Source organism: Dendrobates tinctorius, unplaced genomic scaffold (genome assembly GCF_039654945.1).
Source record: "Dendrobates tinctorius isolate UK_male_01 unplaced genomic scaffold, ASM3965494v1 ptg000038l, whole genome shotgun sequence".
Taxonomy (NCBI): Eukaryota; Metazoa; Chordata; class Amphibia; order Anura; family Dendrobatidae; genus Dendrobates; species Dendrobates tinctorius.
The window spans coordinates 3845006-3917094 of NW_027361706.1; the positions used below are offsets into that span (position 1 = coordinate 3845006).

Genomic DNA, 72089 nt, shown 5'->3' on the forward strand with positions numbered 1-72089 from the left:
TGCGGATTTTAAGTGCAACTCATCTAGCTGCTACTTGCAGAAGTATTCTGATGACTCTGCAATAGTAGGCCTCATCTCAGGAGGAGATGAAAGAGAGTACAGAGATACTAACCAAGCTTTTGTGGAGTGGTGTGAGAGGAACCACCTTAGGATTAATTCCGTGAAGACCAAGGAATTGGTGGTGGACTTTCGCAAGGGAAAATGACATTGAGATAGTCGACACCTATAAGTACCTTGGTGTGATCCTCAATAATAAGCTTGACTGGGCCCATCACTTGGATGCAGTGTACAGGAAGGGCCAAAGTAGGCTTTATCTGCTCTGAAGGCTGAGGGCCTTCGGAGTTAGAGGGGCACTCCTTGCATCCTTCTCCAACTCTGCTGTGGCATCAGTCATCTTCTTTGGTGTGGCGTGCTGGGGTAGTGGCATATCAACCAGGGACAGAAATAGGCTGGACAAACTGATTAGAAGGGTCAGCTCTGTCCTGGGATGCCCCCTTGATCCAGTTCAGGAAGTAGGCGACAGGAGGATACTGGCCAAGGTGAGCTACATGGTGCAGAATGATTCCCATCCCATGCATGAGACCGTGACAAAGATGTGCAGTACTGTCAGTGACCGGCTACTTCATCCTAAATGTGAGAGGGAGCACTATCGAAAGTCCTTCCTTCCTGCTGCAGTTAGGCTGTATAACCAGCACTGTCCAAAATGGAGAACGACCCAAACAGTGAACTGATAGATCCAAAGTTGTGATAGTCCGGTTACATCTTTTTTTTTTTTTTTTCTTCGTATATGTACCTACCTACTGTCAGTGTAATGCCTTTATGCATCTGTATCTGTACTTGTTCCTGCCTTGCTGCTGTAATGCTCTGAATTTCCCCTTGGTGGGACGATTAAAGGATTATCTTATCTTATCTTAGTCTCATACTTCAAAATTTTGGTGGTAAATCAATTCCCCATTGTTAGGTTGTGTATGTTTTGACTTATGACTTTGGACGGCTCAGTCCACATACGCTTTCCAGACGCCAGCCATTTAACATTTCCACTGGCCATCCAGACTCTATACTTTGTCCTTCTTTTGGCTACCATTGCAAGGATTTATTTATTTCAGTAAACAAGATTTTTCTGATGAAGGTCCTATGCTGGACCGAAAACGTTTAAACCTTTCTGTCTGGATGCACAAAATAAAAGTGTCTGAATATTTCACATATTGACTGCAAAGATTTTTGTCATTTTTTGATTGATGGGTTGGATACCCGACTTGAGCACCAACAACCAAGCTATTCCTGAGTGCCGTGCTCTCTTTATAGGATTGATTTGACTTATGTAACATCAATTGGGTGATAATTATTCACACCTAATTGCTTCACAATATATTCATCTTTTTCTTCAAGGCTTCGGAATATAATGTTGTAAAAGTGAAAGCAAATTGGTGAAGAGAGTTTTAACTCAAATGTGAAACTAATTGTCATCTTTACTATTTCTCCATTCCGTGTGCGGCTAACCACCTCATTGATCTTATTGAGTTTCTTTGGCAGGAAAACAACAGCTCCATCAATACCATGTGTTTTTCCTATTAATTCATCATGCTGGTAAAGCAGAGGTGAGATTAGGGATCTAAATTACATTTGTGGACTGTAGTAAAAATGACACTGTGCAAGACCCACTAGGGTCTAGCTACCAATTTGACATACCATATATACTCGAGTATAAGCCGACCTGAGCATCACCCGAGGCCCCTAATTTCGTCACAAAAAACTAGGAAAACTTATTGACTTGAGTATAAGCCGAGGGTGGAAAATGCAGCAGCTACTGGTAAATTTCAAAAATAAAAATAGATACTAATAAAAGTAAAATGGTGGCCCCATAAGATGCTCCATATTAATATATGCCCCATATAATGCTGCACAAAGGTTAATGGTGGCCCTATAAGATGCTCCATATTAACCCCTTTCTGTCATATGATGTACTATCCCGTCCATGTGACCTGGGATTTAATTCCCATGGACGGGATAGTACGTCATAGCGATCAGCAGCGCTCACGGGGGGAGCGCCGCTGATAGTGGCCGGGTCTCAGCTGATTATCACAGCTGACACCCGGCACTATGTGCCAGAGGCGGTCACGGACTGCCCCCGGCACATTAACCCCTGGCACACTGCGATCAAACATGGGCATAGGGAAGAATCACGCAGGGAACAGTGCAGGCCCCCGGATCCAAGATGGCCGCGGGGGCCTTTGGGGTCCTGCAGGGAGGTGGATTTCTCAGTACCTGCTGAGATTAGGCGTTGAGAAAGCCTCCTGCAGTACATGTCAGATCGCTGATCTTACACAGTGCACTGCAAAGTGTCAGATCAGTGATCTGACACTTTACAGCAGAGGTCTCAAACTCGGCAGAGTAAATGTGCCGCACATAAAAAAAATTTGAGCTGGCGGGCGCCATTCCTTTCAAACTTAATACACCTCGTACACACACGGCTCCGCTCCATCCACCTCATACATACGTGGCTCCGCTCCATACACCTCGTACACATGCGACTCCGCTCCGTACACCTCGTTACTGTAGCCATTATCAAAGTGATCAGACCCATAGAAAACCTTGAAATAATCTTAAGCCAACCTGTTAATAATCATATCAAATTATAGATGCCGATACAGTTGAAAGCAGTAATGAAGGAGAGAGCATCATGTGATGCTCCCTCTCCCATCACTCGCCTCTGACTCAGCATGTACCAACAGGGGAGCTGATTTGAAGCTGAGAAGCTCTGCAGTATGCAGAAGCGAGAGCAGCAGGTAAGTACTGTGTGTGTGTGTCTGCTGTACTATTCTGTGTATGGGGGGACTGCACTATACTGTGTTGTGTATGTCTGCTGAACTATAGTGTGTATGGGGGGACTACACTATACTGTGTTGTGTATGTCTGCTGAACTATAGTGTGTATGGGGGGACTGCACTATACTTTGGTGTGTGTGTGTGTGTCTGCTGTACTATACTGTGTGTGGGGGGACTGCACTATAGTGTGTTGTCTGCACTATACTGTGTGTGGTGGGGCCTCCACTATACTGTGTTGTGTATGTCTGCTGCACTATAGTGTGTATGGAGGGACTGCACTATACTTTGGAGTGTGTATATCTGCTGTACAATACTGTGTGTGGGGTTGACTGCACTATACTGTGTTGTCTGCACTATACTGTGTGTAGGGGGCTGCACTATACTGTGTTGTGTATGTCTGCTGCACTATAATGTGTATGGGGGGACTGCACTATACTTTGGTGTGTGTTTGTCTGCTGTACTATACTGTGTGTGGGGGACTGCACTATACTGTGTTGTCTGCATTATACTGTGTGTGGGGAGAATGCACTATACTGTTTTTTTGTGTGTCTGCACTATTCTGTGTGTGTGGGGGGACTGCACTATACTGTGTGTTTGGGAGACTGCACTATACTTTGTATGTGTGGGGGCTGCATTAAACTGTGTGTGGGGGCTGCATTATACTGTGTGGGGGGCTGCATTATACTGTGTGTGGGGGCTGCACTATACTTTGTGTGTGTTTGTGGGGGGATGAATTATACTGTGTGTGTGGGGCTGCATTATACTCTGAGGGGGCTGCTTTATACTCTGGGGGTCTACATTATACTGTGCGTGTGGGGGGGCTGTATTATAATCTGAAAGGGCTGCATTATACTCTGAGGGAGCTGCATTATTCTCTGAAGGGGCTGCATAATACTGTGGGTGTGGGTTCTGCATTATACTGTGTGTGAGGGCTGCACTATGTGTGTGTGTGTGTGTGTTTGTGGGGGGCCGCATTATACTCTGAGGGGCTGCTTTATACTCTGAGGGGGGTTGCAGTATACTCTATCAAGGACCATGGGAGCGCATTTTACTATATGTACTATATGGGACCTGCATTATACAGTATCAAGGACTATCTGCACCAATCATTCTCCCTCAGCCAGAGTAAGGGTAGGTGCATACGGTCAGTAAATGATGTGGGTTGGATGCTGCGTACCTGTGCAGCATCCAGATGTTACAGCATAGCGGATGGGATTTCAAGAAATCCCATGCCTACTGTGCGTGCACCGATGCCCGCGGATCACCCAGAGATGGACATGTGGTGTGTCTCTCCAGTTCGCAGCATGTCTATTTATCTTGCAGAGACACAAGCCTCCGTAAGATAAATCTCACCCGTACAATGTATTTGATGGTTTAATTCCGCACAGTTCAATGGACACATTCAGAATCACCTGCATTCAATAGCTGGCAACACTATGGACGTAGCAGACATGCGCTGCATACAAATCGCTGCCAATTACTGAACGTGTGCAGATACCCTAAAAATTCCAGGAAACAAGCGTTGAATGACTTCAATATTGTCGATCGGGCTCGTTTAGCGGCCTGAACTCAGCGCAAGTAAATACAACAGAAATGTTTCTGAGTGATGGAGCGATATGTGAGCATTTGCAGACCCACTTTAAGCTTTTGCCAAGGGCCCCACTTTGTCTAAAACCGACCCTGCATGTCGGACGCATCCCTCAAAGATCAACCCAACCCACCTCGTCAAGGAATCTCTGAAAAGGGACATCTCATTTGGTGTAAAGTTCATTAATAAAACCTAGTTGAAAAAATGATTTTTAGCCCCAAATACATGAATTTTAAGGAAAAAATACCCATATCCCAACAGTAGAAAAGTGAAGGGTATATGTCAAAGACTGAAATAAAAAAAAAAGTTGAGAGTTAAAAAAAATTGGGGGCAATAAATATTATAATATGATTACACAGACAATATTTGTCACAGTAAGTACAGGTATAAATGTGAAACTATCACATTTTCTGCTTTTATTTTTAAGAAAGTTTTTTGCATTCAGGAAACTTTCTGATGTTCTATTCTCTTTAGATTTATTTGTGAGAATACTGACGATCTGCTGACAAAACCGTTCACTGGTGGTATTGATGATGATGGTAGTGATGATCTCACTGGTGGTGATGATGATGATGGTAGTGATGAGCTCACTGGTGGTAATGATGATGATGGTAGTGATGATCTCACTGGTGGTAATGATGATGATGGTAGTGATGAGCTCACTGGTGGTAATGATGATGATGGTATTGATGATCTCACTGGTGGTAATGATGATATTGTTGATGTTGTCCATCTTGAACTGTCCTCCCACCTCTCCTCCTGCTCCCTCTTTGACCGCTTACAATCAGGCTTCCGACTGCACCACTCAACTGAAACTGCCATAACTAAAGTCACCAACGACCTACTAACCGCCAAGAGCAAGCGACAATACTCAGTCCTTCTTCTCCTGGACCTGTCTTCTGCCTTCGACACTGTGGACCATTCCCTCCTGCTCCAGATTCTCTCATCTCTGGGTATCACAGGCTTGGCCCTATCCTGGATCTCATCATATCTAACAGACTGATCATTCTGTGTCTCCCTCTCCCACACCACCTCCTCACCTTTCCCATTCTCTGTCAGTGTTCCTCAAGGCTCAGTTCTAGGACCCCTACTCTTCTCCATCTACAACTTTGGCCTGGGACAGCTCATAGAATTCCACAGCTTGCAGTATCATCTCTATGCCGATGACACGCAGATCTACCTATCTGGACCTGACCTCACCTCCTTACTGACCAAAATCCCACAATGTCTGTCCGCTATTTCAGCTTTCTTCTCTGCTCGCTTTCTAAAACTGAACATGGACAAAACAGAATTCATAATCTTTCCCCCATCTCACTCTACCCCTCCACCAGACTTATCCATCAATGTCAATGGTTGCTCACTTTCCCCAGTCCCGCATGCTCGGTGCCTCGGGGTGATCCTCGACTCTGCCCTCGCTTTCAAGCCACTTATCCAAACCCTAACCTCCTGCTGTCGCAATCTCAAAAATATTTCCCGGATCCGTGCATTCCTTGACCATGACACCGCAAAAACACTAGTGCATGCCCTTATCATCTCCGGCCTTGACTACTGCAACCTCCTACTCTCTGGCCTCCCCTCTAGCACTCTGGCACCACTCCAATCCATCCTACATTCTACTGCACGACTAATCCACCTGTCTCCCCGTTATTCCCCAGCCTCTCCCCTATGCCAAGCCCTTCATTGGCTTCCTATTGTGCAGAGGCTCCAGTTCAAAACCCTATGATATACAAAGCCACCTACAGCCTGTCTCCTCCTTACATCTGTGACATGGTCTCCCGGTACCTACCAGCATGCAACCTTCGATCCTCTCAAGATCTCCTTCTCTACTCTCCTCTTATCTCTTCTTCCCACAACCGCATACAAGACTTCTCCTGTGCTTCCCCGATTCTCTGGAATTCCCTCCCCCTACACATCAGACTCTCGCCTACCATGGAAACCTTCAAAAAGAACCTGAAGACCCAGCTCTTCCGACAAACCTATAACCTGCAGTGACCCACAGTCTACTGATCCGCCGCACAACCAGCTCTACCCTCTCCTAGTGTATCTTCACCCAACCCTGTAGATTGTGAGCCCTTGCGGGCAGGGTCCTCTCTCCTTTTGTACTTATGTGTGTCTTGTACTGCTCATGTTTATTGTACTTGTCTATATTTGCCCCTTTTCACATGTAAAGCGCCATGGATAAATGGCGCTATAAATTGTATAATAATAATAATAATAATAATAATAATGTTGTCTATAAATCTTGATTGTATTCTTTCTTCGTCTCTTTCAGCCTTCCACTGACCTTACCCAGTCCACTATTTCCTCTTTTCTGATATTGAAGGGATGCTCTGTTTGTGAAAAACAGGAGAAGATAATGTAATTATTTCTTTGGGTGTAATGGAGGAGGCCAACTCAAAATTAGTAAAGGTACTGTCACACTAAGCGATATCGCTAGCAATATCGCTATAACTTGTGACGTTATAGTGATATTGCTAGCGATATCGCTGTGTGTGATACTTACCTACAACCCGCTCCCCCCCGGTTATCGCTGATCGCGCGAGAACGTTCAGGACCGCTTCTCGTCGTCAGCTTCCTGTTGTGATGACGAGCGACGCGTGGAGCCGGGCGGGAGGATGCAGGATCGCCTGGTGTGACAGGTAAGTAGCGACCCCCGTCCCCAGCGATGTCGCTGGTGAGATCTGCCAGTGTGGCAGCTCACTAGCGACCACTTAGCGATGCACCAGCGATCCTGACCGCGTCATATCGCTGGTCGGGATCGCTGGTACATCGCTAAGTGTGACAGTACCTTTAGGCCTCATTCAGATGTTTTGGGGTTGTTTTTGCATGCAAAGAGAAAATTTTCATCCATTTTTGGTCAATGTGTCCGCTTTTTCCATCACGGTACAATCGTTTTTTCCTCTATCCAAAAAATAAGTTCTCCTACCCTTTAAGCAGCAAAAAAAAAATGCAGTTCATTTGCTTTTTTTTTATAGACCCACATTATTGTACTTACCTGGGTCATCACTTATTATTTCTATCAGCTCATCTTCTTCCTGAACCTTTGTTTTGTTACTGAAAATAGGAAATAGAGAAAATCTTTAATCTCCTTATCATGGGCAGGAATTCTAGAAGGAAGCAATGTGCAGAATAATGCATTGTCCAACTCCAGGAAATGCACCCTATTAAGAGCGGTTATAGGAAGCTTCGCCCCCAGCAATTTGCCTCCAGCAGTTCGCCCCAGGTACATTTTGCCCCCAGCATTTGGCCCCCAGGATGTTTCGCCACCGCACATTTCACCCCCAGCGTTTCGCCCCTGGATGTTTCGCCCCCGGATGTTTCACCTACAGCATTTTGTCCCTGGATGGGTCGCCATCTGATGTTTCGCCCCTAGCATGTTGACCCCTGATGTTTCACCCTCAGCTTTTGGGGTCAACATGCAGGGAACAAAACATCTAGGGCTGAACATACCTGAGGGTAAAATATACAGGACCCCAATTGCTGGGGATTCCTGTGGCTGCCTTTTCAGCAGCTCACCCAGTGTCTCATCTGGCTGGCCTTAAAGGAGTATTATCACCTTAGAACACAAAAAAACTGACATACTTACCTGTCACAGCTGCAGCTCCTTGGGTATGGGGCGATATGTGCGGGGGTGAAATGTGCGGGGTCGAAACACCCTGGGGGCAAAATGCTGGGGGCGAAATGTGCGGGGGCGAACTGCTGGGGGCGAACTGCGGGGGGCGAAACATCCAAATCCCATATAACACAGTCCACATAGTATATAACACAGCCAAATAGTATATAACACAGTCCACATAGTATATAACACAGCCCACATAGTAAATAACACAGCCCACATAGTAAATAACACAGCCCACATAGTATATAACACAGCCCACATAGTATATAACACAGCCCACATAGTATATAACACAGCCACATAGAATATAACACAGCCCACATAGTATATAACACAGCCACATAGAATATAACACAGCCCACATAATATATAACACAGTCCACATCCCCCCCCCCCCGAGAATGGCCCCACAGTCCAGAACTCACTGATATATTAAAAAACTCCACAATTTTCACCTCTCCTCGTGCCATGCGCTGCTCCCGTCTGGCTCCTACATAAACATAAAAAGTACCAGCACAAAGTCAAGAAAATTTCATGTATATAAACTCAGATACATATCAGAAAATACAGAGAAAAAAATGAGTTTACCATATACAACGAAAAATAAGTATTTATTAATACAGAAGTTCATCAATTACATAAATAGTAAAATGTACAATAAAATATATCATATGTCAATTAGTATGTATGAATACACATGATTCACAAGACTGATGGCCACAGACTATGAGCAGAACATAATAGCAGGACAGAGCAAAAAATAACCTATGTCAAACCAATAGTAATAGAAAGAGTTAATGTAAACATCAGGCAGCTGATTCACTCAGTATCAGGAGGCTCATATAGCCAACCATGCAGTGCAATGGTATGCTGAACAAGTGCCCCTAAATCATAAACATCACCATGGTAGTGTGGGAGGAATGGCCCCCGTCGAGTGTCCGGACCGGAACCAAGGGAGCCGTCATCTGGGTTCCGGGGGAAACTGTCCCCGGGGCACAGAGTTCGAGGACAAGCTGTTGTGACAGACAGATGGGCTGGAGGAGGGAACAATATAAAGGAGGCGGGGAATCCCCGGGACGATGAGTGAGCAGACTGTGACAGAGGCAGCAGGAGACTGTGGGAGCGACTGCAAGATAGAGCGACCTACCAGTGCCAGGGAAGATGCCGACTGAGGACTCCAGAGGGACGGTGGCAGGGCGATCATCCGAGATTTGCTGCCCCGCTCCAGCCCGCGGATGCAGCCTACCCGCGGTCGCCCGCGGCCGCTGCCATCTCGCTCCACCCCGCGGCAGCGACCTGTTACCCGCCACCCGCAGTCGCCCTGCTCTCACCAGTGTTCGCGGCAAGTACAGTGCCGCTGCCGGCCACCACTGTCCCGCAGCGGTTCGCAGCAGGGGCCGAGCCTCTGCTGGCCGTGGACTCCCCGTCGCAGCTGTTAGCTGCGTGGGTGGTCTGTGATTCGCCACCCTACATCGCTGCCACTTGCCCCAGTCTGGGAACTGCGGCCCATCCGTCCAAGGACTCAGCCGGGGCCTGTGGGGCTCCAGTGTCATCAGAGCGCTGGAGCGTGCGAAGACTACGCCAACGCCTCAGCAACTGGGCCCAGCGACTACTACGCCGAAAGACCACCATCCCGAATGGCGAGGGACGCCTGGACGGCTAAGTTGACTATATATTTACGGACCCGTAGTCAGCCATACCGCGGCCCTATAGTGACCGGCTATTGCCGGAAGTAGTCGTGTTCTACCCGTTTGTGTTTGCTTGTTTTAGAGCCCCTGCGAGGGCAACCCGTGTTACTGTGGCACCCCGGAGGCTTCAGTCGCCACAGAGGTACTGCACCTCCTCCTGAGGTGTGGTGCCCCACCATCCAGGTAAGGTGAGAACTCCTGACCACGCTGCAACACTCGCATCCCACACAACATGGTAGTTCAGCAAAGCCACATTGCGGCTCCTTGCTTAGAGGGTAGCAGAGCACCTTTGGTGGTTCCCTGCTTGGAACACGAAACGTGCTGGGAGGCGGGTGGAGTTTAGACTACATAAAGAGCAGGAAGAGTTAGTTAGTCAGTCAGTCAGTGAGAGAGAGAGTCACTCGGAGAGGAGTGAGGATTCCTGGAAGAGGGATGGAGGAAGGAGTGCTGCAGCTGCCTCAGTGATCTGAGCCAGCTGGCACAGGAAAGGAAAGAAGGAGAAAGACATTGGACTGAAACCTGACCTTCTATGAGAGAGAGGGATTAGTACAGAATGAAGGAGAAAAATGGAACAGAGAGGACGTTGGTTAGAGAAGAACCCTGCCTAGAAGTTCTAAACGCAAGGCCGGGGCCCGGTCCCCGAGGTTGTATGGATACTGAAGGCTCTGCAGCAGACACCGGTGGAGTAGTGAGCTACTCCCATCTAAGACTTGGGGGCACAACAGCAACTTGGATAGTGAGCTGGGACTCAGGAGTAAGGCGTCCCCGAAGCAGGCTACAGCTGTCTGCTGTACAAGTAGAGTTCTTGGGAACATCTGTCAGGAGGCACTCCAGTGTAACTCAGTACTAGGAGTACTTCAGTAAAAGGCGCTATAGAGGAGACATTCAGAAAGGTACATGTTGGCGGAGTGTTCGAAGGGAGCATCCTATCTTGCCTGGAGGTTGACTGAGCCCAGGACCCGGAGGACACAGCACGGAGGCAGGCATCTGTGTGAACTGCAGACTGTGAGTAAAGCTTTGGAACTACATGCCCTGGTGTCCTCCACTTATTCCCGCATCACTACACCCTGCAAAGCTACATCTGGGCAACGGCCTCTACACCGCCTGTGCCTCTCCTCCATTGCTACATCTACACTGCCCTGGGACTACGGCTCCACCTGTGGGGAGCTTCACCATCTTGGCTGCAACCCACCACCAGTCCCAGAGGATCTGCATGCAGCGTCGGTCTAACACCTCACTTGCCGAACACCACAGGTGGCGTCACAAACTATTCATAAACTTTATTTCATTGTTCATTCACCCCCTTTTTTGCCATGGAGCCCCAGGGCCACGGACCGGGTCACAGCTTCCGTGACACTCCCATTGAGATCAACGGGCCCGATACCGAGTACCCCGCTAGGCCCTGGTGTCGGCGCTCCATTACCGCTTTTGGTGATCAAGCCGTGACTGAGGAAAGTTCCCTCTAGTCTTATAAAAGTTATTATACAAAGCACCAAATTGTCTCGCGACTCGTCACTGCATCCTGCGTACCTGCAATTACCACAGTATCAACAATAAATATATTTATGTATACATTACGTATGCAAAGACCGCTACATGACTAAGTAAAGAATGAAGAGGTTAATTACCCATAATGACTGCCCGTGCTGTGACCACGTTCCCCAACGCACGTTTCGCTTGATATTTCGTCGCTTCCTCAGGGGGCTCCTGTCTCAACGGCTGCACTGCCTGGCACACAGTGAGTGCGCGATGACGTCATCACACACCCGCAGTGTCAGAGGCAGAGGGGAATGATGGGAGAGGAGGCATCAGCTGACGCTCTCTCCTCCATCATTGCTTTGAACCGGAACCACCATGAGCACCGCAGGAAAGGCTATTAAATGCAAGGCCGCTATTGCCTGGGAACCATGCAAGCCCCTCAGCATTGAAGATATTGAAGTAGCTCCTCCAAAGGCGCATGAAGTCAGAATAAATCGTGCAGAGCTTGCGATGGCCAACACAGTAACATCTGCAAAAAATTAGAGTTTGCATTTGGAGCTCAATCAGGACTGATGGATGATGGTACAAGCAGATTTACCTGTAAAGGCAAAGCGATTTATCATTACGCATGCACAAGTACATTCACTGAATACACTGTGGTGTCTGACATTTACGTTGCCAAAGTGGATGCCCGTGCCCTTGTTGAAGTTTGTCTTATAGGCTGTGGATTTTCTACTGGATATGGTGCAGCTGTCAACACTGCTAAGGTGACCAAGCGCTCTAGTTGTGCTGTTTTTGGCTTGGGAGGAGTTGGTTTTTCATCAATTGTAGGATGCAAGGATGCAAGCGCTACACGAATCATTGGAGTAGGTTCACATAAGGATAAGTATCCAAAAGCCTTACAACTGGGAGCCACTGAGTGCCTAAACCCAAAGGTTTACGATAAACCCATTCATGAGGTCATTACTGAGCTAACTAATGGAGGAGTGGATTTTGCCGTTGAATGTGCAGGACGCACTGAAACCATGCTGACTGCTCTCCAGTGTACTTACTGTGGAAATGGTGTTGCTTGTTTGCTCATGAAGTCAAAAGAAATCGTGCAGAGCTTGCGATGGCCCACACAGTAACATCTGCAAAAAATTAGAGTTTGCATTTGGAGCTCAATCAGGACTGATGGATGATGGTACAAGCAGATTTACCTGTAAAGGGAAAGCGATTTATCATTACTAGTGTTGAGCTTTCCGATACCGCAAGTATTGGGTATCGGCCGATATTAGCTGTATCGGAATTCCGATACTGACTTCCGATACTTTTTTCGTATCGGATAACGGAATGGGAAGTTCCCATAATGCTATCAGCCCGCTCGCTTTGATTCAGCCAATGGGAATCCTCAGAAGTGTGGGCACATCCTGTTAGGCATGTAAACTATTGGCATGGCTGTGATTGGCTGCTGAAATGATGTCATGATGCACTATAAAAGCCGCCGCCATTTCTGGTCACTCGGCTGTGAATTCAGTTAGGGACAGGCTGCTGTTGAAGACTGTGAGGGACAGTTAGAAATAGCGATTCTCAAAACAATATTGTGCTTTACCCAGGCTACATAAACCACCACTGTAGCTTTCTTTTCCCTAGCAGCAGTGTTCACAGCTGTCTGCAAGGGCTGTGTGAGTGCAGCTCACGCTGTGGAGTGGGTCCTGCAGCCACGTCTGGTTGTAGGCCGCCCAGCGTGCCTCACTGCTGCCTCATACATATTTTTCTTTTTGAGCTGCTTATTTTTAAAAAATTCTATCTAGTGTGCTTCCATCCGTATCAATATACGTTGGTTGCAAACACTAGTAGTAGACAGCGGAGCCTTTCTGCAGCCTTTCAGTGCTAGTGCCCACTTAGCTGCACTATTCACGGCTGTCTGAGAGGTCTCTGACTGTGTGTGAGTGCAGCTCACGCAGAGTAGTGTGTCCTGCAGCTACGTTTGGTTGTAGGCTGCTCAGCGTGTCACTGCCTCACACATTTTTCTTTTATTGCAGCTCATTTTTTCTCCTATTAGTGTGCATCCATCCGTATCCATATATGGTGGTTGCAAACACTCTAGGAGTACACAGCGGAGCCTTTCTGCAGCCTGTCAGTGCTAGTGCCCACTTAGCTGCACTGTTCACGGCTGTCTGAGAGGTCTCTGACTGTGTGTGAGTGCAGCTCACGCTGAGTAGTGTGTCCGGCAGCTACGTCTGGTTGTAGGCTGCTCAGCGTGCGTCACTGCCTCGCACATATTTTTCTTTAATTGCAGCTCATTTTTTCTTCTCCTATTAGTGTGCATCCATCCATATCCATCTACATTGGTTGGTTGCAAACACTATATAGGAGTAGAGGAGCCTTTTTTCTGGCTTGTGCCCTTCAGCTGCAGCCAGATTAGTATTACCCAAATTTTTTGGAGCCTCATCTTTTGCATTGTAGGTTACCTGCCTGCATTGTAATAGCTCCAGAAAGTTGGTGATACTCTCACTTTCAAATCTTTGATCACATCATTTTAGTTTTTTTTCCCCCCCAAAAAAACAGCAAAGTTCACCAAACACTACAGTTGAAAGTTGTGTAGGCCACATTAGCTCCCATTAAAGTGTAGTCGATACACACACTTCATAAAATTAGTGTTTCTTATACCTGTAAACAGCTGTTCAGGAATAAGCACACTAAGGCCCCCCTTTGTACTTTTCTGCCTATCTTTCTCAGTCTAGCAAGATGAAGAAGGCAGGGAGTAAGGCACGTGGGCGTGGAGTTTCAGCAGGGAGAGGACGTGGGGATTCTGCAGGAAGAGGACGTGGGGATTCTGCAGGGAGAGGACGTGGGGAGTCTGTGCCTGCTGTTGGCACCAGTGAGTCAGCATCCCCCAGTTTTAGCAGGCAACAGTCCTTTATGCGCAGCTTTGTAGGACCTCACCGTACCCCACTGCTGCGGGAGGAACAAATTGAAGCCGTTGTGGGATGGATGCCAGCTAACGCATCGACTTCAATTACTTCCACATCCTCTCAGGGCCAGAGCACCGAAGAGCAACCATCTGTCTCTTCACCACCTGCCAAAGTGCCCAGGCAGTCAGAGAGCACTGGACAGGAGCCATCACAGTCTCTACTTCTGTTCTTGGAATCTGTTGGTTTGGAAAGAGGGGACCAGCCAAGCAGCATTCCAGATTGTGAAGAAGAGGGAGTATGCAGTGATGCGCAACTTCTTTGTCCCTCTGAATCTGAAGAGGCGGGTGGGCCAGTGCCTATGGTCAGCACACCTCAGTACGCATCAGATGATGACGAGACACAGTTGCCACTTTCTGTTGCGTACGGTGCTGGCGAGACAACCCAGGAGAAGCAGGTGTTTGAAGAGGGGAGTGTAGATGATGAGGTCCTTGACCCATCATGGCGTGAGGAACAGGAAGGTGGTGGGAGCAACTCTGAGGAAGAGATTCCCCGAACGGCCAAAACCGGAGGGAGAGGGAGAGGGGCAGACTTGGTTGCCTGTAGCCTCCACTTCGGCACACGTTAGGAGCATTCCACTTTCAAAAGGCAAAACGGGCGCTCCCAAGACTTGCAGTGCGTGGTCCTTTTTTGACACAGTTGCAGATGACATTTGCTTTGTCAAATGCAAGCTGTGTCATCAGAGAGTCAAAAGAGGGAAAAATGTCAGCAACCTCAATACCACTAATATGTGGAAACATGTGCGGACCAAGCACGAGGTGGAGTTACACAGACACACTGAAGACGTAGGCCAACGTACAGCACCACCTACCACCTCTTCAGCTCGTGTTGGGGCCTCTTCCTCCAGCTCACACACAGCTGGTTCGGCTTCCTCACAGGATCGCCAAGGAAGAACCTCTGGCACTGTTGTCCGGAGACCCTGTGACATTCCACCCACAGCACCACATTCCAAGTCATCCTCACACTCCCAGGCCACTCGACAGCCATCGGTAGCACAGGCATGGGAGAAAGGTGACCATACTCGGCAAACCATCCCCGAGCACAGGCTATGAATGCTGGCATTGCCAAACTACTGGCACTTGAAATGCTGTCAATCAGGCTGGTGGAGACTGACACCTTCCGGGACTTCATGGCATTGGCGGTCCCACAATACACCGTGCCCAGCCGCTTTTATTTCAGCAGGCGAGCCGTCCCTGCCCTGCAGAAACATGTGGAGGCAAACATAAAATATGCGCTACTAAACGCCGTCAGTAGCAAGGTCCACCTGACCACCGATGCGTGGACCAGTAACCATGGACAGGGACACGATACCTTTCCCTCACTGCCCATTGGGTCAATGTTGCTGAGCCGGGTACAGATCTGGAGAGTGGCGCTGTACGTGTTCTGCCAACTCCATGGATTGCAGGAATCCAGTCTGTACACATTGACTCCTCCTCCTACTCAAGTTCCTCTGAAACAGCGCAGCAGGAGCCTGTTATGACTGATATGACCACAGCCGTCGCCAAACGTCAACAGGCCGTACTGAAATTAATTTCTTTGGGGAATGGAATCGAAGCCACACAGCGCAGGAGCTCTGGAATGCCATCAAGCAGGAGAGCGACGTGTGGTTTCTGCCAGCGAATCTCCAGCCGGGCTTGGTAGTGTGTGACAATGGCCGAAATCTGGTGGCAGCTCTTGGCCTTTGCAACCTCACTCACATCCCATGTCTGGCACATGTGCTCAACTTGGTCATGCAGAGCTTTCTGAGCGACTATCCGGATCTTGATGCACTGCTGCACAAGGTCCGCATAGAGTGCGCTCACTTGCAGCGTTCCAGCACGGCAAGGTCGCGCCTTGCTGCTCTGCAGCGCCGATTACGCCTTCCGGAACATCGCATCATATGTGACTTACCCACCAGGTGGAATTCTACGTTACATATGTTGGAGCGGTTGTGTGAGCAGCAGGCAGCAGTCATAGAGTACCAGCTGCATCATGCGCAAACAAGTCGCACTGTGCGCCGGTCACACTTCAGCACCACTGACTGGGCCTCTATGAAGGACATCTGCCTCGTTTTGCGTGCCTTCGATGATTCCACGCGGATGGCGAGTGCAGATGATGCACTAGTCAGCATGACTGTCCCCCTTATCTGTCTACTTCAAAAAACACTGCAAGCACTAAGGGATGAGGTTTTGGAAGAGGTGGAGGATAAGGAGTCCCAAATGCCATCTGCTACTGGACAGTCTGCGCTACGTGCTTCCTCACAAAGGCCTAGGCAGGGGACACTTTGTGAGGCGGATGAGGAGGATTCGATGGAGGAGGAAGACATCTCTCCAGAGGAGGGAGGTACACAAAGCTCTAGTCAGTATGTACAGCGAGGGTGGGGTGATGCAGAGCAGGCAGAGATCACGCCTCAAGCAGGGGACAGCGGTTCTTTGGCAGTTGGGAGTCTTCAGCACATGGTTGACTTCATGCTGCAGTGCCTGAGAAACGACCGTCGCATCGCCCACATTCTCTATACGGCTGATTATTGGGTGTACACCCTCCTAGATCCTCGCTACCGGGACAACTTGCAAACCCTCACACCAACGTTGAACCGGGAGTGTAAACTGCGGGAGTACCAAGACACACTGGTGCAGTCCATCATGTTTTCCATTCCACCCGACAGCAGTGGTGCTAGTGCTTTACAAAGCACCTCTGTGCGTCGAGCCAGTGGAGGAAACTCGGCACAAAGAGGGAGCAGAGGCAGCGCCTCAGCACAAGGCAAGACCACTATGGCCCAAATGTGGCAAAGTTTTGTGTGTCCGCCACAATTGTCTACACCATCACTGACGGCTCCAGTCAGCAGGAGGCAACGTTTCCATCAGATGGTGACAGACTACATGTCTTGCCCTGTGAGTGTACTCCCAGATGGCTCTTCCCCCTTCAAGTTTTGGGTCTCTAAGCTGGATACATGGCCAGAGCTTAGCCAGTATGCATTGGAGGTGCTGGCTTGCCCTGCTGCCAGTGTATTATCGGAACGCGTCTTTAGTGCCGCAGGTGGTGTACTAACAGACCGTCGCACGCGACTTTCTTCCGATAACGTTGACCGGCTTACTTTTCTGAAAATGAACAAGGCCTGGATCTCCCCAGAATTTGCCAGTCCTCTTCCCGACTAAATAATTGGTTGGCAACTGTATCCAGGTCTCCTGTTGTGTTCATGTTTCTACCACCTGAACTATAATCCCTGGGCTTCAACACAGCCAGTTGTCGCTCAGATGTGTCGTCTGCACAGAGAAAAACACTAGCTCCTGTGTTATTGGGGTTCAGTAATGCCAGCTGCTCCCCTGCTGTGTGGACTGCAAAGTCTCCTGCTCCATCCACATTCAAACTACTACTGATTTTTAACCGTGCTTCACTTAGGCCTCTGGCTCCACTGTCTCTAGTATTTCCCCTGGCCTCCAACCCCGCCAGTTGCTGCTCTGAAGTGGCGTCTGCACAATCCACACTTCTTCCTGAGTTACTGGGGCTCAGTCACGTCAGTTGATCCCCTGATGTGTGTCCGGCAAGGTCTCCTGGTCTGTCCACATTCCCATTACTAGTAGTATGAATGAGGACAGAGCAGGAGACCTTGCCGGACACACATCAGGGGATCAACTGACAGGACTGAGCCCAAGTAACACAGGAACAAGTGTGGATTGTGCAGACGCCACTTCAGAGCTGTCACTGGTGGGGTTGGAGGCCAGGGGAAATACTAGAGACAGTGGAGCCTGAGGCCTAAGTGGAGCACGGTTACAATCAGTAGTAGTCTACAACCTCTATAAAACGTGCTGCAAGTTGGCCTCAGCCTGCTCCATGCTTCATCCTGGGCTCCAACAATGCCAGTTGGTGTTCAGAAGTGCCGTCTTCACAGAACAAAACACACTAGCTCCTGTGTTAGTGGGATTCAGTAATGCCAGCTGTTCCCCTGCTGTGTAGACGGCAAAGTCTCCTGCTCCATCCACATGCCAACAACATCAGACCTCAGCCTGCTCCATGCCTCATCCTGTGCTCCAACAACGCCAGTTGGTGTTCAGAAGTGCCGTTTTCACAGAGCAAAACACACTAGCTCCTGTGTTAGTGGGGTTCAGTAATGCCAGCTGTTCCCCTGCTGTGTAGACGGCAAAGTCTCCTGCTCCATCCACATGCCAACAACATCAGACCTCAGCCTGCTCCATGCCTCATCCTGTGCTCCAACAACGCCAGTTGGTGTTCAGAAGTGCCGTCTTCACAGAGCAAAACACACTAGCTCCTGTGTTAGTGGGGTTCAGTAATGCCAGCTGTTCCCCTGCTGTGTAGACGGCAAAGTCTCCTGCTCCATCCACATGCCAACAACATCAGACCTCAGCCTGCTCCATGCCTCATCCTGTGCTCCTACAACGCCAGTTGGTGTTCAGAAGTGCCGTCTTCACAGAGCAAAACACACTAGCTCCTGTGTTAGTGGGGTTCAGTAATGCCAGCTGTTCCCCTGCTGTGTGAATGGCAATGTCTCCTGCTGCCTCCAAACTCACACTGCAACGCATTTTCTCCTCGCTCCAAGTAGGCCTCAGCCTGCTCGGAGCATTGATCCTGGGCTACAACACAGCCAGTTGTAGCTTGGAAGTGCTGTCCGCACAGATTCAAACACTCGCTCCTGTGTCTGTGGTGTTCAGTAACGCCTGCTGTTCCCCTGCTATGTGGATGGCAAAGTCTCCTGCTGCCTCCAAAATCACACTACTACTGATTTTCCACCGTGCTCCACTTAGGCCTCTGGCTCTACTGTCTCTAGTATTTCCCCTGGCCTCCAACCCCGCCAGTCGCTGCTCTGAAGTGGCGTGTGCACAATCCACACTTGTTCCTGTGTTACTGTGGCTCAGGCACGTCAGTTGATTCACTGATGTGTGTCCGGCAATGTCTGCCGCTCTGTCCCCATTCCCATTACTAGTAGTCGGAATGTGGACAGAGCAGGAGACCTTGCCGGACACACATCAGTGGATCAACTGACGTGACTGAGCCCCAGTCACACAGGAACAAGTGTGGATTGTGCACATGCCACTTCAGAGCGGCGACTGGCGGGGTTGTAGGCCAGGGGAAATACTAGAGACAGTAGAACCAGAGGCCCAAGTAGAGCCCGGTTAAAATCAGTAGTTGTGTACAACCAATATAAAACTAGCTTGAAGTAGGCCTCAGCCTGCTGCATGATTGACCCCTGGGCTCCAACATCGCCAGTTGCAGCTCAGAAGTGTCTTTGGCACGGGTACTCCCTCCTGCTCAGCCTGGTTCCAGCACCGTCAGCTGGTTCCCGGCAGAGCCTTTGGCCTAGGTGCCTCCTTATTGGTATCCGAGTTCCAGCAACGTCTGCTGGTCCTTGGTAGTGCTTTTTAGCACAGGTACCTCCTGCTTAGAAACCGTGTTCCAGCACCGTCAGCTGGTCCACGGTTGTGCCATTGGCTCTTGTTCCTTCTGCTGCCCCTCTGAGTTCCAGCACCGTCAGCTGGTTCTCGGTAGTTCCATTGACTCTTGTAGCTTCTGCTACCCATCCGGGTTCCAGCACCGTCAGCTGGTTCTCGGCAGAGTCTTTGGCATGGGTACTCCCTCCTGCCCAGCATGGTTCCAGCACGCCTGTTTCCGGGTAGTGTCAATGTAACTTTGCCACCGATACGTTGTCCTGTCGTGTTGCGGTCGGGTTTGCCGAGTCTATGGTGCCTGCAGTTTTGGTGCTTTCTATGTTGGCTGCGGGTTCTGGTAATAAAGGCTGGTTCTGTAGTGCCAATAGGACAAGCACCCCCTGTTGGACTGTGGGTTTCGGAAACTGCGTCCTGCTCGCGGCCTTGCAACTTTGTTGATCATGGGTACCTTCTGCTACCCATCCGGGTTCCAGCACCGTCTGCTGGTTCCCGGCAGAGCCTTTGGCATTGTTGCCTCCTTGTCGGTATCCGAGTTCCAGCAACGTCTGCTGGTTCTTGGTAGTGCTTTTCAGCACAGGTAACTCCAGCTTAGAAATGGTGTTCCAGCACTGTCAGCTGGTACACGGTTGTGCCATTGGCTCTTGTTCCTTCTGCTGCCCCTCTGGGTTCCAGCACCGTCAGCTGGTTCTCGGTAGTTCCATTGACTCTTGTAGCTTCTGCTACCCATCCGGGTTCCAGCACCGTCAGCTGGTTCTCGGCAGTGTCTTTGGCACGGGTACTCCCTCCTGCCCAGCCTGGTTCCAGCACGCCTGTTTCCGGGTAGTGTCAACGTAACTTTGCCACCGATACGTTGTCCTGTCGTGTTACGGTCGGGTTTGCCGAGTCTATGGTGCCTGCAGTTTTGGTGCTTTCTATGTGGGCTGCGGGTTCTGGTAATAAAGGCTGGTTCTGTAGTGCCAATAGGACAAGCACCCCCTGTTGGACTGTGGGTTTCGGAAACTGCGTCCTGCTCGCGGCCTTGCAACTTTGTTGATCATGGGTACCTTCTGCTACCCATCCGGGTTCCAGCACCGTCTGCTGGTTCCCGGCAGAGCCTTTGGCATTGTTGCCTCCTTGTCGGTATCCGAGTTCCAGCAATGTCTGCTGGTTCTTGGTAGTGCTTTTCAGCACAGGTAACTCCTGCTTAGAAACCATGTCCCAGCACCGTCAGTTGGTCCACGGTTGTGCCATTGGCTCTTTTTTCCTTCTGCTGCCCCTCTGGGTTCCAGCACCGTCAGCTGGTTCTCGGTAGTTCCATTGACTCTTGTAGCTTCTGCTACCCATCCGGGTTCCAGCACCGTCAGCTGGTTCTCGGCAGTGTCTTTGGCACGGGTACTCCCTCCTGCCCAGCCTGGTTCCAGCATGCCTGCTGTTTCCGGGTAGTGTCAACGTAGCTTTGCCACCGATACGTTGTCCTGTCGTGTTGCGGTCGGGTTTGTCAAGTCTATGGTGCCTGCAGTTTTGGTGCTTTCTATGTGGGCTGCGGGTTCTGGTAATAAAGGCTGGTTCTGTAGTGCCAATAGGACAAGCACCCCCTGTTGGACTGTGGGTTTCGGAAACTGCGTCCTGCTCGCGGCCTTGCAACTTTGTTGATCATGGGTACCTTCTGCTACCAATCCGGGTTTCAGCACTGTCTGCTGGTTCCCGGCAGAGCCTTTGGCTTTGTTGCCTCCTTGTCGGTATCCGAGTTCCAGCAACGTCTGCTGGATCTTGGTAGTGCTTTTTAGCACATGTAACTCCTGCTTAGAAACCGTGTTCCAGCACCGTCAGCTGGTCCACGGTTGGGCCATTGGCTCTTGTTCCTTCTGCTGCCCCTCCTGGTTCCAGCACCGTCAGCTGGTTCTCGGTAGTTCCATTGAGTATTGTAGCTTCTGCTACCCATCCGGGTTCCAGTACCGTCAGCTGGTTCTCGGCAGTGTCTTTGGCACGGGTACTCCCTCCTGCCCAGCCTTGTTACAGCACGCCTGCTGTTTCCGGGTAGTGTCAACGTCACTTTGCCACCGATACGTTGTCCTGTCGTGTTGCGGTAGGGTTAGCCGAGTCTATGGTGCCTGCAGTTTCGGTGCTTCCTATTTGGGCTGCGGGTTCTGGTAAAAAAGGCTGGTTCCATAGTGCCAATAGGACAAGCACCCCCTGTAGGACTGTGGGTTTCGGTAACTGCGGCCTGCTCGCGGATGCAAAACTTTGTTAATCATGGGTACCTTCTGCTACCCATCCGGGTTCCAGCAACGTCAGCTGGTTCCCGGCAGAGCCTTTGGCCTAGGTGCCTCCTTGTCGGTATCCGAGTTCCAGCAACGTCTGCTGGTCCTTGGTAGTGCTTTGGAGCACAGGTACCTCCTGCTTAGTAACGGTGTTCCAGCACCGTCAGCTGTTCCACGGTTGTCCCATTGGCTCTTGTTCCTTCTGCTACCCATCCGGGTTCCAGCACCGTCAGCTGGTTTTCGGCAGTGCCTTTGGCCTAGGTGCCTCCTTCTTGGTATCCGAGTTCCAGCAACGTCTGCTGGTCCTTGGTAGTGCTTTGGAGCACAGGTACCTCCTGCTTAGTAACTGTGTTCCAGCACAGTCAGCTGGTCCACGGTTGCGCCATTGGCTCTTGTTCATTCTGCTGCCACTCCGGGTTCCAGTACCGTCAGCTGGTTCTCGACAGTTCCTCAGCCTTCTTGTAACTTCTGCTACTTTTCCAAGTTCAAGCTTGTGGAAATGGTTTTTGATTCTCACTCTGGATCTCCATGAAAATGACCCTGAAGACAAATACCCTGAAGACCACACAGAAGAATACCTAAAAGATGACCCTGAATAAGATGACCAAGAGGACAAAGAACAGGAAGACAATCACCAAGATGCAGAACAACAAGAGACAGAAGACCAAGAAGCATAAAAAACAAAAGCAGAAGAACATTAAGCATAAGACTAAAAATCTGAGCAAAGGATATTATCAAATTTATTAGCAGAAGAAGACTAAGCAGTGTATGGGGGTGTGTTATGAAAGAGTCACCGAAGGAGGAAAAAACAAAAATACAAGCTAAGTCCAGAAAAACTGGAGAGATTGGTAGCTATCGGATTGCAGACCCCTGATCCTATCCACAACAACTAACAGTAGCCGTGGGGGGTTCCTATGATGCCCTAGACCCCTCGATCACAGCCGGAGAACAAAATAGGCCTAAAGAAAGAAAGGTGAAATCTAAACTGCCCCAGAGCAGACCCCAAAGCAATAGGCAGCCCCCAACAAATAATGACGGTGAAGCAAGATGAAAACACTAACACAGATAGAAAGATAGGTTGAGCAAACGATGGGGCCTAAGCTAACTAAAAAGGACAGGATAGAAAAGCTGCTGTCTGCAATCCGTAAAAAACCCTACCAAAAACCCTACCAAAAAATGTCCCAACCGTCTGATAGGAAAAACAGGCCCTGAAGTCGCTATATCAGCACTCAGGTAAATTCTGAAGACAGAGCCAAGAGACCACCATAGTATCTTTTACGGTTTCTGACAAACGCTTCCGAAAGAGAGCTGCCAAGGCACCATCATTCCAGGTAGTAAGGACCGCCCACTTTTGGAATTTTTGACAGTACAACTCTGCAGAATCCCGACCCTGGCTCAATGCCAACAGGGCCTTTTCAGCCTGATCAATAGCATTAGGTTCATCATACAACAACCCCAAGGCTTGAAAAAATGCGTCCACATTAGTAAGAATAGGATCATCAGGTTTCAAAGAAATCCTGGGGATCGCCGCGCAGCAAAGAGATGACAATTTTAACCTGCTGCGCGGAGCTCCCCGACGAGTTAGGCTTCAAGGCAAAAAACAATTTACAATTATTCTTAAAATTCAAAAATTTAGACCGATCCCCAAAAACACATCAGGAGTAGGGTTCTTTGGTTCAGCAGCATGAGAATGAGCAAGATAGGCGGAAATTCCCCGCACTTCAGCAGTGAGCTGCTCCACACGATCAGACAATTGCTTCATCTCCATTGAGAAAGAAAAAAAAAAATTCCCCCTACGGCCTCAGAGACATAGAGGAAGAAATATACACAAAAAAAAAAAAAAAACATTCTGACAAACTCTCTTTTTTTTTTTACAATTCTTTCCTGCTATTGAGTACCCTAGGATCTGCGGTATGGCTGGTAATTCTGTTATGAATGAGTCACCGAAGGAGGAAAAAACAAAAATACAAGCTAAGTCCAGAAAAACCGGAGAGGTTGGTAGCTATCAGATTGCAGACCCCTGATCCTATCCACAACAACTAACAGTAGCCGTGGGGGGTTCCTACGATGCCCTAGACCCCTCGATCACAGCCAGAGAACTAAATAGGCCTAAAGAAAGAAAGGTGAAATCTAAACTGCCCCAGAGCAGACCCCAAAGCAATAGGCAGCCCCAACAAATAATGACGGTGAAGCAAGATGAAAACACTAACACAGATAGAAAGATAGGTTGAGCAAACGATGGGGCCCAAGCTAACTAAAAAGGACAGGATAGAAAAGCTGCTGTCTGCAATCCGTAAAAAACCCTACCAAAAAATGTCCCAACCGTCTGATAGGAAAAACAGGCCCTGAAGTCGCTATATCAGCACTCAGGTAAATTCTGAAGACAGAGCCAAGAGACAAAAATGGAACTCAGCACACCCCCGACCGGGGATGGCTGAACTCCAAAAAACAAGGTAAACAAAACAAAACTAATAAGTTCAATAGCAGAGCAAAAATTTATCTTTGGGAAGCAGGAATCAGACTGGTCTCCAAGAATCCAGCAGAGAAATCACCAGCGACTCAGAAGGGCGTCGGCTGCCTTATATCCAGTCAGAATTTCCTGTTACCCAGTCATCATCTACCAGATCAGGTGTTTGGTAATCAGCCTCACTACCTTCCTTCACCAGAAGAGGGAGTTCATCAGACAGCGACGGTGAAGGGGAAAATGAACTCACAACAGGGGTGTGTCCGTTCCTCCTCGTGGTGCCCCTGGAAAAGGCCTGCTGCTGCAGGACAAACTGAACGTGGACAAATCCTGTTGTAAATCTTTTGTGACAGGCTGAACGGAAGGTGTAATCTTCAAACTTTTATAGATAACAACTACAGGAATGCCTGACACAAATAAGAATATGATGAAGAAGAATAGGAAGAAGATGAAGAAGTAGAATATGAAGAAGAGTAATAGTTGAATAAGAAGAATATGAAGAATGTAAAAAAAAAAAAAGAAAAAGAAGAAAAAAAAGAAGAAAAAGAAGAAGAAGTTGATGAAAAAGATGCTGCTGCTGAGGATCATGAAGGAGAAAGTGTGGGAGAAGTAAAAAAGAAGGTAAAGAGCATGGAAGTAGTGAAACATACATATCTGACAAAAAATTAAAGACTTTAACATAGTCAATATCTTTGTAACTACGAACGTCTTTAAAAAAAAAAAAAATCCTGCTATTCCATTTGATTGGGCTAAACCTCTATGGCTTTAATGTCTCCTACACCTCCCACAATACATTCTACATTATTATTAGTTGTTTTTCTTCATGTAGAATTAACCTACAAGGAAAGAAAGGGTTTTTTTTAATTCCGATATTTCTGTTCCATTGACTTGAATGGGACTTCCGGGATCGGAATCTGCGATACCCGATACTTTTTTTTAGATCGGCCGATCCATTCCGATACGATATTTTTCAGTATCGGGTGGTATAGCTCAACACTAATCATTACGCATGCACAAGTACATTTACTGAATACACAGTGGTGTCTGACATTTGCGCTGCCAAAGTGGATGTGTGGCGCCCCTGAGGCTCAGTCGCCACAGAGGTACTGCACCTTCTCCTAAGGTGTAGTGCCCCACCACCTAGGTAAGTAGGGAACTCCTTTCCACACTCCAACACCTGCACCCCACACACAGGATAGTTCAGCAGGACCACATTGCGGCTCAATGCTTAGAGGGTAGCAGCGCACCTTTCGTGGGTCCTTGCTTCGTAACACGAGATGTGCTGGGAGGTGGGTGGAGTTGAGATATATAAAAGGTTGGGAAGGTTTAGAATTACAGATCAGTCTGGAGGTTCAGTCTGACAGAGGGTCAGAAAGGAAGGAAAGGAGCCACTCGGGAGGAGTGGGGATCCCTGGAAGAAGGGATGGAGGAAGGAGTGCTGCAGCTGCCTCAGTGACCTGAGCCATCTGGCACGGAAAAGGAACAGAAGGAGAAAGATGTAGAACTGCAACCTAAGCTTCCATAAGAGAGAGAAGAAACAGTGCGGAACGAAGGAGTAGGAGAACAGAGAGGAGTTGTGGGTTGGAAGAGGAACCCTGCCTATAGGTTCTCAGCGCAAGGCCAGGGACCGGTCCCCGAGGTTGTATGGACACTTATGGTTCTGCAGCAGACACCGGTGGAGTAGTTGGCTGTAAATGCACTACTCCCATCTAAGACTTGGGGCACAACAGCAACTGAATAGAGAGCCAGGACTCCGGAGAAGGGAGTCCCCAAGAGAGGCTACAGCTGTCTGCCATACGAGTAGAGTTGTTAGGAACATCTGACAGGAGGAACTTCAGAGTACCACGGTGCTCGAGCTCTTCACACTAAAAGGCGCAATAGAGGAGTCGTTCAGGAAAGGTACATGTTGGCGGAGTGTTGGAGAGGATAATCCTGACTAGCCCGGGAGGTTGATTGAGTCTCTACCCCGGAGTCAGGCACCAGTGTGTACCATGAACTGTGAGTAAAGCTTTGGAACTGCAAGCCCTGGTGTCTTCCATTCATTTGTGCGCCAACACCGTCAGCACCGCTACATCTGGCTACCAACATTCCTCACACCGCCTACGCCTATACACTGTCCTGGGGTTACAGCTTCACCTGTGGGGAGCTACACCATCTATGCTGCAACACACCATCAGCCCCAGAGGATCTGCACGCAGCGTTGGCTTACCATCTTGCTTGCCAAACACCACAGGTGGCGTCACAAACTATCACATAAACTATATTACAAACCACCATTGATTTGGGCGCCCAGGGCCACGGACCGGGTCACAGCTGCTGTGACTTATCCCACTTACACTGGCCCGGTACTGAGTACCCCACAGCCCTTGGAGGGCGACCCAGATGCCCGTGCCCTTGTTGAAGTTTGTCTTATAGGCTGTGGATTTGCTACTGGATATGGTGCAGCTGTCAACACTGCTAAGGTGACCAAGCGCTCTAGTTGTGCTGTTTTTGGCTTGGGAGGAGTTGGTTGTTCAGCAATTGTAGGATGCAAGGATGCAAGCGCTACACGAATCATTGGCGTAGGTTCACATAAGGATAAGTATCCAAAAGCCCTACAACTGGGAGCCACTGAGTGCCTAAACCCAAAGGATTATGATAAATCCATCCATGAGGTCATTACAGAGCTAACTAACGGAGGAGTGGATTTTGCCATTGAATGTGCAGGACACACTGAATCCATGCTGACTGCTCTCCAGTGTACTTACTGTGGAAATGGTGTTGCTGTTGTGTTGGGTGTGGCATCTCCCAAGGACACACTTTGTTTGCATCCAGGTTTGCTTGTCACAGGGCGTACCTTGAAAGGATCTATATTTGGAGGCTACAAGGGTTCTGATATCCCAAAACTGGTTACAAATTATATGAACAAAAGGAACAATCTGGAACATTTAGTAAGCAAGAAGCTAGCCCTGGAAAAAATCAATGAAGCATTTGAACTGCTTAGCAGTGGGGCAGGAGCTCGGAGTATTGTGATATTCTAATCATACTGCAAGTGAAAATATGGAAGTAGACCATGGAGCTGTCCTTGTAGAAATGCACTTTACAGCTTCTGATTAATCATATCTTATATGTATACATTCTCCTATCTGATTGGTGTATGATTTTTTTGTTCACAGTGATAGAATCCACTTAAGAATTTCGGCATTTGCTTTGGTTCAACTTCTATACTAATGCAGACACCGGTATAGTTCAATGTGGCGGCGGTGGGGGGAGTCGCCACTAGCGGCAGGTGGGCCCCCCCGCCTCACGGGCCCCATAGCGGATGTGTGATGTGCCGCTACCCGGGGGCCCCTGGGTTAGCGGGGAACCTAGGCAGCTGCCTGGTCTGCCTGCCCCTAACGCCGTTACTGCTCCTGGGACTCGCCATGGTGGGAGGAAAGAGGATCAGGGTGAGGATTCTGTGGTCCAGACTCCTGGCTAGTGAGACTGGACCGTGTGGAAGACAGGTAGTGCTGGGAAATACTGGAAGCATTATCTGCCATTTAACCAACCACCCACTGATCTGGCTTTAAGAGTGGTGTCCTGCAACCCTCTGCAAAATGGGACAGGAACCTACGTCTCATGGATGATCATGTTTGTTGTGTTCCCAAAGCATGCATAGTTTCACTTGGCCAACAGCTTTGGCCTCTGCGTGCACCATCAGCAGCACATAAACTTCTCTGTCCCTTACCCCACGCCTTGTGCTTTTTTAAATTACGTATATAATTTATGCATGCAAATTTTCTGGTATTAATAGGTAAAAGAAAATATGTTGCCTTGAAAAGGACTTTTGTTTTTAGCTTACAGCAGCAGTATACCTATGGAAGGCCTGTAAGGCAATAAATCCTGCCTGTATGCCTCTAATCCAAAACTACTTGAGAATGGCACTTGAGCACCCGCGATACTCAATCGAGTAACGAGTGTAACCAAGCACCACGATCAGTGGCGTAGCAACTGTTTGTGGCGCCCGGGGCGGTCGAAAAATTTGCCGCCCCTTTGGTCGTTGATAATACATAAGGGGATGGGGGCCCCACCTATAGCGTCAGACAGAGGGCCCCCACCAAACAGCGCCACACAGAGGGTCCCCACCAAACAGCGCCACAGAGGACCCCCACCAAACAGCGCCACACAGAGGGCCCCCACCAAACAGCGTCACACAGAGGGCCCCCACCAAACAGCGCCACACAGAGGGCCCCCACCAAACAGCGCCACACAGAGGGCCCCCACCAAACAGCGTCACACAGAGGACCCCCACCAAACAGCGCCACACAGAGGGCCCCCACCAAACAGCGCCACACAGAGGGCCCCCACCAAACAGCGTCACACAGAGGACCCCCACCAAACAGCGCCACACAGAGGGCCCCCACCAAACAGCGCCACACAGAGGGCCCCCACCAAACAGCGTCACACAGAGGGCCCCCACCAAACAGCGCCACACAGAGGACCCCACCAAACAGTCACACAGAGGGCCCCCACCTACAGCACCACACAGAGGGCCCCCACCACATAGCAAGTGCCAACCATGATGCTACCAAAGAAAGGAAACCAAAATAAATGTCTCACGAAGATAAACCCTGTATACCCGTCATTGCGAGGTGGTCACCTGCCCAGGACCCCCATGTATTAGCAAGAGCTGTGTGGATTAAAGATGTTTGTGTATTAATACCACAAATATCTGGCCGTCCCCAGTAAAGGTGGATTAACAGCGAAACCCTGTCTGCAATGAAACAATCCAATAAAATATCACAGAAGAAAATAATAAATCCAAAACCTGTTGGTCGCGTTGCTGTACGTCCTGGTGTGCAGTAGCGTGACAGCGCAAACACCGGCACCAGGGCATCCAGAAAGCTCATCCAGCAATTTGACCATTCTGCATTTATAATGCTTTTGCTTAAATTCAGCTTACTTACAGATGTAGCAGAGCCATGTTTGTCATTTGGCATAACTCACTCATCTAATATATAAAGCTCAAAGTGTGTATGTATGTATGTATATATGTACAGTTGTGGCCAAAAGTATTGACACCCCTGCAATTCTGTCAGGTAATACTCAGTTTCTTCCTGAAAATGATTGCAAACACAAATTCTTTGGTATTATTATCTTCATTTAATTTGTCTTAAATTAAAAAACACGAAAGAGAATGAAGCAAAAAGCAAAACATTGATCATTTCACACAAAACTCCAAAAATGGGCCAGACAAAAGTATTGGCACCCTCAGCCTAATACTTGGTTGCACAACCTTTAGCCAAAATAACTGCGACCAACCGCTTCCGGTAACCATCAATAAGTTTCTTACAATGCTCTGCTGGAATTTTAGACCATTCTTCTTTGGCAAACTGCTCCAGGTCCCTGATATTAGAAGGGTGCCTTCTCCAAACTGCCATTTTTAGATCTCTCCACAGGTGTTCTATGGGATTCAGGTCTGGACTCATTGCTGGCCATCTTACAAGTCTCCAGTGCTTTCTCTCAAACCATTTTCTAGTGCTTTTTGAAGTGTGTGTTTTGGGTCATTGTCCTGCTGGAAGACCCATGACCTCTGAGGGAGACCCAGCTTTCTCACACTGGGCCCTACATTATGCTGCAAAATTTGTTGGTAGTCTTCAGACTTCATAATGCCATGCACACGGTCAAGCAGTCCAGTGCCAGAGGCAGCAAAGCAACCCCAAAATATCAGGGAACCTCCGCCATGCTTGACTGTAGGGACCGTGTTCTTTTCTTTGAATGCCTCTCTTTTTCTCCTGTAAACTCTATGTTTATGCCTTTGCCCAAAAAGCTCTACTTTTGTCTCATCTGACCAGAGAACATTCTTCCAAAACGTTTTAGGTTTTTTCAGGTAAGTTTTGGCAAACTCCAGCCTGGCTTTTTTAATGTCTCGAGGTAAGAAGTGGGGTCTTCCTGGGTCTCCTACCATACGGTCCCTTTTCATTCAGACGCCGACGGATAGTACGGGTTGACACTGTTGTACCCTCGGACTGCAGGGCAGCTTGAACTTGTTTGGATGTTAGTCGAGGTTCTTTATCCAACATCCGCACAATCTTGCGTTGAAATCTCTTGTCAATTTTTCTTTTCCGTCCACATCTAGGGAGATTAACCACAGTGCCATGGGCTTTAAACTTCTTGATGACACTGCGCACGGTAGACACAGGAACATTCAGGTCTTTGGAGATGGACTTGTAGCCTTGAGATTGCTCATGCTTCCTCACAATTTGGTTTCTCAAGTCCTCAGACCGTTCTTTGGTCTTCTTTCTTTTCTCTATGCTCAATGTGGTACACACAAGGACACAGGACAGAGGTTGAGTCAACTTTAATCCATGTCAACTGGCTGCAAGTGTGATTTAGTTATTGCCAACACCTGTTAGGTGCCACAGGTAAGTTACAGGTGCTGTTAATTACACAAATTAGAGAAGCATCACATGATTTTTCGAACAGTGCCAATACTTTTGTCCACCCTCTTTTTTATGTTTGGTGTGGAATTATATCCAATTTGGCTTTAGGACAATTCTTTTTGTGTTTTTTCATTTAAGATAAATTAAACGAAGATAATAATACCAAAGAATTTGTGTTTGCAAAGATTTTCAGGAAGAAACTGAGTATTATCTGACAGAATTGCAGGGGTGTCAATACTTTTGGCCACAACTGTATGTATGTATGTATGTATGTGTGTATGTATGTATGTGTGTATGTCCGGGATTGGCATCCGCACCGTCGCAGCTACAGCCACAAAATTTGGCACTGTCACACGTCTGGACCCCGAGAGCGTCTTAAGCTATGTTGTGCGGTGAAATTTTAACCCTGTGCGTTCCAATTCACCAAACAATTTTGCCCCTGCCTACATACTGGGGAAAAAGTGTGTGCGCGTCAAGCCCCGCCCCTCATTATGATGTCATAATGCCCCTATTTGCATCCTGGGCAAGCAGTGTGTGCGTATCAAGCCCCGCCCCTCATTATGATGTCACAATGGTTGCCATGGCGACGCTGATGTCATCATAGGTTGCAAGCCCTGCCTCCGCTCATTATGATGTCATAATGGTTGACTATGGGATGGAGGATGTGTGATGGGTATATGGGCACGGGACTATGGGATGGTGGATATGTATGATGGATATATGGGCACGGGACTATGGGATGGAGGATGTGTGATGGGTATATGGGCACTGGACTATGGGATGGTGGATATGCATGACGGGTATATGGGCACGGGACTATGGGATGGAGGATATGTATGACGGGTATATGAGCACGGGACTATGGGATGGAGGATGAGTGATGGGTATATGGGCACTGGACTATGGGATGGAGGATATGTATGACGAGTATATGGGCACGGAACTATGGGATGGAGGATGTGTGATGGGTATATGGGCACTGGACTATGGGATGGTGGATATGTATGACGGGTATATGGGCACTCGACTATGAAATGGCGAATATGTATGATGGGTAAATGGGCACGGGAATATGGGATGGAGGATATGTATGACGGGTATATGGGCACGGGACTATGAGATGGAGGATGTGTGATGGGTAAATGGGCACGGGACTATGGGATGGAGGATGTGTGATGGGTATAGGGGCACGGGACTATGGGATGGAGGATATGTATGACGGGTATATGGGCACGGGACTATGGGATGGAGGATGTGTGATGGGTATATGGGCACGGGACTATGGGTTGGAGGATGTGTAATGGGTATACAGGCACGGGACTATGGGATGGAGGATATGTATGACGGGTATATGGGCACGGGACTATGAGATGGAGGATGTGTGATGGGTAAATGGGCACGGGACTATGGGATGGAGGATGTGTGATGGGTATAGGGGCACGGGACTATGGGATGGAGGATATGTATGACGGGTATATGGGCACGGGACTATGAGATGGAGGATGTGTGATGGGTATATGGGCACGGGACTATGGGTTGGAGGATGTGTGATGGGTATATGGGCACGGGACTATGGGATGGAGGATATGTATGACGGGTATATGGGCACGGGACTATGGGATGGAGGATGTGTGATGGGTATATGGGCACTGGACTATGGGATGGAGGATATGTATGACGAGTATATGGGCACGGAACTATGGGATGGAGGATGTGTGATGTGTATATGGGCACTGGACTATGGGATGGAGGATATGTATGACGAGTATATGGGCACGGAACTATGGGATGGAGGATGTGTGATGGGTATATGGGCACTGGACTATGGGATGGAGGAAATGTATGACGGGTATATGGGCACGGGACTATGAGATGAAGGATGTGTGATGGGTATATGGGCACTGGACTATGGGATGGAGAATATGTATGACAGGTATATGGGCACGGAACTATGGGATGGAGGATGTGTGATGGGTATATGGGCACGGGACTATGGCATGGCGGATAATTATAATTTGTTATAACTAACCACAGTTAGTAACTATGCCCGGGCAGCGCCGAGCTCTCCAGCTAGTTGTCACATAATAAGGCAATTGTTTTTGCATTGGGTCCTACTATATATCAAGCAATTGCATTGTGAGCAATTCCCTGGCAATCTTTCTTTTTTTCCCCTCAGTTCTCATCAGTTGTGTCAACCGCCTGCTGTACGACATGCACAAGGGGTGTAAAAAAGTCAAGTCGTAAGGGTACGTAAAATTCAGGCTCCTAAACTGGGCTACAAGATGTGGAATGGGAAAGTGCTTACAATGCAATTGCTTCACTGCTTGTACAGCATGCAGTTATATGACACACCCAACTCTGCTATATCTGTGCATAACCACATCACTATTATCAGCTCTGAGCTGCTGCTGCAGAACCTCTTGGCAGGGATCACACATACAGAGGGCATGCAGCCTGGTGAAGCAGTTTTTTCCATTAATAATAAAAAAAGAAAAAAAAAAAACTTCATGAGTTTTCTACTAGTTGCACATACTAATAGGATTAGCAGGGCTGCCCTGCTCTCCCCCCATGCCTGGGGCACAGATCCCTGCAGCAGAGCTTCCTGGCACTCTATAGCCCCTCACCCACACAGTGCCCCCAGCACAGCAGGGGGGCAGCTTACCTGCAGGGCAGGAGTGGGCATCAGCCTGGCAGAGGACTTGGTTCCCAGGCTGTACAGCTCCTGTCCCGGGCACATTCAGCATGAGTGAGAGCATGGAGCAAACTCTGCCCTGGATCCAGTGTATACACATCAGACTGGGCTGGCCTACAGCAATCCCAGCCACCCCCATAACTGGAGGAAGGAGGAGACCTCCAGCACTGCTGCACCATCCACAGCCAGGGAGACTGGGCGGAAATGAGTTCTCCCACAGAGGAGAGGAATTGCTGCGGCTGCTACCGCGCCGCCACCACACACGTGCCGCCTGGGGCGGACCACCCCCCCTGCCCCCCCCACGCTACGCCACTGACCGCGATGCTTGATCAAGTATTGAGCAGTGGCAAGCAGGCTTGCTCATCACTTCTAGATACACCTCTGGCTCATACTGTATATAGGGGGCTATGTGTGGTCTCATACTATATACAAAGTGCTATGTGAGGGCTCATATTGAATATAGAGAGGCTATGTGGGGGATCATACTATATATAGAGGCTATGTGGGGGCTCATACTATATATTGAGTGGCTATGTGTGGTCTCATACTATATACAAAGTGCTATGTGAGGGCTCATATTGAATATAGAGAGGCTATGTGGTGGCTCATATTATATATAGAGGCTATGTGGTGGCTCATACTATATATAGAGTGGCTATGTGGGGGCTCATACTATATAGAGGCTATGTGGGGGCTCATACTATATATAGAGTGGCTATGTGGTGGCTCATACTATATATAGAGAGGCTATGTGAGGGCTCATATTGAATATAGAGAGGCTATGTGGTGGCTCATACTATATATAGAGTGGCTATGTGTGGTCTCATACTATATACAAAGGGCTATGTGAGGGCTCATACTATATATAGAGAGGCTATGTGAGGGCTCATATTGAATATAAAGAGGCTATGTGAGGGCTCATATTGAATATAGAGAGGCTATGTGGTGGCTCATACTATATGTAGAGGCTATGTGGGGGCTCATACTATATATAGAGGCTATGTGGGGGCTCATACTATATAAAGAGTGGCTATGTGGGGGCTCATACTATATATAGAGGCTATGTGGGGGCTCATACTATATTTAGAGTGGCTATGTGGTGGCTTATACTATATGTAGAGGCTATGTGGGGCTAATACTATATATAGAGGCTATGTGGGGGCTCATACTATATATAGAGTGGCTATGTGGGGGCTCATACTATATATAGAGGCTATGTGGGGGCTCATACTATATATAGAGTGGCTATGTGGGGGCACATACTATATATAGAGGCTATGTGTGGTCTCATACTATATACAAAGGGCTATGTGAGGGCTCATACTATATATAGAGAGGCTATGTGAGGGCTCATATTGAATATAGAGAGGCTATGTGAGGGCTCATATTGAATGTAGAGAGGCTATTTGGGGGCTCATACTATATACAGAGTGGCTATGTGGAGGCTCATACTATATATAGAGGCTATGTGGGGGCTCATACTATATATAGAGAGGCTACGTGGGTTCTGACAACGTATATAGAGGGGCTATGTGAGGAATCATACTGTATGTAGGAAGCTAAGTGTGAGCTCTTACAGTATAAAGAGGTATAGAGGAGAGCTGTATATCATAGAATCATAGAATCATAGAATCGTAGAGTTGGAAGGGACCTCCTGGGCCATCTGGTCCAACCCCCTGCTCAAAGCAGGATTCGCTAAATCATCCCAGTCAGATGTCTGTCCAGCCTCTGTTTGAAGACTTCCATTGAAGGAGAACTCACCACTTCTCGTGGCAGCCTGTTCCACTCATTAATCACTCTAACTGTCAAAAAGTTTTTTCTAATATCTAATCTGTGTCTCCTCCCATTCAGTTTCATCCCATTGCTTCTAGTCTTTCCTTGTGCAAATGAGAATAAAGTTGAGCCTTCTACAATGTGACAGCCCTTTAGATATTTGTAGACAGCAATTAAGTCTCCTCTCAGTCTTCTCTTTTGCAAACTAAACATTCCCAAATCCTGCAACCTTTCCTCATAAGACAGGGTTTGCAGACCGGTCACCATTCTGGTCGCTCTTTTCTGAACTTGCTCCAGTTTGTTGATGTCTTTTTTAAAATGTGGTGCCCAAAACTGGACACAATATTCCAGATGAGGTCTGACCAAAGAGGAGTAGAGGGAAATAATGACTTCACGTGATCTAGACTGTATGCTTCTGTTAATACATCCTAGAACTGCATTTGCCTTTTTTGCTGCTGCATCACACTGTTGACTCATATTCAGTCTGTGATCTATTAGTATACCCAAGTCTTTTTCACATGTGCTGTCACTTAGCCCTATTTCTCCCATTCTATATATGCTTTTTTCATTTTTATTGCCCAGATGTAGTACTTTGCATTTCTCCCTGTTAAAAACCATTCTGTTAGTTACTGCCCACTTCTCCAGTTTATTTAAATCTTTTTGAATCCTCTCTCTCTCTTCTCTAGTATTAGCTATCCCTCCTAGCTTTGTGTCATCAGCAAATTTAATCAGTTTACCCTCAATTCCTTCATCTAAATCGTTGATAAAGATGTTGAACAATACGGGGCCCAGGACAGAGCCCTGTGGTACCCCACTTGAGACATTCTTCCAACTGGATGTGCAGCCATTTACGACCACTCTTTGGGTCCGATCACTAAGCCAGCTATGAATCCACCTAACAGTTGCCTTGTCCATTCCATACTTAGTCATTTTTTCAATAAGGATTGTATGAGAGACTTTGTCAAATGCTTTGCTGAAGTCAAGATATACTATATCTACAGCATTTCCTTGATCCACCCAATCAGTGATATTATTAGTATATGGGCTCATATGGTATGTATGGGGTGTCAGCATATTTAATTCTGCTCAATATTAAGTTATAAAGTTATTATTACTATAAAATAATAATTGTAATTAATATGTTACAGTCTATCATGTAGCCCCTTGGGATAAGTAATAGCCCAACCCTGGTATATAGTAACATTATCCTACAGTAGCATGTCCACCTCCCCATCCAACCATCCATATAATCTAATCTTCTATAATACTGGGATATATGAGTTATTATTATTGATTTATCACTGTTCAAATCAGTAGGAACTACTCCGGAATTACAGTGTATGGTAACATTGTGGCATTTTATAAAAGTTTTAAGAAGCCAAGGTGGATAATTAGAGTCCATTTCATGTATATGGTAATGAATTGGTTGTATGGCCTGCTCTGGTCTCTTTAAACAGCTGCTGCTCCTGCTGATGATGTCACAGAATGTTGAGGTTTCTGGCTCTGCCCCCTTGCATTATGACATCACACACAAACATTGTGTAAAGAGCTGCAGAGCCAACATTCCATCAGACAGTTGCAGACGGTGGAGAGAGATAAGTCGGCGCTATGTCATCTCTTGTTGTGTCCTTCATTTTCTTCTATCATCTATTTCTCATTTATTTTTTATTCATTAAGGAGTCTTTATTCTCTATAATACAAGCAGGTCCAAAATAAATAGTGAACCCCTCATATTAGGAGATGTCCAAATTTTACAGCCTTTCTTCCAACAGTAAAGAGATACATAGGATGTGACGGGATTTATCTTCAAGTACAGAAATGACAATGATTTACCGATTATCCATCACATTTTACTGGTTTCTGACTTTCTTGCTCATCAGGTCCATAGATTAGTTATAATTAAGAGAATCCCCTCAGCCATAACTGGAACATGACGACTTCTTGATTTTTAGGCCATGTATTGTTATAGAATCATCCAAATCTGGGAGATTAAAGTTACATCCTGTAAAGGGAACACATGTAACATGAAGATAATTATGTAATTGTCGGATGTTATAGAGACACATAGTAAAATACAGTCCAGGTCAAAAATATAAATCCAACCAATATTGGGAAATCCTGGTACAACACCGATGTATATACATATTAGCTCCATATGTAGTAAAACTATTCAAATATTCCCCCACATTGGTAGGATTCATATAGTTTGATCTCTAATATATTGGACAATGCACTTCAGTGGAAGTGAGGTTGTTGGATCCGCACCCACTAGCTGCTACTTGCGATGTCACGGAATGTGGTAATTGTTGGCTCTGCCCACATTAGCTGTTCCTTGTTATGTCTTAGAGCAGCGTTCCCCAGCTCCAGTCCTCAAGAGCCACCAAGGATTCATGTTTTCAGGCTTTCCTTAGTATGGCCTACGTGATAATTGCAGTACCTGCACAGGCAAAAATTCCATCACCTGGGCAATACGAATGAAATCCTGAAAACATGAACCGTTGGTGGCTCTTGAGGACTGGAGTTGGGGAACACTGTCTTAGAGTGATGGGATAGTTGATCCACCCCAAATAGCTGCGTCATATGATGTCACGGAAGATTATGGTTGTTGGCTTCATTCACATTAGCTCTTATTTTTCATTTCACGGAATGTTTTGGTTGTTAGCTTTGCCCCCATAAGACACTACTTGTGATGTCACTAAATGTTTTGGTTGTTGGTTTCACCCCCATTACCTTCTACTAGTGATGTCACTGAATGAATAAAAGTAATAGAAATGTTAAGCTAGTCCTACCTGTATGCCTCAAATTAATGGTCTTGTTGTGGATAAATTTTACATTCTGTCTTTATACTAATGATCACCCCAAAGACTTATAATAACGCACAATTTCATCTGCTTTTTAGGTGGAAATTGGTCCCCTTACCTCTTGTCCTGTCTGCAGTTGTACAAGTTGCACCAACATGTCCGCCCCTGTCCACCCCTGAATGGAGAGATAGGAAGGATGACACTACAGCTACAGAGGTGACCGTATGATAGCCTAGCTTGACAATCCATTTCTCACGAAGACCCTTTCAGCTTTTCAGACATGGGTGGAGCACATGATCTCTGAAAATAGGGTCCCACAGCTGCACCCCAACAGTTTGAGCATCACTCTTAGAAGAGTACATACCCTCAGAGCAGAAGGCGGCGAATCGCCCCTCACTGTGTCACTGAGGAGGATAGCATTCGCTAGGGATTACTCCGGAGTGGTGGTTGTGGTGGGATGCAGGTCTGGACAGCTGTCGTCATCCTAGTAGATAGATAAAAATTTATATATGTATGTTTATGCTTTAAATAGAATCTGTCATCCCCCCGTGAGACGTCTATGGCCTATTAATATGGGAATACAGGTAATATAAATGTTAAGATACTCCTACCTGTATGCCTCATATTAATGGTCTTGCTGAGGATACATTTTAGATTCTGTCTTTATGCTAATGATCAGCCCAATGACTCATCATAACGCACAGCTTCATCAGCTTTGGAAGTGGAAATTGGTACCCTTACCACTTGGCCCGTGTGCAGTTGCACAAGTTGTACCAACAACATGTCCACCCCTGTCCACCCCTGAATGGAACCATAGGAAGGATGACACTACAGCTACAGAGGTGACCGTCTGATATCCTAGCTCGACTACCCACCTCTCCTGAAGACCCTTTCAGCTTTTGAGACTTGGGTGGAGGACATCATCTCTGAAAATAGGGTCCCATAGCTGCACCCCAACAGTTTGAGCATTACTCTTAGAAGAGTACATACCCTCAGAGCAGAAGGGGGCGCGTAGCCATTCACTTTGTCACTGAGGAGGATAGCATTCGCCAGGGATTACTCCGGAGTGGTGGTTGTGGTGGGATGCAGGTCTGGACAGCTGTTGTCATCCTATTAGATAAATAAGAATTTATATATGTATGTTTTATGCTTTAAACTGAATCTTTCCCTCCCCACCCGAGACGTATATGACTTATTAATATGGGCATACAGGTACTAGAAATGTTAAGCTAGTCCTACCTGCATACCTCATATGAATGGTCTTGTTGTGTATAAATTTTATATTCTGTCTTTATGCTAATGATCACCCCTATAACTCATCATAACGCACAGCTTCATCTGCTTTGGAGGTGGAAATTGGTCCTCTTACCTCTTGGCCCGTGTGCAGTTGCATCAACAACATGTCTGCCCTTGTTCACCCCTGAATGGAACCATAGGAAGGATGACACTACAGCTACAGAGGTGACCGTCTGATAGCCTAGCTCGACTACCCACCTCTCCTGAAGACCCTTTCAGCTTTTGAGACTTGGGTGGAGGACATCATCTCTGAAAATAGGGTCCCACAGCTGCACCCCAACAGTTTGAGCATCACTCTTAGAAGAGTACATACCCTCAGAGCAGAAGGAGGTGCGTAGCCATTCACTGTGTCACTGAGGAGGATAGCATTCGCCAGGGATTACTCCGGAGTGATTGTTGTGGTGGGATGCAGGTCTGGACAGCTGTCGTCATCCTATTAGATAGATAGATAATGATTAATATATGTACCTCATCGCCCGTGTGCAGTTGCACAAGTTGTACCAGCAACATGTCCTCCCCTGTCCGCCCCTGAATGGAACCATAGGAAGGATGACACTACAGCTACAGAGGTGACCGTCTGATAGCCAAGCTCGACTACCCACCTCTCCTGAAGACCCTTTCAGCTTTTGAGACTTGGGTGGAGGACATCATCTCTGAAAATAGGGTCCCACAGCTGCACCCCAACAGTTTGAGCATCACTCTTAGAAGAGTACATACCCTCAGAGCAGAAGGGGGCGCATAGCCAGTCACTGTGTTACTGAGGAGGATAGCATTCGCCAGGGATTACTCTGGAGTGGTTGTTGTGGTGAGATGCAGGTCTGGACAGCTGTCGTCATCCTATTAGATAGATAGATAAGAATTAATATATGTACCTCATCGCCCGTGTGCAGTTGCACAAGTTGTAAAAACAACATGTTCACCCCTGCCCACCCCTGAATGGAACCAAAGGAAGGATGACACTATAGCTACAGAGGTGACCGTCTGATAGCCTAGCTCGACTACCCACCTCTCCTGAAGACCTTTTCAGCTTTTGAGACTTGGGTGGAGGACATCATCTCTGAAAATAGGGTCCCACAGCTGCACCCCAACAGTTTGAGCATCACTCTTAGAAGAGTACATACCCTCAGAGCAGAAGGGGGCGCGTAGCCTCTCACTGTGTCACTGAGGAGCATAGCATTCGCCAGGGATTACTCCGGAGTGGTGGTTGTGGTGGGATGCAGGTCTGGACAGCTGTCATCATCCTATTAGATAGATAAGGATTAATATATGTACCTCATCGCCCGTGTGCAGTTGCACAAGTTGTACCAACAACATGTCCGCCCCTGTCCACCCCTGAATGGAACCATAGGAAGGATGACACTACAGCTACAGAGGTGACCGTCTGATAGCCTAGCTCGACTACCCACCTCTCCTGAAGACCCTTTCAGCTTTTGAGACTTGGGTGGAGGACATCATCTCTGAAAATAGGGTCCCACAGCTGCAACCCAACAGTTCGAGCATCACTCTTAGATAAGTACATACCCTCAGAGCAGAAGGGGGAGCGTAGCCCCTCACTGTGTCACTGAGGAGGATAGCATTCGCCAGGGATAACTCCGGAGTGGTGGTTGTGGTGGGATGCAGGTCTGGACAGCTGTCGTCATCCTATTAGATAGATAGATAAGGATTAATATATGTACCTCATCGCCCGTGTGCAGTTGCACAAGTTGTACCAACAACATGTCCGCCTCTGTCCATTCCTGAATGGAACCATAGGAAGGATGACACTACAGCTACAGAGGTGACCATCTGATAGCCTACCTCGACTACCCACCTCTCCTGAAGACCCTTTCAGCTTTTGAGACTTGGGTGGAGGACATCATCTCTGAAAATAGGGTCCCACAGCTGCACCCCAACAGTTTTAGCATCACTCTTAGATGAGTACATACCCTCAGAGCAGAAGTGGGTGCGTAGCCAGTCACTGTGTTACTGAGGAGGATAGCATTCGCCAGGGATTACTCCGGAGTGGTTGTTGTGGTGGGATGCAGGTCTGGACAGCTGTCGACATCCAATTGATAGATAAGAATTTATATATTTCTGTTTATGCTTTAAATAGAATCTGTCACCCCCCCCCCGCGAGACGTATATGGCCTATTAATATGAGCATACAGGTAATAGAAATGTTAAGCTAGTCCTACCTGTATGCCTCATATTAATGGTCTTGTTGTGGATAAATTTTAGATTCTGTCTTTATGCTAATGATCAGCCCAATGACTCATCATAACGCACAGCTTCATCAGCTTTGGAAGTGGAAATTGGTACCCTTAACTCTTGGCCCGTGTGTAGTTGCACAAGTTGTACCAACAACATGTCCGCCCCTCTCCACCCCTGAATGGAACCATAGGAAGGATGACACTACAGCTACAGAGGTGACCGTCTGATAGCCTAGCTCGACTACCCATCTCTCCTGAAGACCCTTTCAGCTTTTGAGACTTGGGTGGAGGACATCATCTCTGAAAATAGGGTCCCACAGCTGCACCCCAACAGTTTGAGCATCACTCTTAGATGAGTGCATACCCTCAGAGCAGAAGGGGGCGGGTAGCCCCTCACTGTGTCACTGAGGAGGATAGCATTCGCCAGGGATTACTCTGGAGTGGTGGTTGTGGTGGGATGCAGGTCTGGACAACTGTCGTCATCCTATTAGATAGATAGATAAGAATTAATATATGTACCTCATCGCCCGTGTGCAGTTGCACAAGTTGTACCAACAACATGTCCGCCCCTGTCCATCCCTGAATGGAACCATAGGAAGGATGACACTACAGCTACAGAGGTGACCGTCTGATAGCCTAGCTCGACTACTCACATCTCCTGAAGACCCTTTCAGCTTTTGAGACTTGGGTGGAGGACATCATCTCTGAAAATAGGGTCCCACAGCTGCACCCCAACAGTTTGAGCATCACTCTTAGATGAGTACATACCCTCAGAGCAGAAGGGGGCGCGTAGCCCCTCACTGTGTCACTGAGGAGGATAGCATTCGCCAGGGATTACTCCGGAGTGGTGGTTGTGGTGGGATGCAGGTCTGGACAGCTGTCGTCATCCTATTAGATAGATAGATAAGAATTAATATACGTCCCTCATCGCCCGTGTGCAGTTGCACAAGTTGTACCAACAACATGTCCGCCCCTGTCCACCCCTGAATGGAACCATAGGAAGGATGACACTACAGCTACAGAGGTGACCGTCTGATAGCCTAGCTCGACTACCCACCTCTCCTGAAGACCCTTTCAGCTTTTGAGTCTTGGGTGGAGGACATCATCTCTGAAAATAGGGTCCCACAGCTGCACCCCAACAGTTTGAGCATCACTCTTAGATGAGTACATACCCTCAGAGCAGAAGGGGGCGCATAGCCCCTCACTGTGTCACTGAGGAGCATAGCATTCGCCAGGGATTACTCCGGAGTGGTGGTTGTGGTGGGATGCAGGTCTGGACAGCTGTCGTCATCCTATTAGATAGATAGATGAGAATTAATATATGTACCTCATCGGCCGTGTGCAGTTGCACAAGTTGTAGCAACAACATGTCTGCCCCTGTCCACCCCTGAATGGAACCATAGGAAGGATGACACTACAGCTACAGAGGTGACCGTCTGATAGCCTAGCTCGACTACCCACCTCTCCTGAAGACCCTTTCAGCTTTTGAGTCTTGGGTGGAGGACATCATCTCTGAAAATAGGGTCCTACAGCTGCACCCCAACAGTTTGAGCATCACTCTTAGCTAAGTACATACCCTCAGAGCAGAAGGGGGCGCGTAGCCCCTCACTGTGTCACTGAGGAGGATAGCATTCGCCAGGGATTACTCCGGAGTGGTGGTTGTGGAGGGATGCAGGTCTGGACAGCTGTCGTCATCCTATTAGATAGATAGATAAGGATTAATATATGTACCTCATCGCCCGTGTGCAGTTGCACAAGTCGTAAAAACAACATGTCCACCCCTGTCCACCCCTGAATGGAACCATAGGAAGGATGACACTACAGCTACAGAGGTGACCGTCTGATAGCCTAGCTCGACTACCCACCTCTCCTGAAGACCCTTTCAGCTTTTGAGACTTGGGTGGAGGACATCATCTCTGAAAATAGGGTCCCACAGCTGCACCCCAACAGTTTGAGCATCACTCTTAGATGAGTACATACCCTCAGAGCAGAAGGGGGCGCGTAGCCATTTACTGTCTCACTGAGGAGGATAGCATTCGCCAGGGATTACTCCGGAGTGGTTGTTGTGGTGGGATGCAGGTCTGGACAGCTGTCATCATCCAATTAGATAGATAAGAATTTATATATGTCTGTTTATGCTTTAAATAGAATCTGTCACCCCCCCCACGAGACGTATATGGCCTATTAATATGAGCATACAGGTAATAGAAATGTTAAGCTAGTCCTACCTTTATGCCTCATATTAGTGGTCTTGTTATGGATAAATTTTAGATTCTGTCTTTATGCTAATGATCAGCCCAATGACTCATCATAACGCACAGCTTCATCAGCTTTGGAAGTGGAAATTGGTACCCTTAACTCTTGGCCCGTGTGTAGTTGCACAAGTTGTACCAACAACATGTCCGCCCCTGTCCACCCCTGAATGGAACCATAGGAAGGATGACACTACAGCTACAGAGGTGACCGTCTGATAGCCTAGCTCGACTACCCACCTCTCCTGAAGACCCTTTCAGCTTTTGAGACTTGGGTGGAGGACATCATCTCTGAAAATAGGGCACCACAGCTGCACCCCAACAGTTTGAGCATCACTCTTAGAAGAGTACATACCCTCAGAGCAGAAGGGGGTGCGTAGCAGTCACTGTGTTACTGAGGAGGATAGCATTCGCCAGGGATTACTCCGGAGTGGTTGTTGTGGTGGGATGCAGGTCTGGACAGCTGTCGTCATCCTATTAGATAGATAGATAAGGATTAATATATGTACCTCATCGCCCGTGTGCAGTTGCACAAGTTGTAAAAACAACATGTCCACCCCTGTCCACCCCTGAATGGAACCATAGGAAGGATGACACTACAGCTACAGAGGTGACCGTCTGATAGCCTAGCTCGACTACCCACCTCTCCTGAAGACCCTTTCAGCTTTTGAGACTTGGGTGGAGGACATCATCTCTGAAAATAGGGTCCCACAGCTGCACCCCAACAGTTTGAGCATCACTCTTAGAGAGTACATACCCTCAGAGCAGAAGGGGGTGCGTAGCCCCTCACTGTGTCACTGAGGAGGATAGCATTCGCCAGGGATTACTCCGGAGTGGTGGTTGTGGTGGGATGCAGGTCTGGACAACTGTCGTCATCCTATTAGATAGATAGATAAGAATTAATATATGTACCTCATCGCCCGTGTGCAGTTGCACAAGTTGTACCAACAACATGTCCGCCCCTGTCCATCCCTGAATGGAACCATAGGAAGGATGACACTACAGCTACAGAGGTGACCGTCTGATAGCCTAGCTCGACTACTCACCTCTCCTGAAGACCCTTTCAGCTTTTGAGACTTGGGTGGAGGACATCATCTCTGAAAATAGGGTCCCACAGCTGCACCCCAACAGTTTGAGCATCACTCTTAGAAGAGTACATACCCTCAGAGCAGAAGGGCGTGCGTAGCCAGTCACTGTGTTACTGAGGAGGATAGCATTCGCCAGGGATTACTCCGGAGTGGTTGTTGTGGTGGGATGCAGGTCTGGACAGCTGTCGTCATCCTATTAGATAGATAGATAAGGATTAATATATGTACCTCATCGCCCGTGTGCAGTTGCACAAGTTGTAAAAACAACATGTCCACCCCTGTCCACCCCTGAATGGAACCATAGGAAGGATGACACTACAGCTACAGAGGTGACCGTCTGATAGCCTAGCTCGACTACCCACCTCTCCTGAAGACCCTTTCAGCTTTTGAGTCTTGGGTGGAGGACATCATCTCTGAAAATAGGGTCCCACAGCTGCACCCCAACAGTTTGAGCATCACTCTTAGATAAGTACATACCCTCAGAGCAGAAGGGGGCGCGTAGCCCCTCACTGTGTCACTGAGGAGGATAGCATTCGCCAGGGATTACTCCGGAGTGGTGGTTGTGGTGGGATGCAGGTCTGGACAGCTGTCGTCATCCTATTAGATAGATAGATAAGGATTAATATATGTACCTCATCGCCCGTGTGCAGTTGCACAAGTCGTAAAAACAACATGTCCACCCCTGTCCACCCCTGAATGGAACCATAGGAAGGATGACACTACAGCTACAGAGGTGACCGTCTGATAGCCTAGCTCGACTACCCACCTCTCCTGAAGACCCTTTCAGCTTTTGAGACTTGGGTGGAGGACATCATCTCTGAAAATAGGGTCCCACAGCTGCACCCCAACAGTTTGAGCATCACTCTTAGATGAGTACATACCCTCAGAGCAGAAGGGGGAGCGTAGCCCCTCACTGTGTCACTGAGGATAGCATTCGCCAGGGATTACTCCGGAGTGGTGGTTGTGGTGGGATGCAGGTCTGGACAACTGTCGTCATCCTATTAGATAGATAGATAAGAATTAATATATGTACCTCATCGCCCGTGTGCAGTTGCACAAGTTGTACCAACAACATGTCCGCCCCTGTCCACCCCTGAATGGAACCATAGGAAGGATGACACTACAGCTACAGAGGTGACCGTCTGATAGCCTAGCTCGACTACTCACCTCTCCTGAAGACCCTTTCAGCTTTTGAGACTTGGGTGGAGGACATCATCTCTGAAAATAGGGTCCCACAGCTGCACCCCAACAGTTTGAGCATCACTCTTAGAAGAGTACATACCCTCAGAGCAGAAGGGGGTGCGTAGCCAGTCACTGTGTTACTGAGGAGGATAGCATTCGCCAGGGATTACTCCGGAGTGGTTGTTGTGGTGGGATGCAGGTCTGGACAGCTGTCGTCATCCTATTAGATAGATAGATAAGGATTAATATATGTACCTCATCGCCCGTGTGCAGTTGCACAAGTTGTAAAAACAACATGTCCACCCCTGTCCACCCCTGAATGGAACCATAGGAAGGATGACACTACAGCTACAGAGGTGACCGTCTGATAGCCTAGCTCGACTACCCACCTCTCCTGAAAACCCTTTCAGCTTTTGAGACTTGGGTGGAGGACATCATCTCTGAAAATAGGGTCCCACAGCTGCACCCCAACAGTTTGAGCATCACTCTTAGATGAGTACATACCCTCAGAGCAGAAGGGGGCGCGTAGCCCCTCACTGTGTCACTGAGGAGCATAGCATTCGCCAGGGATTACTCCGGAGTGGTGGTTGTGGTGGGATGCAGGTCTGGACAGCTGTCGTCATCCTATTAGATAGATAGATAAGAATTAATATATGTACCTCATCGCCCGTGTGCAGTTGCACAAGTTGTACCAACAACATGTCCGCCCCTGTCCACCCCTGTATGGAACCATAGGAAGGATGACACTACAGCTACAGAGGTGACCGTCTGATAGCCTAGCTCGACTACTCACCTCTCCTGAAGACCCTTTCAGCTTTTGAGACTTGGTTGGAGGACATCATCTCTGAAAATAGGGTCCCACAGCTGCACCCCAACAGTTTGAGCATCACTCTTAGAAGAGTACATACCCTCAGAGCAGAAGGGGGAGCGTAGCCAGTCACTGTGTTACTGAGGAGGATAGCATTCGCCAGGGATTACTCCGGAGTGGTGGTTGTGGTGGGATGCAGGTCTGGACAGCTGTCATCATCCTATTAGATAGATAGATAAGGATTAATATATGTACCTCATCGCCCGTGTGCAGTTGCACAAGTTGTACCAACAACATGTCCGCCCCTGTCCACCCCTGAATGGAACCATAGGAAGGATGACACTACAGCTACAGAGGTGACCGTCTGATAGCCTAGCTCGACTACCCACCTCTCCTGAAGACCCTTTCAGCTTTTGAGACTTGGGTGGAGGACATCATCTCTGAAAATAGGGTCCCACAGCTGCACCCCAACAGTTTGAGCATCACTCTTAGATAAGTACATACCCTCAGAGCAGAAGGGGGCGCGTAGCCAGTCACTGTGTTACTGAGGAGGATAGCATTCGCCAGGGATTACTCCGGAGTGGTTGTTGTGGTGGGATGCAGGTTTGGACAGCTGTCGTCATCCTATTAGATAGATAGATAGATAGATAAGGATTAATATATGTACCTCATCGCCCGTGTGCAGTTGCACAAGTTGTAAAAACAACATGTCCACCCCTGTCCACAACCATAGGAAGGATGATACTACAGCTACAGAGGTGACCGTCTGATAGCCTAGCTCGACTACCCACCTCTCCTGAAGACCCTTTCAGCTTTTGAGACTTGGGTGGAGGACATCATCTCTGAAAATAGGGTCCCACAGCTGCACCCCAACAGTTTGAGCATCACTTTTAGATGAGTACATACCCTCAGAGCAGAAGGGGGCGCGTAGCCATTTACTGTCTCACTGAGGAGGATAGCATTCGCCAGGGATTACTCCGGAGTGGTTGTTGTGGTGGGATGCAGGTCTGGACAGCTGTCATCATCCAATTAGATAGATAAGAATTTATATATGTCTGTTTATGCTTTAAATAGAATCTGTCACCCCCCCCCGCGAGACGTATATGGCCTATTAATATGAGCATACAGGTAATAGAAATGTTAAGCTAGTCCTACCTGTATGCCTCATATTAATGGTCTTGTTGTGGATAAATTTTAGATTCTGTCTTTATGCTAATGATCAGCCCAATGACTCATCATAACGCACAGCTTCATCAGCTTTGGAAGTGGAAATTGGTACCCTTAACTCTTGGCCCGAGTGTAGTTGCACAAGTTGTATCAATAACATGTCCGCCCCTGTCCACCCCTGAATGGAACCATAGGAAGGATGACACTACAGCTACAGAGGTGACCGTCTGATAGCCTAGCTCGACTACCCACCTCTCCTGAAGACCCTTTCAGCTTTTGAGACTTGGGTGGAGGACATCATCTCTGAAAATAGGGTCCCACAGCTGCACCCCAACAGTTTGAGCATCACTCTTAGATGAGTACATACCTTCAGAGCAGAAGGGGGCGCGTAGCCCCTCACTGTGTCACTGAGGAGGATAGCATTCGCCAGGGATTACTCCGGAGTGGTGGTTGTGGTGGGATGCAGGTCTGGACAGCTGTCGTCATCCTATTAGATAGATAGATAAGAATTAATATATGTACCTCATCGCCCGTGTGCAGTTGCACAAGTTGTACCAACAACATGTCCGCCCCTGTCCACCCCTGAATGGAACAATAGGAAGGATGACAGTACAGCTACAGAGGTGACCGTCTGATAGCCTAGGTCGACTACTCATCTCTCCTGAAGACCCTTTCAGCTTTTGAGACTTGGGTGGAGGACATCATCTCTGAAAATAGGGTCCCACAGCTGCACCCCAACAGTTTGAGCATCACTCTTAGATGAGTACATACCCTCAGAGCAGAAGGGGGTGCGTAGCCAGTCACTGTGTTACTGAGGAGGATAGCATTCGCCAGGGATTACTCCGGAGTGGTTGTTGTGGTGGGATGCAGGTTTGGACAGCTGTCGTCATCCTATTAGATAGATAGATAAGGATTAATATATGTACCTCATCGCCCGTGTGCAGTTGCACAAGTTGTAAAAACAACATGTCCACCCCTGTCCACCCCTGAATGGAACCATAGGAAGGATGACAATACAGCTACAGAGGTGACCGTCTGATAGCCTAGCTCGACTACCCACCTCTCCTGAAGACCCTTTCAGCTTTTGAGACTTGGGTGGAGGACATCATCTCTGAAAATAGGGTCCCACAGCTGCACCCCAACAGTTTGAGCATCACTCTTAGATGAGTACATACCCTCAGAGCAGAAGGGGGCGCATAGCCTCTCACTGTGTCACTGAGGAGGATAGCATTCGCCAGGGATTACTCCGGAGTGGTGGTTGTGGTGGGATGCAGGTCTGGACAGCTGTCGTCATCCTATTAGATAGATAGATAAGAATTAATATATGTACCTCATCGCCCGTGTGCAGTTGCACAAGTTGTACCAACCACATGTCCGCCCCTGTCCACCCCTGAATGGAACCATAGGAAGGATGACACTACAGCTACAGAGGTGACCGTCTGATAGCCTAGCTCGACTACCCACCTCTCCTGAAGACCCTTTCAGCTTTTGAGACTTGGGTGGAGGACATCATCTCTGAAAATAGGGTCCCACAGCTGCACCCCAACAGTTTGAGCATCACTCTTAGATGAGTACATACCCTCAGAGCAGAAGGGGGTGCGTAGCCATTTACTGTCTCACTGAGGAGGATAGCATTCGCCAGGGATTACTCCGGAGTGGTTGTTGTGGTGGGATGCAGGTCTGGACAGCTGTCGTCATCCTATTAGATAGATAGATAAGGATTAATATATGTACCTCATCGCCCGTGTGCAGTTGCACAAGTTGTACCAACAACATGTCCGCCCCTATCCACCCCTGAATGGAACCATAGGAAGGATGACACTACAGCTACAGAGGTGACCATCTGATAGCCTAGCTCGACTACCCACCTCTCCTGAAGACCCTTTCAACTTTTGAGACTTGGGTGGAGGACATCACCTCTGAAAATAGGTTCCCACAGCTGCACCCCAACAGTTTTAGCATCACTCTTAGATGAGTACATACCCTCAGAGCAGAAGGGGGCGCGTAGCCAGTCACTGTGTTACTGAGGAGGATAGCATTCGCCAGGGATTACTCCGGAGTGGTTGTTGTGGTGGGATGCAGGTCTGGACAGCTGTTGTCATCCTATTAGATAGATAAGAATTTATATATGTATGTTTTATGCTTTAAACTGAATCTTTCTCCCCCCACCCGAGACGTATGTGACTTATTAATATGGGCATACAGGTAATAGAAATGTTAAGCTAGTCCTACCTGTATACCTCATATTAATGGTCTTGTTGTGGATAAATTTTATATTCTGTCTTTATGCTAATGATCACCCCAATGACTCATCATAACGCACAGTATCATCTGCTTTGGAGGTGGAAATTGGTCCTCTTACCTCTTGGCCCGTGTGCAGTTGCATCAACAACATGTCTGCCCTTGTTCACCCCTGAATGGAACCATAGGAAGGATGACACTACAGCTACAGAGGTGACCGTCTGATAGCCTAGCTCGACTACCCACCTCTCCTGAAGACCCTTTCAGCTTTTGAGACTTGGGTGGAGGACATCATCTCTGAAAATAGGGTCCCACAGCTGCACCCCAACAGTTTGAGCATCACTCTTAGAAGAGTACATACCCTCAGAGCAGAAGGGGATGCGTAGCCAGTCACTGTGTTACTGAGGAGAATAGCATTCGCCAGGGATTACTCCGGAGTGGTTGTTGTGGTGGGATGCAGGTCTGGACAGCTGTCGTCATCCTATTAGATAGATAGATAGATAGATAGATAAGGATTAATATATGTACCTCATCGCCCGTGTGCAGTTGCACAAGTTGTAAAAACAACATGTCCACCCCTGTCCACCCCTGAATGGAACCATAGGAAGGATGACACTACAGCTACAGAAGTGACCGTCTGATAGCCTAGCTCGACTACCCACCTCTCCTGAAGACCCTTTCAACTTTTGAGACTTGGGTGGAGGACATCATCTCTGAAAATAGGGTCCCACAGCTGCACCCCAACAGTTTGAGCATCACTCTTAGATGAGTACATACCCTCAGAGCAGAAGGGGGCGCGTAGCCTCTCACTGTGTCACTGAGGAGGATAGTATTCGCCAGGGATTACTCCGGAGTGGTTGTTGTGGTGGGATGCAGGTCTGGACAGCTGTCGTCATCCAATTAGATAGATAAGAATTTATATATGTCTGTTTATGCTTTAAATAGAATCTGTCACCCCCCCGCGAGACGTATATGGCCTATTAATATGAGCATACAGGTAATAGAAATGTTAAGCTAATCCTACCTGTATGCCTCATATTAATGGTCTTGTTGTGGATAAATTTTAGATTCTGTCTTTATGCTAATGATCAGCAAAATGACTCATCATAACGCACAGCTTCATCAGCTTTGGAAGTGGAAATTGGTACCCTTAACTCTTGGCCCGTGTGCAGTTGCACAAGTTGTACCAACAACAGGTCCGCCCCTGTCCACCCCTGAATGGAACCATAGGAAGGATGACACTACAGCTACAGAGGTGACCGTCTGATAGCCTAGCTCGACTACCCACCTCTCCTGAAGACCCTTTCAGCTTTTGAGACTTGGGTGGAGGACATCATCTCTGAAAATAGGGTCCCACAGCTGCACCCCAACAGTTTTAGCATCACTCTTAGATGAGTACATACCCTCAGAGCAGAAGGGGGCGCGTAGCCAGTCACTGTGTCACTGAGGAGGATAGCATTCGCCAGGGATTACTCCGGAGTGGTTGTTGTGGTGGGATGCAGGTCTGGACAGCTGTCGTCATCCAATTAGATAGATAGATAAGAATTAATATATGTACCTCATCGCCCATGTGCAGTTGCACAAGTTGTACCAACAACATGTCCGCCCCTGTCCACCCCTGAATGGAACCATAGGAAGGATGACACTACAGCTACAGAGGTGACCGTCTGATAGCCTAGCTCGACTACCCACCTCTCCTGAAGACCCTTTCAGCTTTTGAGACTTGGGTGGAGGACATCATCTCTGAAAATAGGGTCCCACAGCTGCACCCTAACAGTTTGAGCATCACTCTTAGATGAGTACATACCCTCAGAGCAGAAGGGGGCGCGTAGCCTCTCACTGTGTCACTGAGGAGGATAGCATTCGCCAGGGATTACTCCGGATTGGTGGTTGTGGTGGGATGCAGGTCTGGACAGCTGTCGTCATCCTATTAAATAGATAAGAATTAATATATGTCTGTTTATGCTTTAAATGGAATCTGTCACCCCCCCCCGCGAGACATATAGGACCTATTAATATGGGCATACAGGTAATAGAAATGGTAAGCTAGTCCTACCTGTATGCCTCATATTAATGGTCTTGTTGTGGATAAGTTTTATATTCTGTCTTTATGATAATGCTTTGTTGTTTCTCTGATCCCACAAAATGACCTTATTTTCATTGTTCTGATTGGTTATAAGTGTTGTCTTTGTTTTGTCTGTTTTCTTTATTTGTTTGTTTTCTTTTCTGTTATTGGTACTGTAATTTTGCACTTTATGTATTTGACCAAAGGGTTAAACTAAATGACTCTAAAGAAAATAGATTTAATTAGCAAAATGTTTAGTGGGAATGTGTTATTAAGCTTTTAGGTTTTGGACATTGACCACTATCTGGTTATTATTAACCAATGTGTATATTATTGCCATTATTTATTATTATAGCTCCATTTTTTCCATCGTGCCATGGTGCTTTACATGTGAAAAGGGGTGTCCATAATAAACACAAGTACAACAATCTTAACCCCTTAATGTCCAATGACGGACATAGTCCATCATTGGACATCTCCCCCGCTTTGATGAGGGCTCCGGCGGTGAACAGCTGACATGTGCCTGCAATAGACGCAAGTGGAATCGCGATCCACCTTCGCCTATTAACTAGTTAAATGCTGCTGTCAAACACTGACAGCGGTATTTAACAAGCACTCTGGCCGCGTGGTCAGAAATACGCGCACCGCTGTCCTCCGTCACGTGATAAGGGGGTCACAAATGCGTTGGAACAACAATCAGAGGTCTCCTGGACACCTCTATGGTTGTTGATGCCGGATTGCTATGAGCGCCACAATGTGGACAGCGCTCATAGCAATGCTGTATTTCTTCTACATGTAGGCGATCTGCTCATCGCCTAGATGTAGCAGTGGCGATCAAGCTTTGGCAGCTTCTAGCCTCCAATGGAGGCTATTGAAGCATGCTAAAAGTAAAAAAAAAATGTATTTAAAAAGATGAAAAAAAATAGAAAAATATAAAAGTTTAAATCATGCCCCATTCAAAATTAAACAATAAAAATAAAATTAAACATACACATATTTGATATCGCCACATTCAGAATCGCCCGATCTATCAATAAAAAAAAGGATTAACCTGATCGCTAAACGGTGTAGCGGGAAAAAAATAAAAAAAACAGAATTACTTTTTTTTGGTCGCTGTGACATTGCATTAAAATGCAATAACGGTCGATCAAAAGAAAATATCTCCGCAAAAGTGGTATCATTAAAAACGTCAGCCTTATCATCTCAAAAACATTCGTCAACAATAACCAGAAAATGTCCAATCCTTTTAATCATAGTTTAAAGTTTTGCAAGAATTTACTTTAAATTTTGTCACCCCTTATATCATAAAATAATAAATCAAAAGAAACGACTTTTCTAATAGACTGGCATGTCCAGAAGAGATCCCTTATTAGCAGTCACCTCATTATCATAATAGGCAGGATTACAATGAGAGTTAATAGAATTCACCATTCACAGTAGGTAGTGTCACAGCTCACCTCTTCCCCCTTCCTGCACAATGACATCTGCATGTCACTAAACATGAGAACATGAATAGAAAACTCTGCCAAGGAAATAGAGTCCCTTATAATGTCTTATGATATATATACTGTACATGTATATGTCCAATGTCCATATCTTCAAACAGGCAAGAGAGCAGCTTCCATAAATGTACAGGAAACAGAATACAATGTTCTGCAATCAGAAATACAGATTATACAAAAGATTATAACAATCTGATTTCAATTAGTTTAAAAATTTTATAAATGTATGTGACACATTCCCTTAAAGAAAAATAAGTAAAAAATATACCTAAAAAGATTATTGGATATTTTAAGAAATGTTTAATACGTTAGAGTAGAGTAGGGCCCTGCCAAAAGAGTCTACCTTGTCGTGGTGGCAGGCTTAAAAAACCTGTTGGTCAAAACAAAAGCTGATGGTTACGTTTGTGGTATCGTTACATGGGAACTATTAATGTGTGATTGGTGACGACGGGGCAGAAGAGTTTTTCCAAGAGTGGGCGATGGGACTGTGCAAAGTTCGAAGGGTGTAGGCGGGGCTTGGGGGTAGAGGCAGAACTGGGGTGGAGCCTGGGTGGAGTCTCAAGGGAGCCCGAAAATTTTGCCATTATGGGGCCCTGAAATTCCTTTTGGTAGCCCTGATCAGGAACATAGCTAGCTTACATAATATGTGATAATGAAACTATCAAACTGGTGAGATACTCTCAAAGAAATGATAATTCCATTGTTTTACCCTTGATCTTAATATCTCTTGGTACATGTATCAGAGACACAATAACTGTTATTGCTTTGTGATAGTTCCTTCTCCCATTTTCCTTTATTTTCCCTTGTTTCACCATATTTTTCCTTTTCTCTTACTTCATGTTGTTTAACTCCATTTTATATAATAATTAGAACATTTTCAATAAAAACAGTTTGAGCAACAAATGGAATATCTGCTTAGTAAAAAAATGCTTTTGTGACTCCTTCGTGAACCTCATGTGCTAAAGAAGAGCCACGTCCAGCTGAACCACGGAGAAGGATGATAATGGACTTTATCTGGTCACTTCATGAACATTCTTGATGGTGCCCATCAGGACGTGGCCAGGTGGCATTGCTGCGATTTTTTTTCTCATGCCAAATTAGTATGAGAAAAAAATAGCAGATCTGCTCCGCCCAGCGGTATAACATTGGGTCTTGTGCTATCTGATAAAACATCAGATAGTTCTAGGCTATATTATATGGTTATGTGAACAAACTCTTATTGTAATAAACTATTTTTTTTTTAACTTGGAACTTCTGTGATCATGTTGGCTTACTATCCAAAACAGGACCCCTCTATTACTGACACCTGTAGAAGGTCACTTACACACCTGCAGTAAACAGATTTCCCTTGTGTAATATTGTAAGAGGATAGTTGGATGCAGTGAAGAGCCGGAGGCAGAGAAGGGGTTAACAAGATTTACTACAACAGGTTATGGAAGTACAAGGAATACTCAGTGCAGGGAGATCAAATCAACAGTGGGAAAATGCAGAAACTCTGAGCGCAACAACAGGACTTCCACAAAAAACACAATATTTTGAAAAGGGTGATCGAAAAAGAGATAACTTATCGCTTGAAGATTTTGTTGGGGGAAGGCTGGAATATCTCCCGCCGACGTCATAGACCGTGGACAATGACTCTGGCTCTGTTATGGAGGAACGAAAAGCACTGTCTCCCCACTAGGAAATGTCATTGCAACATTTCACAACCCTAGCTGGCCATGTGGTTTGTGACACATAAGCAGACACATCTTGTTTCATTTATGAAGGATGGACTCTTAAAGTGAAAGAGCCTATTTTTACAGGGGCATCAGGCAGCATTAATCTTCTTAAAGGGACATTATTAAACAGTGGGTCTCCTATGTTGTTATTGCCTATGCAGTGAGTGGATGGACTGCCAAGAATTACGACACACCCCAATACCCCTTTCACGAGAGGTACAAGAGGGCTTCCTGAAAAAATGTTGCATTTAATGCAAGGCCTGCCCTGCCCCAAAGTTACATGCACCCCAATAAGCTTTTGAAGCCATGTACCGGAAGGGCACAGGAAAATCCACTTTACATTATTCATTTCGTACTCCAATACTGTTTTTTTATACATTGACAGCAAAGCCTGTTGTTCTGCCTTCTTCCATGTATGACGCTGTGTGGATTCCAGCATACGGCTAAACCCTTCATCCACTCCCAGTAACAAGACTGTATTGGTTGCTTAAGTCCATATTTATTAGGATGATGTGAACAACAATGGTAAATGATAAAAGATGATATATTGGAGGAGATTGGTGAACACAATATGGATGAGATCGGAGATATAGAAGTGGATGATATCGGAGATATAGAAGTGGATGATTTTGGGTAAAAACTATAAATAAATAGACAGTGCAATATGTCAGTGCTGGCAGATAACATCACAGCAATAATACAAGGTGCTATCATAACAGTAAAGCAATGATACACAGCAGGCATTATTACAAATTGCTGTTACATCAGTAGGCATCACCACAGAGGCTGAACAATACAATACACAATGCAGTGAAAAGAGAAAAGAGATATATAAACAACTTAGGCTTCAAGCATTGTGCTAACTGAATAATGGGGCATCTGTCTAACATGCAGTGTAAAAGCTTTACAAGGAACTGAAAATACATTGCAACATCATGGGGCTGCATCATGGCCAGCCAACACAGATACACAACACATATCACATAGCTGCATTAAACCCTCACCGGAATCCGCTTGATATAAGCAGTGATTTTGCAGGGAGCTGGACACGTGTGAGCAGCTCTGGGATCTGAGGGAAAATGGCTACATCCTTCAGCACTGGAAGATGAAGGGGCGGTTCTGAACAGAATAACAATTAAGGGGAAGGAGCCCCTAACTCCAAGAATAGGAAAAAGAAGGGCAACTATGACATCTAATGGCCATAGCTGGAACAGCACTTAAGAAATGTCTTGCTGCACATGAATGGGCAGAGCGCTTTGCTGCCAAGTCATATGCACCTCAATAAGCCTTTGAACCCAGGTACTGGATGGGCACAGGAAAATCCACTTCACATTATTCATTTTGTACTCCCATATTCTTTTCTTATGCATTGACTGCAAGGCCTGGCCCGCTGCCAAGTCATATGCACCCCAATAAGAATCTGAAACCACGTACTGGATAGTCACATGAAACAAAAGTTTCCATTATTATTTTAGTTTTTATTACCATAAAGTTTGTCCCTAAAGTGAATGCAAGACCTGGCCCTAATTTGCACTCACCACAATCCCCCTTGTAAGAAACATGGGGGAGGCTTTCATAAAAAATTCACATTACAAAGGAGCATTTCATCTATACTTGGAATGCCCATACACAAACATTTCCCCCTGGGGGTACATATCAACATAGCATGTAATTTTTTTTTTAGGGGCATCATAAACACCTTGCAAAACTGTAATGTGGTTTACTACACAGTTGCTGCTGGGAAGGTGCAGGTTTTCAGTAAAAATATGGCAGACGAATCACTGGATGAAGTGATCAGGAAAAAGGGCATGGTGATGACAGGAATGGGAACATACATGATTAATAACAGTAGTGGCTATGGGAGGTATGAGATCTAGGATACAGCCTACAATGATTCGTCGTTTAGCCACCATTAATTACCAGAATGGTTTTCATGCCCGTCAGAAGATCGGTGAAACAGATGCACGTGTGAGACTCGGCCTAAAAATTGCCCGTCCAAAATATGTTGCCAAAGATGCACGTGTCTGTATAAAGGGCAAAGTGCAACATGTTCGTGAGATGCTAAATTAGAGAAAGCAGGTTAGTGTTGGAGGAAAACCAAACAAACTGATGCTCGTGGAAAACTAAGTTTAAAGAGGAGTGAACCGTCCGTGACTACACTGGGTGCAGAATTATTAAGCAAATCAGTATTTTGATCACATCATCCTTATTATACATGTTGTCCTACTCCAAGCTGTATAGGCTTGAATGCCAACTGCCAATTATGTAAATCAGTTGATTTGCATCTCTGTAATGATGAGGGGTGTGGTCTAATGACATCAACACCCTATATAAGGTGTGCTTAATTATTAGGCAACTTCCTTTCCTTTGGCAAAATTGGTCCATAGAAAGATTTGACGGACTTTGAAAAGTCAAAAATTGTGAGATGTCTTGTAGAGGGATGCAGCAGTCTTGAAATTGCCAAACTTTTGAAGCGTGATCACCGAACAATCAAACGTTTCATGGCAAATATTCAACAGGGTCCCAAGAAGCGTGTTGATAAAAAAGGCGCAAAATAACTGCCCATGAATTGAGGAAAATCAAGCGTCAAGCTGCCAAGATGCCATTTGCCACCAGTTTTGCCATATTTCAGAGCTGCAACGTTACTGGAGTATCAAAAAGCTCAAGGTGTGCCATACTCACGGACATGACCAAGCTAAGGAAGGCTGAAAAACCACCACCTTTCAACAAAAAAGATAAAACGTCAAGACTGGGCCAAGAAATGTCTTAAGACTGATTTTTCTAAGGTTTTATGAGCTGATGAAATGAGAGCAACTCTTGATTGGCCAGATGGATGGGCCCGAGGTTGGATCAGTAAAGGGCAGAGAGCTCCACTCCGACTCAGACGCCAGCAAGGTGGAGGTGGGGTACTGGTATGGGCTGGTATCATCAAAGATGAACTTGTGGGACCTTTTCGGGTTGAGGATGGAGTGAAGCTCAACCCCCAGACCTACTGGCAGTTTCTGGAAGACACCTTCTTCAAGCAGTGGTACAGGAAGAAGTCTGTATCGTTCAAGAAAAACATGATTTTCATGCAGGACAATGCTCCATCACATGCATCCAAATACTCCACAGCGTGGCTGGCCAGTAAAGGTCTAAAAGAAGGAAAAATAATGACATGGCCCCCTTGTTCACCTGATCTGAACCCCATACACAACCTGTGGTCCCTCATAAAATGCGAGATCTACAGGGAGTGAAAGCATTACACCTCTCCGAACAGTGTCTGGGAGGCTGTGGTGGCTGCGGCACGCAATGTTGATCGTAAACAGATCAAGCAACTGACAGAATCTATGGATGGAAGGCTTTTGAGTGTCATCGTAAAGATAGGTGGCTATATTGGTCATTAATTTTTTTGTTTTGTTTTTGAATGTCAGAAATGTTTATTTCTAAATTTTGTGTTGCTCTGTTGGTTTACCTGGTGAAAATAAACACATGAGATGGGTATATATTTGGTTTTTATTAAGTTGCCTAATAATTCTGCACTGTAATAGTTACCTGCACAAACAGATATCCTCCTAAGATAGCCAAATCTAAAAAAAAAACACTCCAAATTCCAAAAATATTAAGCTTTGATATTTATGAGTCTTTTGGGTTGATTGAGAACATAGTTGTTATTCAATAATAAAAAGAATCCTCTCAAATACAACTTGCCTAATAATTCTGCACACGGTGTATAAACATACCCGTGGCATAAGCTTCTTTATCTTCACCCATACATATTACCAATAATATCCAAATGTACCAGTCGAAAATAATTTGTCCTAGTGTAACGAACACTAAGGAATGCCACTAAACGTACATAACCACGACCCTTGGTAACACCAGATTTCCTCTTTACAAATTATGGAAGATGATGGTATTGATGACAACTTTGAAATTTACCATATCCACACCAAGAAGATGAAGATCACAGCTGCAAAAAAATGTGCAAAAAAGTCCGTGAATGTTTGGAAAATCATTTTCTCTTGGGCAAAGTTTCCCTCTTACTAAAGTGGTACTGAATGATGCATACAAAGCTCTCATGTCTACTCAGCGTGAGATGCTTGAAAGATGATGTGTTCTGATTTGTCCATGTCCACTTTTTAAAGCGAGCAGAAAAGAAGGATGATACAGCCTGGAGACATGTGATTTTGGTCAGCAAGAAGGTGATGTCAGGTACAGATAGGTAGATGTGTGTGTCATCGGCGTAGTGATGATATTGCAAACCGTGACATTACATCAGCTGTCCCAGGCCAAAGGTTTAGATAGAGAAGAGTAGGGATCCTAGAAATGAGCCTTGGGGAACACCGAAAGACAGGTGTCGAGGTGAGGAGGTGGTGTGAGAGAGGGAGAAAATGAATGTCCCCCTAACAGTCTTGTTGTTTTTTAAAGACTCTGCCGATAACCCCTAAAAGGCCATTTTCACCACCGGCCATGCCGCATCAGCAAGGGTAGCAAAACTACCAGCCTTACCACCAGCATGATCAGGCACATGGCAGCAAAGCACCCGACTGTTGGTTGAACATCAGGCTCCATGAACAGTGTCTACGGGTGATACCACTGCTTCTTCCACTGTTGTGCGTGCAAGCCAATCCCCTGCCCATGGTGCATGCAAAGATGCCTCCTGCCCTGCATCTGTAGTTGCACACAAACTCAACTAGCACCATTAACAAGCACGTCCACGTCCTTGTCCCAACGCAGCATTCAGTCTTCCATACCCCAGTTCTTGGAATGCAAGCGTAATTACGCAGCCAACTCCACAGAACTTAATTCACACATTTCTCATCTGCTTGCACTTGAAATGTTGCATTTTAGGCTCATGGGAGACGGAAGCTTTCCGCAACCTGATGGTGGTGACCGTCACAAGGTACTTGGTCCCCACCCACCACAATTTCTCCCGGTCTGCCGTCATGACATTACACAAGCAAGCACGTGTCCCACAACATTACCCGGGCCCTCAACAATGCTGTTACAAGGAAAGTGCACCTAACCACAGACACCTGGACAAGTGCTTTTCGGCAGTGACAGTACATCTCGCTGATGGCACACTGGGTTACCGTAGAAGAAGTCATGACCCAGATGGACATTGGGAGACCATGTCACAGATGTATGGAGGAGACAGGTTGTGGAAGGGTTTGTATGTCATAGTTAAGATTTTGAACTGTAGCCTATGGGCAATAGGAAGGCAGTGAAGGGCCCGGCAGAGGAGAGGCTGGGGAATAACAGAGGGACAGTTGGATTACTTTGGCAGCAGATAGGATAGATATGAGTGGTTCAAGAGTGCTAGAGGGGAGGCCAGCGAGTAGAAGGTTGCAATAGTTGAGGCGGGAGATCATGAGGGCGTGCACAAACATTCTGAAGTTTCTTGGAATGTACAGATCCAGGAAATGTTTTTGAGTTGTAGTGGACAGGAGGAGGCAAGGGCTTGGATTTGTAGCTTGAAAGAGAGGGCAGAGTCGAGGATCAAACCGAGGCCACGAACATGTGGGACTATTTGTCCCGGTGTGCCTTCCCGGCATTACACAGGTACGTGTCCCATAACATTACCCGTGCTCTCCATAATGCTGTTACTGGGAAAGTCCACCTAACCACAAACACGTGGACAAGTGCTTGTGGTCAGGGACGGCACATCTCACTGAGGCACACTGGATTAACATAGTGGAAGCCGGGACCCACTCCGACTTTGGTATCGTGCACATCCTCCCAACCCCGAGTATTGCGGATCCTACATCAATCTGGGTTGCCCACACAGTCTACAGCTCCTGCACCTCCTCCTCCTTCGCCACCTCTTCAGCTTCCATCTCCAAAAGTAGCACATCAGTCACAAGCTGGAAATACTGAGGCACTGCCTCATCCAAGCGGCAACAGGCTGTGCTGAAGCTAATATGCTTAGGTGACAAACCGCAAAATGATGAAGAGTTGTGGACAGCTGTAAAAGAGCAGGCAGATCTGTGGCTGATCCCAGCAAAGAGCAAACATATGAAAGGCATACTAGGGCACACAAATCACCACATTAACAGACAGAGCTATTTATCTGAAGTATTACGGTATATATTTCAGTCAAAAAACGGAGGTGCTTGCATGAAAAAAAGGGAATTAGACCTACCGTTAATTCTGTTTCCAGTAGTCCCTCAGGACAGCACCATGGAGGAAGTCCTCCCTTGACCTATAGCGGGACAGGATCACAGAGAGGTTAAAAGGTCCCTCCACCCTCCAGTGTTTTTTCAAAGTACCACCGAGGATGGATGGAAATGGTCCAAACGCGCCCTTACAAACGCATCTATAAGAGACCATTTAATAACTTCATCTTAGTCTGGAGCCATGGCGACCTGACGGACGAACGATCTGCCGGAAGATTGATTCCGTGCAAGCCTAAAGACAAACATAAGGGAGGGAATTAAGGGTGCTGTCCTAAGGGATTACTGGAAACAGAATTACCGGTAGGTCTAATTCCCTTTTTCCATTTCGTCCCTCCGGACAGCACCATGGAGAATACCAAAGGAAAGATCCCAGGGTGGGTACAGAAACCCAAGGACCAAAGTCCCAGGCAAGAACCAGGCCAGATATAGATATGATCTGCAAGATCAAAGAAATATACAGTAGATGTCTAAAGAAAAGCGCAAAGATAAACACCGTAGTGAGTGTCTGATCTATGTCTATAATCTCCAATTTCAGTATGAATGTGGTAAACAAGGTATGCAGCAGAAACAGAGTGAAACACACCCGCCGTACCCCCAATACCAATAACGAACAGCCGTGAATTATAGTTGTTGTGATAGATACTTAAAAAACACCGCAGCCACAGAATAGGTTTAAAAACCTTATTGCCCAGCAAAGTATGGTGATAGCCGCAGCCACAACACAATGAGGACCGTACAGACCAGTAATCCGCTGCATGTGGTTAACGACAAAAGGTTGTTCCTTCGTTGGTCCTCCTGGGCTAAGGTTAAACCCTGGTTAGAGATCAGCTTACCATAGTACAAGGAAATCTGCAAGACAGAGACCCTGGACTGCGGGAAGATCAAACCAATAAGTTAGTTCATGGATAATGGGCAGAGCATTGGGATGCACATACACTACTCATCCAGGAGATCACATCTATTCCGAACCCTTTGATGTCTAAACCCCCAAGTAAGGCCGGGGTCACACTAACCGACGCAAAACACAGTCCGTATTTTACATGTGTAATACGGATGAATTACCCCTAAAGAGTGCTCCGTATGTCATCCGTAAGCAAGATGTCGTCGCGTATTTTGCGCATGTCAGCATCCGTATGTAATCCGTATGGCATCCGTATGCTGAGATTTTCTCGCCGGCTTGCAAAATGGACATATAATGAAGCCCTATGACAGGGTTTATAACAGAAACCAAAGAATAGATATAGACACATAGAATGCATATATATTATATATATATATATATATATATATATACGCAGTGTGGGGTACAGCACGCAAGCATCCCATAAGCAAAGCATCACAGAAGATAAGCATCTAGCAAAACGGCAGTTATACATGGCATGGAATTAACATTCATCTTCTCTCTTCACACAGGTAATCAACTGAGCCACCCTGCATGTATTTACTCCATTCACTGCCAGCAAGCAGCCTGAATGATACAACTTCCCACCTCTGCTGCCTCTATTTCTCTGCTGTAATATATCCAAATGGTAATCAACTGAGCCACCCTGCATGTATTTACTCCATTCACTGCCAGCAAGCAGCCTGAATGATACAACTTCCCACCTCTGCTGCCTCTATTTCTCTGCTGTAATATATCCAAATGGTAATCAACTGAGCCACCCTGCATGTATTTACTCCATTCACTGCCAGCAAGCAGCCTGAATGATACAACTTCCCACCTCTGCTGCCTCTATTTCTCTGCTGTAATATATCCAAATGGTAATCAACTGAGCCACCCTGCATGTATTTACTCCATTCACTGCCAGCAAGCAGCCTGAATGATACAACTTCCCACCTCTGCTGCCTCTATTTCTCTGCTGTAATATATCCAAATGGTACAACTCCATACTTCTGCTGCTTGACCATTTTGCTGCATATTTAAATGTGCTTGCTAAAGCTTTGGTATAATTCATTTGTTGCACTGTATGTAATACTTACTGCTTTAGATCTGTGACTGGGGCCTTTCTAGATCTTATCAGGTGGAAGGTGCTATAGCATTTTGCCACATCTTGGTCTAGTGCCTTTGATCATCAAACCATCCCCTGGTGTGCTGGCCCCAGCTGCCAAATTATACCCAACCATCTCCCACAATCCCTCTCTCCTGACCCTGTAGTGTGGCCTATATATGTAGTAGTTGCTAAGGGGAAGCACGCAGTGTGGGGTACAGCACGCAAGCATCCCATAAGCAAAGCATCACAGAAGATAAGCATCCAGCAAAACGGCAGTTATACATGGCAGTTAGTCAGGGCAGGAGTCAGGTAACCCACACCTTGCCTTCCCCTTTAACCATGTGCTTTATTTTTATCCTCCTGTGTTCCCTTGCCATCCACATTCATCACCCTATCCCCCCTCCATCACGACTCATACACATCAGCCCCTCTATACTTCCCTCTCCCATGTACAGCTCCCACACACTCCTCACCTTCCTGAGAAACCTCAGCCCATCTTGCCCAAACACATCGCAGAAAAAAACTACTTGCAATTCCAACAACTATTGGCTCTTTATCTTCCTTCTCCTACTGATTTCAGGGGACATCTCCCCCAACCCTGGTCCACCATCCCCCAACCTCGACCCCTACCCTACCTCATATCGAAACCACAATAATCTGACTAACATTACTTGCACTCCCTCATCTCAATCTTTTAATTGTGCCCTCTGGAATCCACGGTCTGCTTGTAACAAGCTTCCTTTCCTACACAACTACTTTCTGAACAACTCTCTTAATCTGTTGGCCCTCACTGAAACCTGGATTCAGGATTCTGACACTGTCTCTCCTGCTGCCATTTCCTACGGTGGCTTACAATTCTCTCACTCCCCGAGACCCACAAACAGACCTGGTGGTGGAGTTGGCATACTCCTGTCCCCACAATGCACTTTCCAGGTCATCCCCCCAGTCCCATCACTCTTATTCCCTTCTTTTGAGGTCCACACCATCAGGCTCTTCCGTCCCCTCTCCCTCAGGGTAGCGGTCATATACCGGCCCCCAGGCTCACCCACCCTCTTCCTTGACCACTTTTCAGCCTGGCTGCCACACTTCATGTCCTCAGAACTACCAACCCTCATCCTGGGAGACTTCAACATCCCCATTAACAGCCCTAATTCCACATCTGCATCCCAGCTTCTATCACTAACCACCTCTCTAGGCCTCTCACAGCTTTCAACCTCTGAGACACATAAGGACGGTAACACCCTTGATCTGGTCTTCTGCCGGCTCTGTTCAATCTCCCACCTAAACAACTCACCGCTTCCACTCTCTGACCACAACATTCTCTCCTTCACGCTCACAAATCCTCGCCCACCCCAGCTCATTCCTACCTACCACACAGTCAGAAATCTACAAGCTATTAACCCTCAGACACTTTCAGATTCCCTACACTCATCTCTGTCCCCAATCTCCTCTCTTTCCTGTCCTAATCTGGCTGTTCATCACTACAATGACACTCTTAGAAGCACCCTTGACCAAGTAGCTCCCCTCACCCTCAGAACCTCCAAACACAGAGTAAAAGAGCCCTGGCTCACATCGCAAACTCAACTTCTCCAGCGATGCTCCAGGAGTGCTGAACGCCTATGGAGAAAAACCCGCACACCAGAAGACTTCATCCACTTCAAATTTATGTTAAGAACCTATAACGCTGCCCTTCACCTTGCCAAACAGACCTACTTCACCACCCTGATCTCCTCACTAGCCAACAACCCCAAGAAACTTTTTGACACTTTTCACTCCCTCCTCAGGCCAAAAGCACAAGCCCCTATCACAGACATTTGTGCTGATGACCTGGCCTCCCACTTTACAGAAAAAATAGATAATATCCGTCAAGAAATCTGCTCCCAACCACCAAGTGCTGTGACTCCCATCCCTTCCTACATCTCCCCTGGCTCACTCTCCACATTTGATCCCATAACAGAAGAAGAAGTCTCCAGACTCCTCTCTTCTTCTCGTCCGACTACATGCACTACCGACCCCATTCCCTCACATCTCCTCCAGTCTCTCTCTCCAGTCGTCACAACCCACCTAACTACAATCTTTAATCTCTCCCTCTCCTCGGGCATTTTCCCATCCTCCTTCAAACACGCCATCGTTACTCCACTACTAAAGAAACCTGCTCTCGACCCATCCTGCACAAACAACTACAGACCAGTCTCCAATCTCCCCTTCATCTCTAAACTTTTGGAACGCCTAGTTTACTCCCGCCTTACCCATTACCTCTCCATTCACTCCCTTCTAGACCCTTCACAGTCCGGCTTCCGCCCCCTACATTCGACTGAAACTGCACTCATCAAAGTGACCAATGACCTTCTGACAGCAAAACGTAACGGTGACCACTCTCTGCTCATTCTTCTTGACCTATCTGCAGCTTTCGATACTGTTGACCACCATCTCCTACTCTCTAGGCTCCAGTCACTAGGCATTAAGGACACTGCACTCTCCTGGTTCTCTTCCTATCTCTCTGACCGCTCCTTCAGTGTTTTGTTCTCTGGCTCCACGTCATCTCCTCTTCCTCTTGCTGTCGGGGTACCTCAGGGCTCAGTCCTTGGCCCCCTTCTTTTCTCTCTCTACACGGCCCCAATTGGACAGACCATCAGCAGATTTGGCTTTCAGTACCATCTTTATGCTGATGACACACAACTATACACGTCTTCCCCCGACCTTACCCCCGCTGTACTACAGAACGCCAGTGACTGTCTGTCCGCAGTCTCCAATATCATGTCCGCTCTCTATCTGAAACTCAACCTCTCCAAAACGAAACTTCTTCTGCTCCCGCCGTCTACTAACCTCCCTAAATCTGACATTTCCTTCTCCGTGGGTGGTACCACAATAACACCCCGGCAGCAGGTGCGCTGTCTGGGTGTTATGTTTGACACCAATCTCTCCTTTACATCCCATATACAATCCCTTGCCCGCTCTTGCCGCTTACACCTAAAGAACATCTCTAGAATGCGCCCTTTTCTCACTATGGAAACAACAAAAACCCTCACTGTTGCATTGATCCACTCTCGCCTGGATTACTGCAACGCTCTATTAATTGGCCTCCCCGTCACTCGACTATCCCCTCTCCAGTCCATACTCAATGCAGCAGCCAGGATCGTCCATCTGGGTAATCGGTACTCGGACGCTTCCGCTCTTCGCCAGTCCTTACATTGGCTGCCCATTCATTATAGGATCCAATTCAAAGTACTTGTTCTCACCCACAAAGCTCTCCACAGTGCGGCACCCCCTTACATCTCTTCTCTCATTTCTGTCTATCGGCCTAGCCGATCGCTGCGCTCTGCAACGACTTTCGACTAACCTCTGCACTAATCCGTACCTCCCACTCCCGACTCCAAGACTTCTCCCGTGCTGCTCCTATCCTCTGGAATGCTCTACCCCAAGAAATCAGGACTATCCACAATTTGCATAGTTTTAGGCGCTCCCTCAAAACACACCTGTTCAGAGCGGCCTATCACATTCACTAATCAAAGTCATTCTCTGTGTAAGTGTGCGTGCGTAGCCCATTCACTATCTCCATCCATCCTTCACTCCTGCAAGATGGCTGGACCTTCATTGTAAATACACCATTGTAAATACACACCTGTACTCTGTATCTCCCTCACCTCATTGTAGATTGTACGCTCTCACGAGCAGGGTCGTCTTATTTCGTCTTATTTTGCTTTAATTATTGTATTGTTAGCGTTGTTACTTATGACTTGTGTTTTGAAACTGTTAAACTGTAAAGCGCTGCGGAATATGTTGGCGCTATATAAATAAAGATTATTATCATTATTATTATATATATATGTATTCTATGTGTATATATCTATTCATTCGTTTCTTTATTAAAACTGTCAGTGTGAGTTTACTGTAAAGCGCACTGAATTGTCGGCTTTGCTAAAAGACACCGGGTGTGTATTTCTCGCAAGTCACATGTGTGGTCCGTGCGTAATCCGTATTTTTTGCGCACCCATAGACTTGCATTGGCGTACTACGGCCGTAGTACGCTGACAATCTCAGCATGCTGCGATTGGCACGGAGCCTAGAATACGGATGAGTAATATACGCCTGGTGCGAGGGACCCCATAGAGAATCATTGGTCCGTGTCTAATGCGTGCTTTTAGCGCCTCTCACTCGGCCGTATTCCTCGCCAGTGTGACCCCGGCCTAAGGGTTGATTATTATTGAAGCTAAGGAAATATGCTATCTGCCAGGTAATATCTCCTGCCATTACCCACATAGGGCTTCTTATTAGAAGCACTGAAAGGGAAACGGGGATCACGCCTGTTTTACCTACAGTATGTTAGATACAGGGAGTCTGGACTCTGGAATCGATGAAAGTGGTGTTGGTGGGGGGGTTGTTGGTAAAAAACCTGTAATACGAGAGATTATTTCGAACTGCCTCTATACGAGTCATTAGTCCGGACATTATATATAAGTCAACTTATCTATCTATCTATATATACACACATATATACACGCGTAGCCTAAAAGGCAATTTTCTCAGTGATATTTATACACCCAGACTGCCATGGTGGGAGTAACCATACCCTATAGCTAGAGAGAGTAGTTTTCTCCCCATCACAGAGGGGGATTACCTACTGTGAGGCAATGGGACTATGGGTTCTCAACTCTAAGCGTCCAGGTTACCGATTCTTTATCTCAGGAGCCCTGACTGCTGTAAGGACAGTGTGTGTGGTATCCTCTGACACCTGACGCAGTGCTGCTGTTTCGCCACAAGGTAATGAAAAAAACAATGTTTAAGAGCCGTGTTGCTCGAAACGCATATGGTCTCATTACACACCACCCCCTGTCATTGCTGCGCCATCTGAGATGTCTGTTTTGTCATTTTGAATTTTTTAAGGATCATCCAATAACATTTTTTTTTTTTTTAATTTTTAAATAAGCCTTGTGAGTGGGCTGGATCCACTTCTATTTTCCCTATTGCCTTGGAGGCTGTGCAGCAGTGAGGAAGCCGTGCTCCTTCTTGTGCTTGGAATTATATCTCGGGGGTGAGCTGAATGTTCTCTTTTGTTTTTACAAAGGCAATGATGCAGTTCCTGGTAAACATAATACAACAGACTTATGTGACAAAAATCTGTCTACTGGATGTTGATCAAGGCAACTAGTCTGATTGCCGTATGTGGAGCTGGGAAAGATTCTCTCCTTCCACCTCATGGGATTTACTGCTCCCAGGACGTAGTATGTCCTTTGTAGGATGAATCCAAAGATGTATATCTCCCTTTAAAGCTAATTATGCAAGAGACTTGCCCTTAGCACTCAAGGCAGTAGCTCCTTGAGAGTTCTGTTCCAGGCGGAAGAAATGCTACTTTACTAGGCCAATTCAAGCATAGGTGTTTTTTTTTTTTTTTGGCTAAGCTCGGATGCCAAGAAAGAAGCAACAAAAGTTGGATCTGGGTCCAAACTGAAGGACTCTGGGCCTGAGATAAAACGTGAAGTGGTAGGCCAACAAAACAGGGTGCGGCCACACAACAAGGCCCAAGTCAGATGGTCTAAGCCAGAGGCCCACAGCCAGCGGCACAAAGCCACAACACCCGAAGTACTATGAGGCACCATGATGTACCATGAAGCACTATGAAACACTAGTGATACACCCTGAGGCACAGGGGCACCAAAGCACTATGATGCCATATGATGCACCAAAGCATTATGACGCAATATGATGTATAGAGACGCTATGAAGCACTATGATGCCATATGAAAAAAGGCACTTATGAAGCGCTATGATGCAATATGATGCACAAAGGCACCCTGAAACACTGATGCAATATGATGCAAAAAGGTACTATGTTGCAATATGAAGTAATATGATGAGGGGCATGAGGCCTATGAAGCACTATGATGCAATATGAAGCAATATGAAGTAATATGATGAGGGGCACTGTGAAGCAGTATGCTGCAATATACACAGAGGCCTATGAAGCACTATGATGCCTAAAGGCAATATGATGCACTATAATGCGATATGATGCAGCGTTGCTGTGAAACACTCTGATGCAATATGATGTCGAATTACTGAGAAGTACTATGGTTCAATATGCAGAGGCACTATGAAGCACTATGCCATATGGTGCAACCTGATGTACTCAATATAATGCCTAGAGGCAGTATGACAGAGGTACTATGATGCAATCTGGTGCAACGTGATGCACTCCATATAATGCATAGAGGCACTATGATGTAATTATGTACAGAGGCATTATGATGCCATCTGATGCCCCGGGCACTATGGATGCAATATGATGCACTATGATGTAATATGATGCAGAGGCATCCTGAAGCAATATGATCCATAGAGGCACTCAATATAAAGCATTGAAGCATTATAATGCAATATGAAGCATAGAGGCACTCAATATAGCGCATAGAGGCAATATGATGCATAGAGATACTCAATGTGATGCTATGTTGAAATGATATGCACAGAGACACGTCCATATAAAGCATAAAAGCACTATAATGCGATATGAAGCATAGAGGCACTCAATGCATAGAAGCAACCTGATGCATAGAGATACTCAATGTAATGCGTAGAGGCAGTATGATGCAATATGATGTCCAGAGGCACTCCATATAAAGTATAAAAGCACTATAATGCAATATGAAGCATAGAGGCACTCAATGCAAAGAAGCAACATGATGCATAGAGATACTCAGTGCCATGCATAGAGGCACTATGCAATATGATGGACAGAGGCCCTCAATATAAAACATAAAAGCACTCTAATGCGATATGAAGCATAGAGGCACCCAATATATTGCATAGAAGCCATATGGTGAAGAGAAACACTCAATGTAATGCATAGAGGCAGTCTGATGCAATATGATGTACAGAGGCCCACAATATAAAGCATGGAAACGCTATAATGCAATCTAAAGCATAGATGCTCAATATAATCCGTAGACCCAACCGTTGCTCTCAATCCTGTTGAGTGGTGTGATTTTCTTTCTTTTCCTTTCCCTCTGTGTTTCTACGGCTAGGGCCATGAGCTGCCACTCTGAACGGAACATCTCATTTGTCAGCCTGACCCCACCCGAAGGAGCTAATTACTGAGCTGCAGCTGGAGGGCCTTCATAGAGACACTGTGCTGCATTAACCCCCTGTGTCCTCCTATGGATAGAGTAGTTAAGTCGAACCATGAGATGTAACCTGGACATATGGCCTTATTATAGCCTAGAGGTGCAAGGCTTAGCTGCATATATGTGAACAAATACCTCATCACCTGAGCAGCTTTCAGCACAAAGGCATGAGACTAGCATCCGTCCAGAGGCCTAGGCCATCAACAGCATTCCACCGTGCACTTACCTGTGCTGGCTCCATACCTGCTAGAAAACAGGGGGAGCTGGTAATGCCGAGTGCCCACCATGGAGGGAAGCGGCGTCCCGTCAGGCATGCTGCATTACTGCCAATGATTTCTTCTCCTGTGCCCCACGAGATCCAGGAAACTCGCCCGTTGCCTGTCTCGTTCTGCACAACCGCGTTCTACAGCGGAACGCACGCCGACCTGCTCTGGCATTACCGGAGGAGCGACGCCTTCTTCTCCCCCGATTTCCGTAAGTAGCAGTGGCTTGCAGGCCGGCGTCAGAGCCGAGAGCCTCGACTGTGGGAGGAAGCGGCTTTACCCAGGAGCCTCGTCTGCACCCTGGTCTCTGTGGCTGAGGGACCCCCTAGGAGGGTTTCAGCCCCGGGCTGCTTGACAGGGGGAAGGTTTGGCCCAGCCGCCCGATCCCCCTGGGCCCCGTCAAACGTTCACCTTCTATCTTCACTCCTCTTGGAGCAACCTCTCCTACGACCGTCCCCTTTGGGACAGGAAAAACACTGGAGGCTGGAGGGACCTTTTAACCTCTCTGTGATCCTGTCCCGCTATAGGTCAAGGGAGGACTTCCTCCATGGTGTTGTCCAGAGGGACGAAATGGAAAACATGAATATTTCAATGTGAAGCGAAAAAAAGAGAAATATGCAGCACTCCAGTCTTGGACCAGTAGAAGCGAGTAATCGCGAAATGGCCGTTGTCCGGCACCTCCCTCCCCTAGCATTCCTCTAACATCCTGCATGTCCACTTAACTATTGATGGAATTTATGTGAAATAAAGACGCACAATTTTTCAGCTATATCGGTGAGTGCTGCATATTTCTCCTTTTTTCGCTTCACATTGAAATAGATCTGTGGCTGACACCGCTGAACCCACAGCAAGGCATGGTTGTGTGTGACAATGGCTGGAACCTGGTGGCTGGTCTGTGGCGATGCGAGCTCACACATGTGCCATGGCTGGCTCATGCGCTTAATCTCATTAGTCAATGTTTTCTGAAAAGCGACACAGAGCTGACAGATCTGCTAGAAAAGTACAACTCTCTGCGTACCCATTTTGAAAGTCATCTCCATCTTCATCCGCCCTTGCTGTGCCTCAGCGGCGCTTGCAGCTTCTGGCTCACTGACTGGTGTGTGATGTCCTCAGGGGATGGAACTCTACACTGCAGATGTT

General features: G+C 47.0%; 1 protein-coding gene across 1 annotated transcript; it reads left to right on the plus strand.

Annotated features, from left to right (window-relative positions):
* Positions 1-2765: 2765 nt before the first annotated feature.
* On the plus strand, positions 2766-27258 carry LOC141088187 (NADP-dependent alcohol dehydrogenase-like). The gene is made up of 5 exons (XM_073574110.1): positions 2766-2786; positions 6686-6771; positions 12285-12414; positions 25234-25308; positions 26611-27258. Exons 1-5 carry the CDS (start codon positions 2766-2768, stop codon positions 27256-27258), a joined length of 960 nt encoding a protein of 319 aa, XP_073430211.1.
* Positions 27259-72089: the final 44831 nt, after the last annotated feature.

What these genes read in the sequence shown, in the direction of transcription:
- LOC141088187 (XM_073574110.1), top strand. Translation starts at nt 2,766, where the DNA reads ATGCAGAAGCGAGAGCAGCAG. An exon ending in TGCAGAAGCGAGAGCAGCAG is followed by an intron (nt 2,787 to 6,685) that starts GTAAGTACTGTG and finishes CGTCTCTTTCAG; the next exon opens with CCTTCCACTGACCTTACCCA. An exon ending in TTTGCGCTGCCAAAGTGGAT is followed by an intron (nt 25,309 to 26,610) that starts GTGTGGCGCCCC and finishes CAGCCCTTGGAG; the next exon opens with GGCGACCCAGATGCCCGTGC.